Genomic DNA, 70,154 nt, shown 5'->3' on the forward strand with positions numbered 1-70,154 from the left:
TCGAACCCTGAAGCGGAGGGCAAGTCTGATGGAGACGGCCGGCTCCCGGGGGTCCCTCGCCGGGGAACTTACCACTCCCGAAGGCCCGGTGCTGGCTCCCTCGGCGCTGGGCAGGCCCAGCTCGTCCTCCCGCCGCGCCGGGGGGCGTCTACGCAGCGCGTTTCGCAACTGAATCGAGCGCGTTTCCAGCTGCGCGCAAAAGCTTGCGCGCATCAGCCACAAGACGGCTTCGGCATTAGGCCCATGGATGAAACTCGGAATAACAATAGCCGTTATTACAAAACAAAATTAAGTGCTTCGACCCCCTGCAGGCCCCGGCGCTATAATTTTTCGCGGAAGAAATCGCCCACCCCCACCCCACGGCTCAGGGCACCCCGCCCCCGCAGGGTCACGCTGGGACGAGCCCCATCCCGGGCCTAGCTCAGGAAGCCTTTGCAGAAGGGACGTTTTCTCTGCAAGAAACACTGAGGACGCGCCTCTTTCTTCCAGCCAGCGTCTCTGACTCATTTTCCCTCCGCGATAACCTGGTAATTACTGCTACGTGGGTCTGCAGGAGGGCAGCGCTGTGGCGACCCAAACCAACCAGCTAGAGAGGCGCCTCCATAGTCGCTTTCGAGAGCTCCTCCTAGGAAAATGTAATTTTTAAATAATAAAGAGACACCCTTGCTTCCTGCAAAAACAAATTCCGCCCAGAACAAATTGCTTTCTTTCCAATCCTGGGCGGGGGGTGGACCCCCACCTCCCCTCGCGGGGAAGCCCCCTCTCTCCCGCCCTAAGAAAATCGATCTTGGCTCTATTTCTGTCCGATGCTCTCCACCCCCAATTCCCCAGAGAGCACTGGGTTTGTTTATTTCTTTATTTATTCCCGTGGCCCAGGCGTCTGGGACTTGTGGCTGAGCAGACCCGGGACTGATAGGCAAAGATGGAGCGAAATTAGCCTCCCGCGCTGCCCCCCAGTCGAGCGTGACAGCGCGCGGGCCGGTTGCGTGACTCGTGACGTCTCCAAGTCCTATAGGTGCAGCAGCTGGTGAGATAGTCGGTATCGCCGGGTTGCCTCTTTATTTTATTGGGGTATGCCTGGTAATAAACAGTAATATTTAATTTGTCGACGACCACAAAGCAACTTCGAGCTGGGAGGCACTTACTACCCTTGACAGAGCCTGGAAGAAGGCCCGAAAGAGGTCTCTTTGGGGGGGTCCTTTCTAACTCTTCACCTGAACCCCCCTCCCCAGCAAGGCTCCACTCCTGGCTTCTTCGCTGGAAAGAAGAGGTGGGATTTTGGAGGTGAGTGTCGCCCTGGGGAGCTGGGGGTGGGAGCACAGGGTCTTCTCCGTGCACCTGGCCTGCCCATGGCCTCCTTGCTTGGCACCTCAGCTGGGGTCCTGCTGAATCCCCCCTTCAAGCCTACTTATTTTTCACCCTCGAAATACAATTGCACCCTTGCATTTGGCCTTCGAAGGTTACCTGGCAAGAAGGGATATTACCCCGAGACATTTCAAAATCCCAATTTTTGCTTGGTGGCCCGCGCGCGCGCTCCTGTCCAGAAACGAAGCGAAGCTGGCTGGTCAGTTACTTGGGAGAGTTCTGATTTTTCGTCTCGGAAGGGCCCGGCAGATTATTTATGGGAATTTATTTTCTCCGCAAATCTCTAAGAACTTAAAGGGATTGGAGAGGTCTTTCTGGATTTCCCCTTCTTTTTGCCAGAGATGCTGCGATCCAGGCGCACCCTGAAGCCATGTTTGTTCTCCATCTTTGGGGGTGGGCTGTCTCCTCCTTAGCAAGCCCCAAATCCTCTGAGCTGACATTTTGGAAGGGTGAGGGTGTTTTCACAAATAAATAAACTGTCTTAGTAAAAGGCTGTTTGAAAACAAATCTGGGAAGTGGCTTGAGAACTGCAGCAACGGCACAGGTTAGTTTTCCGCCCGTTCGCTGGGATTTTCAGGCTGGACGTGCGCCGTGGAACCCCGCAGCCCTGAGGCCTGGCCTGGGGTTTTCGTTCCAGCAGCCGCAGCGGGTCTTACCAGGTGGCTGCCGACCTCCAGGGCAGTTCTCCTTCTGCCCCTCTCCCCAGAACTTGGCCTACAGGCCTCAATCTCTAACCGGACTTCCAGAAAATAACAGATTGAGGCGGACAGGAGATGAGGGGATGGGGGGGGGTCAATGGGGCAGAAACCCTGACATTTATCCCCACACCCCAACACTTGGTAGGCTGATCTGGGTCTGCTCAGGCAAAGACCCCATGACTGTGTGGGCACCTCTGCTGGCCTCTTCAGCTGGCCCCTCAAAATAATACATTTCAGCGAGGGGGGAACTGCAGCAAGAGGATGAAAACCCCAGCCAGCTCCCAAAGACTGTTTGATTATTTTAATACGACTGGGCACTGCCTTGTATACACCTCCAGCCAGGGAGGTCTGGTGGCCCTGGGGGATGGGGCCAACAGTGATTTCTTGGCATCTTTGATCTCAGGCCTCAGCCAAACACACCTTCACCCTCCCTTCACCCCGGAGTCACCGAGAGTCGGGGTGATGAGTGGGGGGGGGGAGAGATGTCAGGGCGGCTAGGGGCGGGCTGGCCCAGGCAGGGTCACGCCGCTCTGTCTTGAGGTCAGCGCCGGGGAGGGAGCTGCCGAGGAGGTGCTCAGCCCGCGTGCTCGCTTAAAGCCTCTCCGCTCGGTGCTCGCTCGCCCGGTCCCCGAGTCTGCTTCCCCGGGCAGAAGCCAACCCGGTTTGCGATGATTTGTGCAGGATTTTTTGTAGCCGCCGAGCCCCGCTCCGAGAAGCAGAGATGGATGGAGGCTGGGAAGGGGGTGGAGAGGAGGGGGTGATCTCCAGGCCTGGGTTTGAGAGCAGGGTTGTGATTTGAGTGTTGGGGAAATCTAATGGAAAAGGTGGTTGGGGGAGGGAGCAGGGAGGGAGGGAGGGAGAGAGGCAGAGGCAGGCTGCGAGCTGTGGCAGCTCGTGGGATAGGCAATTTCAGTACTTTGTAAGCATCCAGGCAGCCCAACGTCACAGAGCTCAGCTGAGTCGACTTGTGTTTCTGAGAGAGAGAGAGAGAGAGAGACTCTGACTCTTACCTCTGATTCCGGAACTTTAACCCTGAAAGGGGCTCTCAGGGAGGACTTGAACAGTTCCAAGTTCCAAGTCTCCCTCTTGTGCAAGGGCGGAGGAGCGGGGTGCTGAGGTTACACTATTGAGGGTGCCCCGGAGGCTGCCCTTTCGCGTTCCTTGGAGCCTTTCTGGCGCCTGGCAGCTTGGAAGCCTTTAGGGAGAGCGGCTGCAAGGCAGAGGAGGTGTGTGTCGGAAGTGGGCAGTCGCTGCAGAGGCTTCAGCGGTGGGTGCGCCTTTGTAGGCAGAAGTAGCCGCTGGTCCGGGCGAGCCGTCCCTCGCCTGCACCCCGGAGCCGCCATGCCCGCTCCCCCGCCTGGCCGCCGACTTCCCTGCTAGGAGCACGGGGGGAAGTGGTGAATGCACCGGCTTCACCGAGCGAGGTAACAGCTCTGCAGACGGCCCGGGAGGCTCGGGAGGGCGCCGGCTGGCCGAGTCAGCTCCGGGGCGCGCGGATGGCGGGGCTTGCCTTGGGTTCTGCGGGCCTCGGCGTGCAGAGACCTCGCGCGCTCCGAGCTCCCGGCGCGGGGTCCCGGCGCGGTGGCAGCAGCGTGGAGGTTTGCAGGACGCGCGGCCTGGTTCTGTCAAACCGCATCTCGTTCGCCCCCGCGGCCCGCGAGCTCCCCGGAACCCTGGGAGGTCTCGGGGTGGGAGAGTCCCCCAGGCCGGCGGCGAATGGGAGCGCACGTGGGGGACGCCAGCTTCACTTTCTTTTGTTGTGAGAAAACTGCTCGACTCCCACCACCGCCTCCCCCAAACCCCAAGGGCGTGGTGAGAGAAGCCGCTTGGGAGCCGGGCCCCTTTGCTGGGTCTCCGGTCGCTGCACACCAGGGCGGGATCCGGCCTTCGGCTTCAGCAGTCGCTAAGATTTCGGGGGGCATCCCGTGCACCCCTGCCGGGTCTCGCCGGCTTTGGAGCGAGGAAGCCCCTGCGCGGGGACGCAGAGGAGGCTGCAAGGAGAGCGCAGCTGGACGCAGGCTCCTCCGGCAGGGGCAGGAGCAGCTCTGCAGCCGCTGCCCGGCGCGCTCCAGCCTCGGACGCCCGCAAAGCCGGGCCCTTCTGCGCGTCGCGGCGGATCCAGGCGGCCGATTCCACGCCGAAGCTCGGGATGTATCTCAGACCCGTTTTGTCCTGTCAACCCGAGCTAGGCCTGCAGCTCCAGCGAGCCAGGCCCGGCTGAAGCTCGGCGGCGCTGCCCTCGGCCCGGCCGCTCCACAAAATGCCGGTCCCGGCCCGGGGAGGCGAGGGCGCCCGGGGAAGGCGCACCCCCGGGGGCGGCGGGGCGCAGGCGGCGGCTCCCCCTGGCGCGCCTCCCAGCGAGCTGCTGGGGGACCCGCTCCTGCCCGCGCGGCCGGATCCGCTACCTTTTTTTAACGTTGCTCACGGTGGGGCGCAGGGGAGGACTTGTAATGCTCTAGGACTGCTAATTTTAAGGCCCGTGACTGATAAAGGATGGACAGGAATACTGCGTCCCGGCCGGCCCTCGCCACCCGCAGATTCCCCCTCCCAGGGTTTTGGTTTTGCAAGAGCCGGGTTATTCCAGGCGTTGCGCCTGCTGCAGGACGGGCCTCCTGTGGCTGGTTCCGATCGGGAGAGTTCTGGCGGGCTCTTGTAATTGCAGGAAGAAGAAAAAAACTCTCAAAAGGACACTAGTTTTTTTGTTTTGTTTTGTTTTTGGTTCGTACCCAATAGCTTCCAAAAATACCCAGGCCTTATCTTTATTGGCTCTTCCAGAAGTCCAGACAGATTTGACGGGCAGCTCGCTTATCGCCGGGAGCCTGCGCAGGGGAGATGCGGGCCTCCCCTCCTCCGGGCTGACGCGGGTCTTTCGCAAGAGGTTGTGCGTGGTCATAAAGTAATAGTAACGCGAATAACAGCCGGCGCTTCTGCAGCCTCCCTCAGCTGCCAGCCGGGGTGCCTGGTGGCTGCACGCAGCCCGGATTGCTGCCTCCTGTCACTGGAACTGGGTTTCCGAATTGGGGTTCCGACCTTCTCCTTTCTCTCTCTCTCTCCTCTGCTCTCCTAACCTCTCCTCTCCTCTCCCCGCCTCTCCTCTCCTCTTCCTCAGAGCAGGACCCCGTGTGGGCACAGGGCCCCGGGCACACCATGGCCGACGCAGACGAGGGCTTCGGCCTGGCCCACACACCCCTGGAACCGGAATCCAAGGATCTGCCTTGCGACTCCAAACCCGAGAGCGCACTAGGGGCCCCCAGCAAGTCGCCAGCTTCCCCGCAGGCCGCTTTCACCCAGCAGGTAAGAAGCCCTCGGTGCAGGCTTCCCCGGGGCGCACAGAGTCTTGTCCGGAGGGGTATGGGGCAGCCACTGCCTGCACCGGCTCCTTCCCTTTTTATCCCCACCTTTCCAGGCCCTGCCTCTCCAATTACCAGTATATTCCAATGCGTAGGGTCCTGCCGAGTCTCCTGATGGCCAGAGGATATTAGAAATATATTAAAGTCGTTGGAGTTTTGATGATCCCCCTTTAAGGCCGGCCAACAATGGCCCAGGTCTTTGCTTTCGGCCGCCCTAGGTGTAGACTCGGCCCTGAGCGCCTCATTAAGGGCCGGGTCAGCGGCTGCTTCAGGCGGGCATGAGCGATGGCCTGACCCCTCTTCAGATCTTTCCGAGCCTTGGCCTCCGCTCGCCTCCTCCGCGCCGCGGCGCGCACCCGCGCAGCGCACCATTTGTCTAGCGACCTCGGCCTGGCCGGCTGGCTCGCCCCGCCGAAAGTGGGGTGCGCGCAGGGCACCGCGGGCTCGCCTGGTGGGGAGCTGGGCCGGGGCAGAGCCTGCAGCCCCGGCGGGGCGCTCGGTGCAGCACCCCGGGCGCGCTGGACGTGGAGAGCTGGCCTTGTAGACCTTGAAGATTTCAAATAGTGTCAGATAGATCCATGCCGGCTGACGCGCCAGAAAGATCCTGGACAGAACTAAAACGCTGGGGTTTTGATGCCTTTGCCTTTTTACTTTCCATCGACTTCCCTTTCCTGGAAAATGTGGATCTATTTACAGGAAAGCAGAGAGCGTGCGCTGCCTTTTCAGCAAAAGATTTTTTTAAAAATCTTTTGCTGAAAAGCAAATCTAGTCTTAGTTATATGTGATTGCAAGAGGAAAGAAAGTTTTGTCTATTCTTTTTTTTTTTTTGCATTGGTCTTTAAAAGAAATTTTAGTGGAAAACAGAAATGGGTAATGGCTGTGCCCATAATCGAAAGAGCTGGAGGTGAATGAGGCTGGAGGTGGGCGCTCCTGGAAGGCTTATTGACAAGTACATTGAGAATGAATTTTCGTTTGGGGTGGTGGAGACACATAATGGCATAGAGACTTTTTTGAGGTTTATGTTGTATGTGTGTCCATTTTGTACCTGCCTTGGCGAGAAGCAGCATGAATATATACCGTGTTTGCACATCTGTGTGCCTGCATGTGTCCGTCTGGCTGTCCACATATCCTAAGTGGGGTTTTCAAGATTGAGTTTTTTCCCTTCTTTACCTGTGTCTTGGCTAACGGAGGCTGAGGTTGGTCCAGGTTTCTTCTCGACTCTGACCTCCCCACGTGCATCTAGAACACCCGGATGGTTGGGGAGTTTTCTCTAGTTTCATCTTGGTGACTCGAAGGAGCTAGCACTGCAGTGCCGGGGTTAAAATGCCACTGAGCGTAGGCCGGGGTCTGCGGGCAAAGGCGCCAGGCTCCATTGTCCAGACAGCTCCGGGCGCTTATGAACCTCTGAGCACAGAGGCTTTAGAGCAAGGGGTGAGGAGCCTGTGTTGTTGTCAAGTTTGGGGGAGAAAGGCCCACGGTGACTGGGGCTTGCCTGTGTGACCTTTCTCTCCTTCCTGTAGGGCATGGAAGGGATCAAGGTGTTTCTCCATGAAAGAGAGCTCTGGCTGAAATTCCACGAAGTGGGCACGGAAATGATCATAACCAAGGCTGGAAGGTGAGCCAGTCACCTCTGCGCAGGGGTTCAGGGGCGCTGTGGGTGAGGCAAAGAAGAAACGGTGGCTTGGGAGAGAAGAGAGAAGGAAAAAGGGAGAGGGGCAGAGAAAAGGCGAGAAGAGAATAGAGAGGGGAGAGAGAGGTTAACTGGGCACAGGGATCTCCATCAGGGTGAGGGACTCAGAGAAACTGGGCATTTCTTCCACCTCTTGTACTAGAGCCACGAGCCTGGATGCATTCGTTAGCAGGAAAAGGAGCAGAGAGGTTCTGATTCGCTGAGCCCAGGCCTTTGGGTCTCAGGTGTGATTCCTTGCCTCCATCCGCCTTCCCGCTCTGGAGCTAGCGGTCCCAGAGTCCCACCCGATTGCCAAGGTCCTAGCCCCTGCATGTATTCGCTACCTCTTCCATTGTTTATAGAAGCCAGGCGAAGCCTTTGAAACCGAACCACTGAACCGGGGCTCGGCCAGGCTCTATATACAGACACCGATAAACATGGCAGTTTCGCGGAGACACTCACCCTGGAGATCCTCTTAAAAGCTCGCGAGGGTTTTAGCTAGCAACGCTGGACTTCTGGGGGAAGGCATGGGAGAACCCTGAAGCTCCTTATCTCAATGTTCCGGCAGCCCTGGGGACATCCTTGCCACAGCCTTACTTGTGCTGGACCAGACCTGCCCGGCCACCAAGGGCAGAAAGCCCCACTGGGCTCCCGGCAGGCCGGAGAGGCCGAGAAGCCCGGGAGGCCCAGTAGGCCCAAGCCACCGAGTGTGTGAAGGGGGGAGGGTGGAGTGGCTTCACCAGACTTCCTGGGGTCTCCAGCCGAAGCCTCCCTCAATAAACTGACAACAGTGACATTTATTATTATTTGAAATTAAACAATGTCTGCTCCCCAGCTTGGCCTGGGTGAACTAGGAGGCGCGTTCTGTTTATAGCAAAGAACTAAGGTCTTCTTCCCATTCTGCCAAGGGAGGAAAGACGGGACTGGGGCCTCCGTTCCCCCCAGCCTGAGCGCACAGGATTTAACTATAAAAGGCCTGCTAAGCTTCCCTCCCGAGCCTCCGCCTCCAGGCCCACTCGCTGGGGCAGATAAACACCAGGAGGCAAGGCTGCTGGGTTTGAAGGGAGAGGCCTGTTCCACTCACCCCTTCCCTTCCACGCCAGAGCGAGCTGGGATGCAGGAACTTGTCTTTGCACCCAAGACAGCCTGGGGAAGGCTAGCTGTCCCAGGCGTGCTCCCCGGAGACGCGCCGGGAATTTGGAGGCGCCTGGGTGCTGAAAGCGGGAGGGCGCAGGCAGCAGGCTCCCAGCTCCGCAGCTCCGGCACCGGCTCCCCAGCCACCAGTCCTGGGTCAGGCCCCGGCTCTTGCAGCACCGGATCTGGTTGGGTTTTGAGTTTCTTTGCCTAGGGCCAGAGTTTAGCTTCTCCAGGCAGGAGCCCCAGGCGCCCTGGGGGAGTTGCAGGGGGCCTTGGGGAGGAGGTTCATGCCACACACTCGTGTCAGAGGTCACCCACAGGGGAGGGGTGGAGGATGAACCGGGGGCGGGAGGCAGATGGGCCCCCACGAGGGTGCAGTCCCTAGGGTACCCACGTGACAACAGCAGCTCACACCCCTTGGGAGCACCTGGTTAGGCTGGGGGGGCCGGCTTTTCACCTAAGAAGTCTCCTCTTGCCCCCCACCTCCCAACAAAAAAACAGGTGGCTGTGAAAAGAGCATTTAGCAAGAGTTGAATTGGGGGACCCTTTTCGGGCCCTCTTCAAACCACTTCTCTGGAAGATCTGGTCCTGTTTTCCTCCTGGATACCAGTCCCCGGCTCCTTCCCCCAGTACCTCCAGGAAAACCCGGGCTGGATCTCGGCAAGTCGGAGCAGGGGCCGATTTTCTCTTCCACGTTTCTCAAGAAATCACTTGTGTTAGAATTTGTGGGTGCGATTTACAGAATATTGACATCGTCTGTCTCTCTCCCCCCCCCCATCCCCTCCTAGGCGGATGTTTCCCAGTTACAAAGTGAAGGTGACCGGCCTTAACCCCAAGACCAAGTACATTCTCCTCATGGACATCGTTCCTGCGGATGACCACAGATACAAGTTTGCAGATAATAAATGGTAGGCAGCAGGGGGGCGTGGGTGGGCGGGAATCCCGTCCCCCAGAAGCTGAACCAGTGGATGTGCTTGAGGCCCTTCTGTGGGCTGGAGAGGAGCCCCAGCCCCAGAGAGAGAGGCACGGCCTCTCAGCCTCCATTTTATAGACCAGAAAACGGAGGCTTGGAGAACGTGAAGTGTGTTTCTATCTGGCTGCACCCAGAGGCTTGCATTTAAAAAAGAGCATTGTTCCCAAGTGCTGGAGGTATTTCTGGGGGGTATAAAGCCATTTACAGTTATTTTTTATGAGTTACCTGCTTTGAACATGGCTTTTTAATGAAATTGCAAAATCTGCCCATGGTATTTGAGTGAAACAGGCGAGAGAGAGGCCCATTCCTGGGTGGGTTGGCCCTGAGAGCGTGAGGGAACCCCCTTGGAAAGAGTCGGGGCCTCTAGAGCCCACAGAATCTTCACGGGCAGCAAGAGAACAAGGGGCCCCTCGGAGCTCCTGGTGGGGGAGACCAATGAGGTGGGAGAAGTAGGGTCACCGCGACACCTGTGCCAGGTGTTCTGGGCATCTGGGGTTGCACACGCCCAAGCAAGATCTCAGGGTGGGACTATTTCCAGATCATTCCCACCTCCAGCAGCTCTTGCCGGTGCGGGCTCTGGGGGACCCCTGTACACTCGCGCTAACCGGGGGTTCTGTCTCTCCTAGGTCCGTGACCGGGAAAGCGGAGCCTGCCATGCCAGGTCGTCTCTACGTGCACCCGGACTCGCCGGCCACCGGGGCGCATTGGATGAGGCAGCTCGTGTCCTTCCAGAAGCTCAAGCTCACCAACAACCACCTGGACCCTTTCGGGCATGTAAGTCCTGTGTGCCTCCCAGCCCTGGTCTCTGTCCCAGGCCTCTTCTCTCTCCCCGCCCCCCACTTCTGCCACCCCCTTTCTCCTCTCCCTCCTTAAAGGTTTTCACTCGGGGGCTCCTGGAGCCACCCACCCTCCATTCGGCCTCCCGGCCACCCTTTGTGCAGGTCTTTTTCTCAGGCCCTTTGCTTCTGGAGCTGGCCTCCATTTCGCTTCTTTCTTCTTTCCCGCCTCTCCTCTCTTACTTCTCTTACCTTCTGTTTCCTCTTGTCTCTGTCTCCCCACTCGGTTTGGGCCTGAACGTCCTCCCTGGCCTTCTCTGCCGTGCTCAGGTCTGTGTCTCTCTGGTGGCAGGGATGGGGCCGCTTCTCCTGGCCCAGACCCCCACACCGCATCCCTGCAGCCGCACCCAGCCCTCTGCCTCTGCTGAGGGGCCGGGAGGTGGGGTGACTAAGCTGCTCGTTCTGGTCTGCGTGCTGGGCCAGGGAGCCAGGTCCTTGACCCAGCCCTGTCCGTGATTAGGGGCAGGGGGCTGTGTTTCCTTCCATCCTGCAGAAAACAGGGTCCCCCTCCCCAGGTGGGTACCCAGCACAGACTGAGTGAAGCTGAATCAACACAGCTTTCCTATTCCTTCCAGAACCTGCCTTATTATGGGGGTGCTTGAGCTGAGAGGGACACCCCAGGCCACCTGGCCCTTCTTTTACAGATGGGGAGACCAACGCACCAGAGCCAGCTCTGGGACCCTGCTCCCTTTCTCTCTATCCTCTTGGATGATCTGGGTTACAACTTGCAACTTTCTCCTTCTCTTTGCCATGTCCAGAGCAGGCAAACCTGGACCTGGGTCCTGAGGGACCCCAGGAGAGGACAGACCCCCTGAAACTGCCTGCAGAGTAGTCAGTGTGCAATCTCCCACCCTCCTGGAGAATGTGTGGCCTTTATCGGATTCCCCACGGGCTATCACCCTTTGTCCCCAAAAGAAAACAAATGAAGAACAAGACACTGGCTCTTGGAAACATTACATCATTGGAAATAACTAACCCGCAGGACAGAGCCATGCGGATCAGTGTTAGACCCTCGGCTGGAGGGTTGGGGGGGCTCCGCCTCGCACGCTGCTCCCTGGCGTCCACCCTTGGCCTGCACAGGAGGCTGAAAGCCTCAGCCCCAGTGATGGGAGTGGAGGGAGGGGACTCGCCCAAGGTCACACAGCTTGTTTTCGGAACAGGGGTTGGTGCCTTGGTCTCGCCTCCGGAACTGGTCCCTGCCCTGCCGGTCCTCTCTTTACGGCCCCTGAGCAGGCCCCTTGTCCCCAGCTGGAGGAAATGGAGTGGGAATGGATTTAACTGGGAGGAAGGGGTGGTTTGCAAAGGTCCTAATGAGGAATTTGCTCTTGTGGAGCCTTCAGGTGGAAGCCTGGAAACCACCGGAGGGGGCTGTGGTGGAGAAGCCCTCAGGGGTGGGGTCAGCAGGAGGCTGTTTACCCTTTTGCAGCTGGGAGTTTCTGGGTAAAATACCTCCACTCTTCCTGTAAACGGCGGAGCTGGCCCTGTGGCTCTTTCTTTCACGCATGCAGACTGCAGATGGGACCTGGAGTTTGTGGGGAGGCTGTCTGATCTTTTTTTTTTTTTATTCTTTTTTTTAAAAAAAGATTTATTTATTTATGCATACAAGAGATGGGGCACAGGCCAGAGGTGCAGGTGAGAGGATTCACCTCTCACATAGACAGCGTGGGGAGCAGAACAGGCAGATCTACTGAAATACACTGCTGAGGGGAGCAGCAGGCAGGACAGGGGAAGTCTGCTGTGCACTGTGGGGAGCTCCCTGGCCAGCTCCCTGGCCGGCTGGGGGGATCGAACTCGTGCTGCAGAGGCTGCGGACTGCTTCACAGTGCGGTGCTTAACCCCCTGCACCACCCGGGAGGCCCTGTCTGGTCCGCTTTGTGCCCCTTTCAAGAGCAAAAAGAGAACGGGGCTCTTTTGTGGAGGATCCCCCCGCGACTCCCCCTGGCTGGCTCCTTCCAGAGCCGGGACCCTTACGTGGGGGTGTCCCTGGAAGCCGGGGGCACAGCTAGCTTCCCTCTGCGCCTTTTTGGGGTCGCGCGCAAGCGCGTTCCCTGCAATTTCAGGCCCTGCGCGCCCGGGAAGAAGGGACCGGTGCCCGGGGCTGCCCGGGGTCCCCCGCAGCCGCGCAGCCCCACCCCACGCCCCGGACTTTGTGCAGAGCCGCCCCCCTGCATGAAATTAGGAGCCATGAGATCGTCCTCGCGCTGATGTCTCCACTCGGCCCCAGCCCGTCAAAGCAATTTGGCTAAGCCGGGACGATGGCCGCGCCGGCCGGGGGCTGCGGCGACCCCGGGGCCCCGCTGCGTCTCTCTGTCGCCAGGGCCCCGGCGGCGTCGCTATCGGCCGGGCAGGGGCCGGGCCGGGGAGGCGGCCGGAGATTAGCGCCGCGCGCCCCGGGTCGGGGGCGCGGGTCCGCCGGCCTCGCCCCTCCCCCAGGCGGGCCCCGAGGGTTGGCCCAAGAACCCGGCCCCAGGGTCATCGCTGCGAGTAATCAAAGACGCCCAGACATCCTCCCGCTGCGGCTTGCGGTCCTGGGGAAGAAAAGGCGAGCCGGGCTTTCGCCCCCGAGACGCGGCCATTCGCCCACCTCGTGGGTACAAGGCCGAGCGTCCTGATGAATATCAGCATCAGCAGCCCCCCGGGAGCATCAGCGCCCAGGCGGCATCTGAGCAACAAAAGCGGTTTTACTGGAAGGATGCGCTGATGCTGGAACCCGCGAGCCCGAGGTCCTGGGTGCGTCCCCCCAACATTTGCAGCGGGTGGGAATGCCAGCCGTCCGCTGCGGTAGTGAGGACCCCTGGTCCTCGGAGCACCCGAAACATGCTGCAGAGAGGAAGGAAGAAGAAAGAGAACATTCCCCGCGCACCAGATGCCCCAGTTCTCTCTGAAAAGTTGGTCCAGTTGGAGAAAGAGAACCTCAGAGGCATCCCCGCGGTGGGGGTGCAACCATGCAACCGGGGGGCTGCTGCTCCCCAGCACCTCTCCACCTCAGAGGCCACCTCCTCACTATGCTCTTGTTTTCCTTGTTTCTACTTTGCATATTCTCTAAACAAAAGCCCCAAAGGGTGGTTTTAATCCAGTCCTGCAAATGCTGGGTCTCTTCCTTTGCACCTCTTAGAGTTTTGCAGGTTTTTTTGGGGGGTGGGGTAGCTGGGGTGGGGGGAATTTCTTGTGTGTACGTGTTTGTTTGTTTCTTCTCCCCTTTCCTTCGAAATCGTTGCTCCACTCCCTGCAGGTCCAGATTCTTGCTCCAGACTTGTGGACTCCGGTTGGGGGCGGGAAGTGCCCGATGCAGGGAGTTAATTTATTAAACAAACTTTATTAAGAATCCTGATTTACTGCCCTGTGTGCTTTGGGTAGATTCCTGGAATATTACCCTGGCTTTTTCGGTTGGAAATTGTCATTTTTGAAATGTTTCTTTTTAATGAAATCTCTGGCCCCTTTTCAAAACAGGAGAATAAAACGAACTTTTTTTTTTTTTTTTTGGGTGTGTGTGAACTTGTGTAAGGAGGCTTATTTGGAAGGGTGGAGAGCGGGGTTTTATCTGGAAACAAAAGGGTTTTGATTTTTTCCCCCAATCTCATTTTCTTTATTATTTTTAGATTATTCTAAATTCCATGCACAAATACCAGCCCAGATTACACATTGTGAAAGCGGACGAAAATAATGGATTTGGCTCAAAAAATACTGCGTTCTGCACTCACGTCTTTCCTGAGACAGCGTTTATCGCCGTGACTTCCTACCAGAACCACAAGGTAAGCCCACTGGCCAGGAAGCAGCGTGCTGGGTGCAAGCTCTTCGGCAGGAGTCTCCAGGGTCTTCCCCGGAACTTTGTGCTTTGAGAGGGGCCTCCCACAGCAGGCACCTACCTCTGCCTCGTGGGGCTGGGGTGGGCACTAGCTATAGCCGCTCTTTGTACTATATTCACAGGCTTGGTGCACGTCCACACACACGCACACACACACCCCTCAGTTAGACTCGAACCTGTCAAAGCAAAGATTTGGTTTGCACTCAAATGCACCGAGAAGGCATCCTGCTACACTCAAAATGGCCAGCCAGAAGCACGGCTCTAGCACGGGTGGGGGCCTATAACCTTCCTTCCGGGGTGAGGGGCATCTTTCCCAGTGGGGTCTGTCTCCTCTCCCCCTGCCTGCTGGATGCATTTAACTCAAATATGGGCAGGTGGCAAAGGGGTTGGAAAGTTTGGGCTTGGATTTTCCAGATACTTCCCTAATCAGTGATGACGGCACTAAAGCCATGTTAGCATTATTGAAACAAAGGCAAAAACGGAGCAAGGTATGCCCTCAGCAGCCTGGACCTCAGTCCCCAAAACTTAGACACAACCCCATGAACCCCCTGGGTTGGTGAGGGGAGGCAGGCTGGCAGCCAGTGGGTGGTTTGGGAGAAGGTGCTGCAGTTTGGTGCAGAGATAGGATGGGGCAGACCCCGTGCTATTCAAAACCCACACCCTGTTTTGGAATTCCAAAGTCTGACAGATTGGAACCCCTGTTCCATGACCCCAGGTTGGGGAAGTTGCTCCTACTTTTCCTGAGGAGAAAGGATTTATTTTGATTTGTCAGGATTCACTTCTGTTTTGTAGAAACCTGAATTGCATTTTATTCAGGGGTGGGGAGGGGCAAGATGCAATGTTTCCTGAGCCTCCCTATGAAGAGATCTGGAATTGGGAAAGGGAGGACGTGTGTGTGTGTGTGTGTGTGTGTGTGTGTGTGTGTGGGGTGTGCTCTGTCCCCCCATTGGGCTGGTAGATTATTGGGGTATTAGCAGTGATTTGGGGCTTGAGGGTTGTGGGAAGGACAGTAGGGGTTCTATCTGAGATCAGTATGGTCTGGTTGTGTGGACAACTTATGTGGGGACACCTGTCCCCATCCACAACTCCTGTGCCCCCTGCACAGTGAGGGCACGGGGCTCTGAAGCCAGGCTGCAGAGACCAGGCCAGGGAGCGGGTGGGCAGAGTGCCCTAAAGCCTCCGCCTGTCCCGGTATCCCAGTGCAGGCTGGGTATCAGACAAGGCCCCCCACCCCCACCCACCGCCCAATGAAGCCAGGGCAGGTACAAAATGCTGCAGGACCCTACAAATTCAGATCGTCAGCAAGCAGGCCACAGCAGGTCACGGATCATTCCTGCCAGGACACGGGCTGTCTGGAGCCCCGTCTGGAGAGAACTTCCCTTAGAAGAAAATCTGCCTGGGTTCAAATCCATTTGACTTTGGGCAAATTCCTTACTCATTTTTTCCCATCTGTAAAATGGCGATACCGAGAGAATGATTTTTTATCATGCGGATGAAATGAGACCCTCCACTCAAAGTGTGTAGTGCCGGGCCTGGCAGGATGTTTTAAGGGGGAACAAGGATTTTTTGAGCCCCCCCTGGTCCCCCTTGAACCAGCAAGAGCAAAAAGCACTGAGGTCAATTGCCTTGTAAGTTGCAAAACTATTGCAGGCTAATTTGAGTTTGACTGCGCCAAACAAACCTGTTTCCTGTAAGGCTGCAGTAAACCTATGTTTAACTTTGTGGTGAGGGTCACGGGGAAAAAATGAGAAAAAATAGCAGCAAGGAGTTAAGGAGCACAGATCCCCATATATATGCTTGGAGGCTCCCGGATCTGACTGAGGGTCCAAAAATATGTTGGATTTTTTTTTCTTTTGCCAAGAGAATCAGGTCCATACAGGAAAGACAGAAAGAGGGGTACACAAGAAAGTGACCTGCTGGAGAAATGTGAGGGCGCTCTGTTCATTTTAGGGAAATTCTTAAGCTCTGTGCGTTTGTGATCTTAGGGTACATCAAGGTCGATCTGGGGGAGCTCTCTTTACAGCTTTATTGAGGCATAATTGTCGTACAATAAATCGCAAATATTGAAGCATTATTCGTTCGACATACGAATCTATTTACTCCCAAGTCCGTTACCATGACTACCACTCACTCCTCAGATTTCTATTTAAAAAAAAAAAAAGTCTTCCCTAAAGAACACACTTAGTGATCTGTGCGTGGAACAGATTGTACGACCGCCCTGTGGGGTGTGTTTGTGTGAATTTTGAGCATCCATGTGAGACGCTGTGTCTAAATGCTCACGAGCATAAAAATGTGTCTGCAAATTTGCATCTGGACGTGTGCATGCGAGCACCCCGAAGGCACACACCCCGGGGAGCGGGGCCAGCTGTGCATCGCTCTTTTCAGCCAGCCCGGTGTCCAGAGGAGGGGTCTCACGGGGTGCAGCTTTCTGTCCCTCTCCATCCTAGGAGGTTTCCCCACTTTGAAAACTGTTGCTCTTTGTCAGGGGCTAGTCCGAAAGCCCCTTCCTCATCAGGTCCCCGCGAATATGCCCAGTTCCCCATGAGGACACAGGACGTGTGACTTAAATAAAAGTGCCAGGTGGAGTGTGATTTGTGGACCCGGCCTTGTTCTTTTATTGTCCCACCTGGCCCGAGTGTTGAGACTCGTGGGTGCAAGTCACCACGTGTAGGGCTCAGGTAGGGCTCTGGAGGCGACTGTCTGGGCTCAAATCCATTTGACTTTGGGAAAATTGCTTAACTCGTTTGTACCCATCTGCGCGCTGGGGCTAATCAGAGAATGATTTATGGTTGTGGTTGCAAGGCCAGAGCGAGATCCTCCACGCCAGGTGTGCGATGCGGGGTGTGCGTGGAGCCTGCACCCCGTGGGGCGTGATCCTGGGGCCTGAGCATTCACCACGGGCTGATGGACAGGCCGCTTGGTGCAAAATGTGGGCCCTGGGTCCTCTCTGCCGCCCTGAGTGTTTCAGAACCCGAAAGCCTGAGATTTTTCAATAAGTTCTTATTACTGTGGTTGAAAAACAACTACAAATGTTAGTCTTTGTGGTTTTAGTTATAAGTTCATTCCCCGATCATGTCATCAATTCAAGGACTCTTTGCCCAGCATCATGCTTTGGATAAGTGAGCAGGGAAAGAAAAGCAAGCCCGCTGATTAAATGGCCGGGACAATTTAGGAAAGTGCGAGGCACCAGTTATTTATTATTTTTTTTTGGTCCAGAAGGGCTCAGAGTCTTCAGAAGGCTTTCTCCCCTTGGATGCAGGTACCAGGTGGAGGCAGGTACGTGGCAGAGCTCATTTTTGCTCCTAACAACAGGGCCTATTTCCTCAGGCCAGCTGTGATCCCAAGCTGGATTTGGGAGTTATTTCCCCAGATGGTTGACAGCCTGAAAATGATATTTAAAAACTCGAATCTTCCCCAGCGACGTTCGCTCTGTGAAACGCGTTTTTGTAAGGTTTTCACTGCGGTTGTCAGCAGCTCCACGGCCGTCCCTAGAAATGTTCAGGTGTTAAAAAAAGGTCACGTGGACATCTCCGTTCCCTGTCCCCGCGACAATGGCTCTGTGTTCGCGTGTCCATCCCCCGATATTACCTTACTCTGCCATTAAAAGGCCTTTTCCTCCTGCCTAAATCACCGTGGAAGGAGTCTGTATTTATGAGGTATGAGCTTTCTGGTTGGAACCAGGAAATGAACCCCTAATAGAGAGACATAATTAAGATTTTTGGCCCTCATGAGGGCATTTTTTTTTTTCAAAAGCAAGAATTCACGACAATTATTCTCATTAATTTTTACAACCTCTGTCTCACTGGTTGGAGCTGGCATTTATATTTGTTTTTCCCCCACCCCCGGCGCTCCCCCCGGATATCCGGTTTTATGCTGATTTTAGAGGGAGTACATTTATGTGACGCAGAGAAGTCAGTTTCAGTGGAGGCTTTTGGTGCACATCGGACGTCCAAGCCCGCGTGCCCAGGAGGGAGCGAGCCGGCGTGCTGGGAAGGGAATTTCAGAGATACGGTTGTCGTATGTGAGTGGACGCGCAGCACACAAGGCAGACACGTTCACTGCCTTAAAGTTGGCAGGTGAACATTTCTCAGGGGCAGTTCTCATGTCCTGTAGGCTCAGGACGAGAGCCTCAGTTTACAAGCCATGTAAGATCAGCACGTCCAGGTGCTTATGACGTCCGTCTTAACGATCCCCCGCTTTCCGTGCCTTACCGTGGAAATGCTTTCGACTTGATGATGTTTGGAAGGCAGTATCAATTCAGTAGACACTGCATGCCAGATTTGGGGTTCCACTCTTTTCCTGGGCTCGCAACATGGGGTACGATCCTCATGTGATCCTCAATAGTGGCAGCCACGCCATTCCCCAGGCGGCGACCGTCCCAATTTTCATTTTCAGCCCAGCATTTAAAGTCACATGAGATATTCTACTTTGTTATGAAATGGCTGTGTTCGATGGTTTTACCCGGCTGTCGGCTAACAAAATGTTCTGAGCATGGGTAGGGTACTCGAGGAAGCTGTGAGGCTTGAGAGGGTGGGTGTATGGTAAATGCGTTTTTGACTTATTATCGGAGGATGAGTTTATGGGGATGTAACCCCGTTGTAGGTTGAGGAAATCTGTATCTTGCACACTGAGCTGGTCTTGGGCACTCCTATTTCTGGAAGCTGTGGTGGTAAGTGCAAGAATTAGGTAGCAGGGAACCCATGTGAGGTGCAGGGAATGGATGTGAGCAAAAGCTTTTTGCTGATAAAACATCAAAAGCCACCCTTTCTTTTTTTCTGGGGTAATGTCGTGTTGCCAGCTCTTGGCAGAGCGGTGACACCGCGGCGGCCACGGCATTCAGCTGGACGCCACACCCTCTCTGCCGTCTATGTTTTCGGGATGCTTCAGGGTCTGGGGAGAGGGTGGTCGGGTGCCCTCCAGCTCTTTTTAAATGGTGTCAGCTCTACTTAGCCATTGAGGCTGCACCCCCTTTAAAAAAATAATTAATGGTCCATTGGGTCGCCTTGTATCGTGGCAAGATCTGAGCGGGAACGAGGTCCAGCAGGTGAGAGGACTCAAACTAGAATGGAGCCCGGAAAACACATTCGTGGGGGGCTGGGGAGAGAAGGATGAATAGGCAGCACTCACAGTGCTGTTTTCCAGAAGGATTTTACAGACTTTTCTACTCATTCTGAAGAGTCAGGTTAAAATCAGAAAGCCACAGGAAAGGGGACAGTTAAAAAAAAACAGGGAGGAGGAAATGTGTGTCCCCACAAATACTCACATGAACTAATAGATTAATACCATTTTAAAAAATCTGTGGATTTAAAAGTGTTTTAAAACCAGATTTCTTGGAACGGTTTTGGGTTCACAGAAAAGTCGAGTGGAAAGTACAGAGCATTCCCAAATACCCTCTGTCCCCCCAAACTCCCCCATATCATCCTCCACCAGATGGTACATTTGTTATACATCATTATCACCCCAAGTCTGCAGTTTAGTGCTGGTGGTAGAGCAGAGGGCAGAGCTGCCTTCCGAAGTCCAAGTTCAAGTTTGGGATCACTCTCAGGGCGTTGTGAGGCCTGTGGGCTTCGGGCGCGGGTGATGACAGGCACCGCCATTGTCATTCGTCTCGAGTTGTCTGTTGAGTCCCGGAGTCCTCTGTACTCTCCTGTTCACCTCACTCTCCCCCCTAGTCCCTGGCAGCCACTCATATTTCTGTTATCTCCCTGGGTTTTCCTTTTCTAGGATGTCATATGTTTGGAATCATTAAATATAGCTTAAAAAATGTTTATTTTACGTGTATTTTTATTGTGAACACACATTATCTAAGAACGCTATCTGTCTCTATCTATAGTAATTTTACGTTCACTATGGGGTCTTGGAGTTAGAAGGAAACCCCATCCGACCATCCTGCCAGAAAACAGGACGTGCCAGAATGCCTGCCCCCAAATGGACAAATGAGGGGGTGCACCACTCATCACCCTTAGTGTATCAAAGAAACGCGTTTTCTGGAAGTACATGAGATGATTTTTGTGGCTACTTGAACATGATGGAATCATAGAAAGTGGTTCTCATTGGGATGGTCTTTCTCCCGACCATCTTTCAGGGAGATAGTCATAGTTAAGTACCGGTTTGTGCAAAACACTTTTCGAAGTCTGGTCTCCCCTTGCAACAAAGAGAAGGCAGGCTGCCATTTTGGTCTTCTGGTGGGTACCAGAAGAGAGAATTTCCATCGAATGCAAGTGCTTCTAGCTTGACATCTAGAGATGTGAGATGACGTCTTTTCATGGAATGCATTTTAATCAAAAGTGGTTTGATTTAAATAGAAGTACTAAGCAGACCTGCACGCTGGTGTTAGGCCGATGGGATGACGACGGTGAAGGTGACTTGGTATATTAAGACGTACACGCAGCTTTCAGGAATGGCTTCTAGCAAACTCCTTAGGGCCACCGCCTTCACCTCGACCTGTTACCGAGCACACACACCGATAGAATGAATATATGTTGATGGTTTATGGAACTTCTGGGCCTGGAATCAAAGACTCTGTTTTATTACTGTTCTTGGCAACAAAACTTTTCAAAAAAGAAGAGGGTCTTTCTTCCTTACGTAGATAATTAAAGCGGGTGGAGTGCTGGGTAGCTCTCGTACGTGCTATCTTATAGGTGGGTGTTTGCTTAATTAGACACCACTTTCCATGAGTTAGTAAACTCTGAGGAACTATGAAACCGACATGAAACGAGGCCCAGTAGGGCTTTTGAAAGCAGCCATCAAGTCGTGTTTTGTCCAGACACACAGGCCTGGACCCGCCCTTCCCGTGGTGCACGCCACGCGGCCAGATGTGCCACACCGTGTCAACAGCCCCGCGTGCCAGGGGGAGGCGGGACCGGGTACGGAGGTCTAGATTGGGCTGGGAACACAAAACGCTAGATTAAAAAAGAAAACCCGGCTGGTAGGCAGAGCATGACTCCAATTAACGGGCAAACCGAAACCAGGTTTTTTCCTCTGTTAAAAGCAGTCTGATCTAGAACATTCTTCTGAGCTTCCGCTGGAATGACGGGGTGGGTCTCCTTGACCTGACTGGCTTCCTTGACCGCTCGCGGTTGCCAGAGGCTGAGTCGCCCCGACACTTATTAGCTCCTGTCCGGAGGTAGTCTTGTAGCAATCAAGAGAAAACCAGTCTCTCTTCTTCCCTCCAGATCACCCAATTAAAGATCGAGAACAATCCCTTTGCCAAAGGATTCCGGGGCAGTGATGACATGGAGCTGCACAGAATGTCCAGATTACAAAGGTAAGCAAGGGGACCCCTTGACTCCCTCCTCTGCACCCCAACTGTCTGGCTCCCCGCTCCACCAGCCTTCCTGCCCGAGACCCCCAGGCGCAGAGAGATGAGGCCCTGTGAAGCCTCAAGGAGAAGGAGAATGAGCTCACAGAGGGTTCCTCTCCCACGCATCTCGAGGTGTTGTGCCGAGGGGTCAGCTGTGTGTGGTCCGCAGCTCAGGATGCCGGAAGGCACAGGTCCTCAGTGTTCCCCATCTGCCCAGGGAGCAAAACCTCCCACCGCGGCCTGATCTTTGCCGCCTCTGTCCCTCCAGGGGCTCCTCTCTCTCTCTTCCCAGAAGTCCTGGGCGATGAATGATCGTCTTTTTGGCAACAGCGCTTGGTAAATGAAAGGGCATGTGAACGACTCGATTTCCTGGGGGTGAAGCCCAGACGCACTTGACACCGTGTGCTGTCCAGTGGGGGGATTGGAAGCTGGTGCTAAAAATGGCTCAGTGTTTTTATGTGTCCTGTGGTCACGGTTGCTGATTTGATGAATAGAAGGAGCCGTAGCAAAATGCACACGGTGGGAATTCGCTGCGATTTGGAAGGATTGTATTAGCACTGCCAGTTTTGTCCAACATTCTCTCTACCTCCTGATAGACTTCCAAAATAACTTACCATATGGCAGGAGAATTAGAAATACATCTTGATTCCTTTGACTAAGAAGTGTTCCCCCTGCCGCCCCCCCACCCCCCGCCTTTGGTTGGGTTTAGTGTTTCAAAATAAAATGAGGTCATTTAGGAAGCTTTTCCTTATCCTTTCTGGAAGACACAAGAAGGGAATATCAACAGATGGGCCGGCAGACTCACCCCGAGGAGACAAAAGGCCTAAGGAAATGGGAGGCAGCGACTTTGTGGTTTTAACGTTGGGTTCAGAAATAGGTGCCATGGAAATAGTTTTCAGATACAGGACTGAGCAGCTCTAATTTTGCCTGCGCCTTCAAAATAAACCTGCCTCATCCTAGGGATGCAGCCTCTCCTGTCACCCTACATTCAAGATCACCCATGAGTAAGGTGCTTTTCGTGGCTAAAACAACCAAGTTCTTAAAAGATCATTTTAAAATGTTTTTGGCCGGAAGGATCTGCATTCTTGAAATTGGACGTGGCTTTCTTCTCTGGGCAATAGAAAAGTGGACAACACGCTTCACACGTGAGCTGAGGGGTCACCCCAGGTGTGGTCGGGGATCAGCGTGCAGGTGAGGGTCTAGGCTGTGCAGAGAAGGGCCACCCCACTCAAGCTATACCCGAAGGGCTTAGTCCAACAGCTCCCTCCTTCCCAGCAGGTCAAGAGTAGTTGGGATCACAGAGTCGAAGTGCTATGAATCACCCCTCGAACTTCACCAGTCACCTAGGTTCTGTGGATTCTGCCTTCCTAACGTGTGTCAGAATTCACCCCTGCTGCCCTTCCGGCTGCCCCTTCCAGCCACCTCCTTTCTCTCCTGCCATGGCCTCCAAGCTTGCATAGACCTGACTTCAGTCCTGTGCTTCTCCAGAACATTCCTCAAGCAGTGACCAAAGACTTATCAGACGAGTTTATTCCACATCCAAGGTCGTTCCTGTAGAAAGGTCCAGACCCCTTTGTGCGGTTGCCCAGCCATCCTCCAGCTTTATCCCTGGCCAGTTTCCCTCTCTCAATCAGGCTGAAGAGAGGCCCAAGCCTGTATTCCTTCCATTAGTTTTAAACAGAAGGTTTGGCCTGCCTGGTCTTCTCCCTTGGCCATTTCCTGCCCATCACTAAGTCTCTGTCTAGCTGTTGCCTCTTCCAAGAAGCCGCCCCTGGTCACAAGCTGCAAAGTCGTAGTTGGGCACATCAGTTCCCAGGACCTTCCTGCTCTCCCAGGTCAGGCCAGGGCCATTTTCTCTGGAATCTGGCTGGACAGATGCTGGACACTGCCAGGGAGGCAGGTGGGGGGTGCAGGGAGTGAGAGCTCACACATCAGGGGCTCTGGGGAGTCTGCTGAGCTCTGAGAACACAGGTATTCAGGCTGATGACTCTGCTTTGATCTGAACTGGCTTCCCCCACCCTGGCCCCCTTCAGTTATCTAAGGTTGACTGGGGGTCCAGCTCTGTCTCATTTCTGGGTTGGAACTTGCATGTGGGAGGGAGGCTGGTAATAGTAGGTGCTCCGTAATTGGCATGTTGAATGGAAACTCAGCCTAAGAGCCACATGTGTCATTGTGGCCACATTAGGAGTGGCCTTGGGGAACCAGAGGGCTGAACTAACCCCCACCATGTTGGGAGAGTGGAAGGGTCACCTGTCCAGGTCCCTAGACGTGACCTCTGGGCAGGAGGTGAAGCGAAGCAGAGTGACTCCAGTAGAAAGTTCTGGCCTCAGACCAGCCTGACTTAATCCTTGCTTTGCATTTATCAGTATGTGACTTTGGGCAAGAGATTTTATCAGATGGAGCCTTAGTCGTATTTGTAAAACGGGCGTGAATAAATACATCCTCCCATTGGGTGAGTCATATCAATGCTCGGCTCCTAGTCCATGTGCAACAAAAGGCATGATTTGGGGGACGCCTCCCCATTACTCCAAGTTTTGCCTTGTCAGATGTATTCTGGGCTGTGATCCCAAACCACAGGTTGCAGGAGGTAGTGCCGTGGGGGACAGTGGCTCTCTGGAGTCGGGGTGATGACAATCAGGCAGGAACAGTGGACTTGCTGTTAATCTTGTAATCCTGTTTCCTGTCCCCCACACACCCAGTGACAGCTGGCTGGAGAGCAAAGCAGGAGGGATGAAATTTCCTTTAATCCCAACAATTGGAAGAAGGGAGAGGGGCGGGGTGGTGGAGGGCTGGGCACTAACTCACAGTTATCCCACATAAGTGTCTCTGGGATTCGCTTGGCAAATGTCTGGGCACTCACCCTACTATCTCTCCTCCCTCAGCTCTCCAGGCTTGGAAAATGCAGATGGAGCCTTAGCCACTTTCCAACATTCATTTATGGTTTCTGGTTACAGAAGCAGTAACTGCTTCTTGTCAAAATGGGAGAGCTGTGGAACAGCACAAAGGAATGAAATCATTCTAAAATCCTGTCTTTAGCAGACATGTGCCAAGGTCAAACTGTGCTTAAAAAACATCTCATCCTAAAACCAGTATTCCCGAATGCAGTACCTTATCCTGGTGACACGTGAGATGAATTTAGAGGGTGCACAGGCACACGGGCACACTATTGCTTAGAATGAGAGTGAGCGACGAGGGAAGGAGAGAAGAGTGGCAGGAAGGGAGAGAGGAGACCTCGCTTAAGGCTGAGTATTTAGGGGAAAATGTCAGCTAAATGGCGTTAGAGCTGGTGTCAAGATCGGGTGAGCATCGTCAAGATGTGAGGGCAGGACCTGCTTGGACACACGTCCTAGGGAGAAATTCATGAGCACTCACCACTGTTGGAGAGGTTCTCGGCCCTGGCTTTTCAAACAACATTGCTTTCTTTGACCTTCGCTTCGGTCTTAAACGTGTGTTCAGACAACTTCTGAACCTTTAGGAGTCAGAGGTGCCAGGGTCAAGGCCAGGGCCAGCAGGGTGGGGTCCAGGGCAGGGAATCACCTTTGTTGAGAGGATGGGAGCGAGGCCTTGTAGGAAGCAGGGATCTGAATCTGCTGGGGGGACGGGCCTTCTGGGTTTGAGCTGGGAAAAGAGACCAAAGCCCAGAAATTTTGGGGCTTAGAGTGGAAGTAATTCTCAAAATCTCCGAAGGTGATGGGAGTGACGCCATGACAGATGAGGCTGCAGGGCTGCTCCTAGAAGTGGGATTGTGGAGGCCGGAGGGACAGCTTCTGGGCCAGCAGGCCCCTAGTTGCAGAAGGGGAAACCGAGTCTTGGAGACTCATTTGAGTCATTTCCTCTATGCTGGGCTGTTAGGGCACAACGGTGGATCCACACCCAGGAGAATGAGGCCCACTGGAGTTGGGGTCCAGGCTCCCCTACTCCACTGAGCCTCTGTTTCCTCATCTGTAAAATGGGGGAGATTATAGACCCTACCTCCAGGTGTGTGGAGGAAATAAGGAAACAAACAGATGAAATGCATGTGTCCCGGCTGCCGCTGCTGCAGAATGTGTCCTCCCAGACCTGATCTGGACGAGCCAGGAAGCCCTGGGCTCCAGGCTGTGCCATCTGCTCTCTGCGTGTGACTCTGAATCCAGGTTGGTTGAAACCGGGCCTCAGGGTACCCCAGCTTCAGAGACACCCCCCACCCTCTGCCACCCAGTGCACCCTCTACTCTCCAAAGGGACCAGGAAGCACAGGCAACCTCAGTGCCCCCTTGAGGAGCTTGGGGGCCTGCAGAGAGCCCCGGGCTTCATGCAGCTGCAGGCTACCAGGCCTCAGTCACCTCCACACATACTGCTAATGGTGCCCAGCCTCCAGGGGACAGTCCAGCTGGGCTCCCAGCCAAAGGCCACTCTGGTGGGGCCTTCAGTACCTGCCGCCCCAGACAGCACCATCTGCAGGAGCTGCCCAGCAGAGCCCTCACCACATTCTCAACCTGCAAGGTCACGAACAAAGCAAACGCTCCCCCGGATTTCTAGCTGCCCGCACGCCAGTGGCGAGCAAGGCCTTATCAACGGCTGCACAGCAAAGGGCTCCCCGCACTTCCGGCTTCACCTGGCATAGGTGGTAGCGCCTGGTCTGGCAGCATGGAGGGCATCTGTGGAGTGTCACAGAGGGCTGGCAGGTCGTGGCCGTGTCGCCCTGGGGAACTGGTGGCTTCAGAGTCTCCAGGGGGAGGACTGAGGCTGCTACGCGTTCTCCTTGCAGTGGGCTGCCAGGCATTGGGGACCCTTGTCTGGAGCTGGGGAACCCCGAGAGTTCCACTTTGGCCGACCTGGATTTTGAGGTCTCCAACCAGAGTCTGTATAGGAAAGTTTGGAGGCCAGAATGTCCCAGCTGGACCAGATGGGTCGGTCTTGTCAGGCCCAGACCATGGTGCCCCTCTAGCCCACGGAGAAGTTCCTCTCTGCACTTCCATCTCCCCGGGGGACAGGGTTTAATCTGGGTCTAAGACGCCTTTGGAAGGTTTGGCAAAACTAGGGGCTCACGATAGATAAATAGAGGGCCTCCCTGGTGGCTCAGGGGGTTGAGTGCAGCACTGTGAAGCTGTCTGCAGCCTCTGCAATACGGGTTTGATTCCAGCTGGGTGGGGAAAAATCCACATGGCACGGCAGACCTCTCTTGGCTCGTCCGCTGCTCCCCTCAGCAGTGTTTTTGGTCCATCTGCCTGTTCTGCTCCCCACTCTGTCTCTGGTGAATCCTCTCGCCCTCCCATGCCTCTGGCCTCTACCCCAGTTTTTGTATAAATGAATAGATCTTTAAAAAAAAAAATCTTAAAAAATATATATATATATAAATAGAAAAATATTTCAAACCCTTTCAAGGCATTTGTGGGGTCTGGGGCCCCTGAAATCCTGTGCCTCAGCCTTCCCTCCTTCTCCAGCCGGTTGCTTGAATTTAATGAATCTTCAGTCTTCTTAACCTCGAGTGGGTGTTTTTCAAACAGAAGGCACAGCGCTCGCTAGTCTCGTGCCAAGGTTAGAGGTGATCACAGCGCCCAGTCAGTGGGGTGTGAGTTCCAAAGCAGCATTCTGAGCATTCTGGAGGGGCACGGGGTCCCCACTTGCAGTTGGCCGCACACGGGGTCTCCTCTGCCGCCAAGTGTGAACTCATGTCAGACAAGAGGGGGTGGTGCTGGGAAGCCCAACCGGCCGAAGCTGTGAAATTTGGGTTCATCCCAAGGGGTCTCCTCTTGGGTCCGGGTTGTCTGTGGATGGTATGGATGCTCAGAACTGTGACCCCCCCACTTTCCCCACTCACCTGCGACATGGTCCCCACTTGTCCCCTCCCATCCCCCTAGTGTACCTCCTCCTCAGGGGCAGCGTGTGAGGGTAAAAATGACTCCTCTACCTTTGAGCAGCATTTCTCAAGCTTTTGGGAGACTTTAGTATTAACTGGGGGTGAGAGTAGGGGTGGAAATATTGGATTTCTAGGTCTCACCCTCAGAGGCTCTGAATCAGAACCTTGAAGTGGGGGTCACAAAATACCCTTTCCCATGTTCTCTGATGGCGGGGTTTCCTGGCCACACCTGGGAAATCCCTTGGCCCCACAGAATGAGCAGGAAAATCTGTGAGCTTTTTTTTTTTTTTTTGGGGGGGGGCGGAATAGAACCTTTATGCTTGACTGCTTTATAAAAAAGGGACCCAATTTTCCACTTAGTGCTTGACTTTGGCTGAACGTAGGAAGTAGCTGGCGTGCTCTCCAATGTTTCATTATGAAACATGTAAGACATAGAGAAAGCATGGGGGAATTGTGCAGTGGACACCTATATGCCCGCTGCTTAGGTTCGATATTTAATGTTTGGCCATGTGACACATCCATCGGTCCATCCAGCCTCTTCCACCCTCCTTGCAGTCATCATCCATCATCCACCCACCCACCCACCATCCAGCCGTCTGTCCATCTGTCCATCCATCTTACATATTTTTTAGGATACATTTCAAACTAAATCACAGCCACAATTACATTCCACTTCTGTGTACTTCAGCGTGCATATCATGAACTAATATTCAATTTTTGTTCATCATTCCTTATTTTAGGTAAAATTTGCCTACAGTGAAAATGCACACATCTTAGGTGCAGCTTTCACTTTCTGACAAATGGCACATACCTGCGAAACCCAAGTCCCTGTCCTATTTTGCAACATCCTCTCCCCAGAAAGTTCCCTTGGGCCCCTTCCACCGTCCCACCAGAAGCAGTCAGTGTTCTGATTTTTTTATTTTTACTTTGCGTTAGTTTTGTCTTTTACAGGATCTCGTATGGCTGGGATCATAGCGCGTGTCCTACTCTGTGTAGTAAGACTTCTTTCTCCTGGGGAGCATTGTAGACGTCCAGTGTCCAGGCAGCATTGCAAAACACTGATACCAGATTCTGGGGTCAGTATTTTATAAAATATCCCAGGTGATATTTTATAAAAATACCTTCACAGGCAACTTTGAATCCCATCCTCTCAGCTTCTCCATCCCAGTAATATTCTCCCATCAGAAATGTGTTCCCCTGAAGACCAGCTCCCCCATAGTTTGGTGGGTTTTGTTTTGAGTGGGAGAGGCGGACCCTTATACAGAGAACATTTATTGTTCATGCAGAAGTGGTTAGTCGGGGTGACTTTGCCATGGGGTGACTTGGGAGGTCCTTGACTTCCTTCTGCTTGACCAAGCCCCCCCCGCCCCCCCGATGTCCCTTGAGTACTGGAAGCAGTTGGAGAAAGATCAGTTAGTCCCAGTCCTTCTAGCCTCCCAGCTTCCGGAAGGCCTGGGACCCTAACTCAGAGTGCTTCTTGCCACCTCCCCCTTCCACCCCCTATATAAAAACACCCCACGCTGCTAAAACAAAAGACGTGCTGAATGTAAGTTTCATTGGACTGACCTGAAATCTTAAGCTCTGCAATTCAGAATAGGTGCCTGGCAGCACATTTGAGGCGCTGTTTCCAGGAGACCACCAGAGACTGAGTTTGCATGTGCTTTTTGAGCGACAGCTTCCCATCAGTGCATGCATGGAGGCGCCCAGCTGTGCTGTGACCTGGCGCTGCTTATTCCCATTCTGAAAATGGAGAAACTGAGGCAAAGGGCAGCGTCCTGAATCAGTCACTCAGCTGGCCCAGGACTTCTCCCCAGGATTCCAGGGCCGCCTCTGTAGTGCTGCTCAAAACCTTTTTGTTAAGTCACAGACCTGTTTCGAGTAGCAAATACAGGATGAATCTCTGCCTAGAAAAATGGGCAGACTCTAAATAGTTAATATTTGCTGGATGGGATGGGGGGGCAGTGATCGGCCACTTGAAATCTTTGCAAGATCAAACCTTCTGCTTCAAAGTGTAAAGTCACATATAAGTTGGTTTTTATTGAGAAAGATCAGTTCCCAAATATTGGGCAAACCTTTCGGTCCTCGTGTTATTTTGTGGCACCAAGCGGCAGGGAGAGGCGATGGAGACTGGGAGACAGGAAGACGCCTGCCAGCACCACGCAGGGGTGGGTGGCTGGGTGCTGGAGCAGGGGTGGCTGGGTGCTGGAGCTGGGGTGTCTGGTGGTGGAGCAGGGGTGGCTGGGTGCTGCTGGAGCAAGGATGGCTGGGTGCTGCTGGAGCTAGGGCGGCTGGGTGCTGGAGCAGTGGTGGCTGGGTGCTGGAGCCGGGACAGCTGGGTGCTGGAGCAGGGGCGGCTGGGTGCTGGAGCAGGGGGCAAGCACACACCTCAATTCCAAATGACTCGTCTGATGGTAAATTACCTAGAGATTTAGGAGCAAGCCCCAAGATCTCAAGCCACAGCTGGCATGCAGGTGGGTGCTCAGGGTGGAGAGGAAGGTAGCTTTGTTTCTTGGTTCTCCCCACACCCGCTAAACCCATGCAGTCGGGTTCAATCAGCGGTGGGGTATGCGTGTAACTTCTTCTTGGACCCTGTCCTCGCGGCTGGGTGGGCCTGCCAGCACCACTGGGCTCTTCTCGGGCTGGCTGGTGTGGTGTGTGCAGCAAATAAAATGATTGCAAAGCACTGGGTAGACATGAAGGCGAGGATGGTTATTTATGAACCGCCCTGAGCGGATCCCACCTATGCGGAGCGGGCCCCAGCCCTGCGCATGCACAAGTTGAATTAAATTTATTTAATTTATTTCGTGTATTCGAAATAAATTGCCTGTGCTCTGTGGAGGCTTTGGCACCCCTCTGAAAATTTTCATCACAGATGAAAGTGCAAGCCGGAGGAGGCCTTTGCTCCCCCAGAGCCGGGATTTTACGCTGCCGCCCCCCCCACCCCGCCTTGCCCCAGAGCCCCGCTTTGGTGGTTTGAAAGAACCGGCCAGAAGTGGAGGAGCATCGCCAGGGGACAGCGAGGCCAGCCCCCGCCCCAGCACCCTGCCACCTGCTCCCGTGAAAAGGCCGATTCAGGGGCTGCGGTGGAAACCTGGCCGGGGGTGCTGGGGTTCGTTAGCTGGCGCGGGCTGCGTGCAGTTTGGCCGCGGGTTTCAATATTCCCTTGTAAGGTTTTTACGACCCAGACCTGGCGACAATGGCGTCATTCACGGCCTCCTCACGTGGAACAGAGTGTGAGAGGGGCCCGGCGGGGAGGCGGGCGGGTCTGGGGCTCCCCCACCCCGGGTTTGCTGAGGTCCCGGGGACCCCTGCCCTGGCGTCTGAGCGCACCCCCGAGCAGCCGTGAGCGGAGCGTGGGCCTCGGGCCTGGGGCCCCCGACGTGCCCGGCAGTGGGGTGGGCAGACGGAAAGGGCCATCTCGCTGCTGCCCGGCGTCGCCAGCGCCAGCTCCCCTGTCGCGGGATGCTGCACCCGCTCCTGTTCCCAAGTCTGCCCGCCCAGAGCTGTGTGATCTGGGGCGAGATGCTCAGCCTCGCTGAGCCTCCATTTCTGGATCTCTGCAGTGACTGTCACCACAGGAAGTGAGGGGCCCGTGAGCATCAGGTGAGGGACAGCATGGAAGCCCCCCAGGCCAGCGGGTGCGGCGCCAGGAGATGTGTGCAGAGCGGGGGCAGGAGGAGGGTGGGTAGGGACAGGGGGGCGGGGACAGGGAGGGAGATGAGGAGGAGGAGGAGGCTGAGGATGGTGCTGGGACAGGGGATCGTGCCCCTCCCAGAGGCACCAGGGCCTTTTCACTCCCACTGATTGATTCCCCGGTGCCTGGGTTCCTCAGGGTGCTCTCCAGCTCTCCAGGTGAGCCGGGGAACGGCCGACCTGCTCGCGGCGCGGGCGTGTCTTGAGCGTGTCCACGCGCCCAGTGAACCCCCCCATCGAGACCGGGGCATTTTCTTCCCTTCCCCACCGCGCGCCGGCGAAGTCCCTTCAGACCCCCGCGTGCCTGTTTTCACACCTGTGTGATGGGGGGGCCGGGTCCCCCCAGCGGCAGGAGTGATCCAGGCGGGACTGACAGTGGGCGCGAGGCCTCCAGCTCCTCGGAGAGGAACCAGCTGTGCGGGACAAGTGGTTATTGGGATAATAGGACTTTCCCACTTCTGTGAGGGTTCGTAATCAAAAACAGGATTTGGCCTTTCCAAAGAGTCATTTTGCAACTTGGCAGGGCCGGGCGGGAGAATTCCGTGGAGTCCATCGATACATTCTCTCGTAAATTCCCTCCGCCAACATTTTTTGGGAGTTATTTTCTTTAATTAAAAAAAAAAAATAACCCTCCCCGTGAAGAATATAAAACGAAAAGCTTTGACCTTCCCTATCGGAGCTGACAGCCCCGTGGGCGAGCCGCGCCGCCTAGAGAGCTGACAGCAAGCCGTGGCAGCTTTCATGGTGTTTTATTATGCTCATGCTTTTGCTCCTTCTTTTCTTTCCATTACGTAGCTTGACCCACAAAATGGGAGCTTTAAAGCTAATTTCATTCTGTTCGGCCTCCCGGCCCCAGGGGGAGAGCGGAGTGGCGGCCCCCGCGCTGGCCAGGGATGGCACTCGCCACCACGGGGCTGGGCGAGGGGACCCTTGTCTGGAGGGGGGGGGCTCTGCTGCCTCATGGAATCTTGGCACATGCCCCGGTCCCCTGCCTGGCCACCCCGATGTCCTTTTGCATGACAGACAAAGGCAGGGCCCCAGGTTCTCGCATCCCCGAGGGTGGGAGATGAGTCTCCCAACTCTGTGCTCCCTGAAAAAGCCTGCTGTGTTGTTGAGATTGAAAGACGGAATTAGGGGCTATCTAGAAGAGGCTTGGGTGTTGGGGGGTCTGTGACCCCCAAGTGGCTCCCTCTGCCTGGGCCTCAGTTTCCTAATCTGGAAAATGGGGGCAAGACCGATCCCTACTTCCCAGGGCCACAGAAGGAAGAGGTGGGTCCACACAGGCCCCTTCAAAACACGTGAGGTGCAGCCTGCTCTTCTGTGCGGTGATGTCAGGTGGACCCTGGAACAGGTAAGTGTTTATTCTACGTGGGTTAGAGGAACCTCGTTAGGCCCACAGGTACGTCATTGCACAGTCATCACTGCTCAGAGTGAGATTTAACATGTGTGGCTAAAAACTTTACAAAAACGTAACGAGGTAAAGTCATTTAGTAATCGTTGCTTCTGGGTCCTGGTGAAAATCACAGCTAAGTTTGCTGCTGTGAGTTCTTATCGGGAGGGATTCTTTTTTTTTTTTTTTAGGATTTATTTATTTATGCATGCTGGGGTACAGGCCAGAGGTGTGGGGGGTGAGTGAGAGGATTCACCAGAGACAGAGTGGGGAGCAGAACAGGCAGACTGACTGAAATACACTGCTGAGGGGAGCAGTGGGTGAAACAGGAGAGGTCTGCTGCACCACGTGGTCAGCTCCCTGATCCGGGGATTGAACTTGTGCTGCAGTGGCTGTGTATAGCTTCACAGTGTTGTGCTTAGCTCCTTCAGCCACCAGGGAGGCCCTGAGGAGGGATTCTTAACCTGCTCGGTGCCCGTGGTTCTGTGGCAGCCTGGGAAAGCCAATGGAGTACGTCTCAGAATAATATGATTAAATGCGGAAAGTCAAGTGTAGCAGCTCAAAAGTGCATCAATTGCAAAGGAAAGTGGTTATAATATAACAGAGATGTCTGAGCCTTTTTTATTTTGTGGGACCCTCGCCGGTGGCCTGGAAATGAACTGGCACTGCAGAGGCTGCGGGCAGCCTCGCAGCCCAGAGCTCAACCGCTGCGCCACCAGGGGAGGCCCGATATCTGAGTCTTTTTAAAGTGGTGACATCGTGTCTGTGCACTTTATACAGGCCCTGGGGACAAGATCTATGGGCAGATCTCCCACTACATTGACTGTGAAGTCGTGGGGGCATTGACAGGCATGACTGGCATCTCGGGACTGGCCCGCCTCCAGAATGGCGCTGAGGTCCTCTTTGCACAGATGCCACGAGAGCCGATAATATAACTGCGCTCCACTATGCACCCACCACAGAAATACTGCATTTCATTGCAAGATAGTCAAAACCAAGGTGTCATTTTAGAAGTCTAAGTTTATGTCCCTAAGTTGCCCCCAAAGTTAAACCCTTCAAGTTAAGGAGACAGGCTCATGAAACTGCTTCCTCCCGGGAAGCTGAAAGGGCTGGAAGCACAGATCACTTTGTAAAGGCAGAAAAAACATTTTGTAAAGGTTTTGACTCAGTGCCAGGAATTTTCTAGAGCAGGTCAGTGGGTATTTTCAACGATCATGTGAGGCGCCTGAGGCTCAGAGAAGTTGAGTGCCATGTCCGAGATCACACAGCACGGGGATGGCAGCTTTGGCAGAGAGCACACGCTCCTGAATCTGACACCTTCGTTGTTTCCATTACACAATGCTCCTTAGGTCCCTTGGAAGACATCAGTGTCTGGGGGTGATGTAGGAAAGGGAAGGTATCTGGGGGATGCAGGGCAGACAGCTGTGGTTTCTCCATAGTCCCCCCAATTTACAGATGAGGATGCTCAGACTTGGCTGGGTGACCTGCCTTCCCTGAGCTCACGGGGTGCTGGGCTGGGTGTGTAGCAGGGCGGAAGGCGCGCTGCTGGGAGCTGGGTGAAGGATGGACGTTTCTCCGCAAGTATTCGCTTTTCCCTGGATGCAGAGATGACTTGGCCTCAGATTCAAATGCTCTTCTCTCCCTTTCACCTGCATGGACCCCTGTCGGGGGAAATGCAGGTTGGGGGGAGCTTTCAGAATCTTCCATTTGATTTGCTGTTCATCCCAGCAGGCCTTCCCCCGTGGCCCTCAGCTCTGTTTCCTTCTGTACCATGTGGGAGGGTGGAGACCCCAGAGAGGTCACGTGTCACTCCAGGAGGCTGGAAACATTTCCTTTGTTTATGGTCTAGCCCTCCAAACTCCTCGGGCTCTGATGCATCACCATCATCATCTTCGTTGTCGTTTTTGTTGTTATTACTATTTGACCTAAAAGTTTTCCCATAATTGCAACTCCTGGTGAGACCCACTAATAACCATTTCACAATTCAGCTCCTGTTAATTGATCTTCCACAGATTTCTGCATTTACAGCCTCCATGTTCCTTTTTAAAGATACAGAATACTTCATTGTTTAGCTCTATCAAGTTGATTTAACCCTCAAGGAGGACATATGAGGACGTATGATTGTATTAAAAAAAAATGATAGCGCTCAAATTGCCTTCCGGAGAGAATGTGCCAGATCACCTCCCATCAGCTCACACCGCAGCAGCTACCCTCCTGTCCAAGATTTCCTCTCCCCATCCCAAATGTTGGCAGCCCCCTTACCTTAATGGATGTGGGAATGCTATGGGTCAGACCCTTCTCTTCTTACACACTCGATGTTTCTCCCAAGCCTCCCTTTTATCTTTGAGCCCCTTCCTCTCAGCCTCTTTGTGAACCCTCAGGGTTGTCTGTCTCCCACCCACCTGGGGCTCCTTCCCTGGGGCTCCTTCTCAGGAGAGGCTGCTGTTGGTGTTTCCCAGCTCTTGTGAGGGAGGAGATAAGCATCCGTGGTGTGCAATGTGGAGGCAACGATCACAAGCGTGAGGGGCCAGATTTTGGGCACTTTGGGGGCGGCCGTGCATATGGTGCCATTGAATTTTGTTACATCCAGTTTCCCTGTGTGACAGCCCAGCCTCAGGAAGGCTGACGCTCAGTCACCAGTGACTGAGTGATAAGAAGGGACCTGCTTAGAGCCCGTGGCCAGATCCCTATTTCCTTTGTCCTTGCTCTTCCTTCTATCCCTTTCTCTCGTCCCCTTCTCTCACTCTCTACACTGTCCCCCAAAAACAATGACAAGAGGCCAAGAGTTGCCATTTTTTGAACACTTACCATGTACCAAGTGTGTTCTGAGTCTTTCACATCTATGACCTCATTTCTTCTCTCAACAACCCTTTGGACTTCTATTATTCCCATTTTACAGTTGGGCAAACCAAGGCTTGGAGAAGTTTTATGTCAGCGTGACAAGTGTAGAAGCTCAAAAGGAAATTCTAAGGCACCAGCAGCAAACTAACCAGTTAACCTAGGAGCACACCTAGCTCTCTTAGGTGGTCAGCTACCATGCGTGGCTAGTCTCAGGCAAGGGCTTGAGCCACTTATTAAAGATGGTGACCTAGAAGTTAAGCCTCAGTGATAGCTCAGTTCTTCTACATTTTTATTTATTTATTTATTTATTTATTTATTTATTTATTTATTTATACAAGCACTGGGTATAGTCAGAAGCATGGGAGGGTGAGAGAATTCACCAGAGCCAGAGTGGGGAACAGAACAGGCAGACTGACGAAGTACACTGCTGAGGGGAGCAGCGGGCGGCAGGAGAGGTCTGTGCGCCATGTGGGACCCTCGCCCGGCGGCTGGAGATGGAACCGGCGCTGCAGAGGCTGCGGGCAGCTTTGCAACACAGCACTCAACCGCTGTGCCACCAGGGAGGCCCTCTTCTACGTTTTGAATTAAGAAATTTAAAGACATGTAGAATGAGCCGAAATATTTCAAAATGCATATGGGGTTATTGATCGTTAAGAGGGGTTCTTTACTGGGAGTGTTGATTTACCTTCCTACACACGCCCATAGCTACTCACCTGATGTATAAGGCGTGAAAAGTTAGTGCCTAAATATGTCTCTGTGGCTTACAATCTCCTTGAGCATAGCTGGATTGCCTTGTTCATCAGAGACCCCTTCCTTTCTCACTCTGTGACTTTCTTGGGGGATGCTTGGACCAGGGAGAATACCGGGGCACTGGCCAAAGTTCTTTCCCATCTTGTCTCTTTCAGTAAAGAATATCCTGTGGTGCCCAGGAGCACAGTGAGACAAAAAGTGGCCTCCAACCACAGTCCTTTCAGCAGCGAGCCCCGGGCTCTGTCCACATCATCCAACTTGGGCTCCCAGTACCAGTGTGAGAACGGCGTGTCCGGTCCCTCCCAGGACCTCCTGCCCCCGCCCAACCCGTACCCGCTGCCCCAGGAGCACGGCCAGATCTACCATTGCACCAAGAGGAAAGGTGAGTGGACCATCTGCCTGGTTCTCCTCTCCGCTTCTTCCTTCTTCGCAAAAAAAAAACAAAAACAAAAACAAAAACAAAAACCAAAAACAAACAAACAAAACCCATGCACCTTATATTTAGTTATTTTAGAAAAGTAAGCAAAACCAAACCACATAGAGATTCTGAGCCATTCAAACCATGCTGGTGCAACTAAAGGCTCCTTTGACGTGTCTTTGCCTTATTCTAGCCCTTTCTTTGGGGAAAACTTATTTGAAATGCAGTCCAGACCTATATTATTCATCTGCACACATGTACACACACACACACGTGTATATACAAATAGTCTTCTTGGTACTTTGAACAGTTGATATGCTGAATGCATTTTGCAACTTGCATTTTTTAAAAGATTTATTTTATTTATTAAAATAAAATAGCTCTTGGGGTGCACCCCAAGAGCTGGGGTGTAGGCCAGAGGTGCAGTGGTGTGTGAGGGAGGATTCACCAGAGACAGAGTGGGGGGCAAATCAGACAGATCTACTGAAATAGACTGCTGAGGGGAGCAGCGGGGAGACAGGAAATGTCTGCTGCTGCACTATATGGGTTAGCCCCCTGGCTGGGGCTCGAACTCAGGCTGCGGTGGCTGGCGATAGTTTCATAGCACTGAGACTTAACCCTTTGCACCACCCGGGAGGCCCTCTTCCATTTTTTTTAATGTTAGAACACATTTTAGAGATCTTTCCTTGAACCAAAGCTGCCTCTTTCTTTGTAGCTGCTGAAGAGGGTGACGTGGAGCTCACCCTCTTGGTCACCCTCGGCAAGGCTGCTCCCAGCGTCCCCGGGAGTATTACAAGCCACGCTGCAGGGAACCTCCTTTTCCCTTTTCAGATCAACACACTCACAAAACAAAAAATCACAACTGATTTTCTCTCCTTTGCATCCACACTTCTTGGTTCTGTAGTTTCCTTTGCCAAATGTGAAATGGGTGATTTTTTTTCCTGAGTCATCTGAGCCCAAAGAGGTGAGGGTTAAGGGCTGACCCACACGGCGCAGCAGACCTCTCCTGTCTCTCCTGCTGCTCCCCTCAGCAGTGGATTTCAATCTGCCTGTTCTGTTCCCCACTCTGCTGGGTTGTTTCCTAAGGCAGAATTGGCGTGGTTGGCGTGGCTGGCGTGGCTGGTGTAGTTGGCATGGGCACTGTAGTTGGTTCAGCTTGCTGGAATAGTCACTTGGTGGAGCTGCAGATGGGCACACTGGGGCTGGAGAAACACAGGTTCGAGTCTCAACTCTGCCACCAGCTTCTTGTGTGACCTCGGGCAGGTGTCCTAGCCTCTCTGTGCCTCAGTTTCCCACTTTGTAAATGTGGCCGAGTTCCCTAGAGTGCCTGGGGAATGGCAGTGATGCTGGCCGGTGGGGCTGGTGTTACTTAAGAAAGCAAGTTCCTGGAGGGATTGAAGAGAAGGTTGCTCATCTGAGTGAAGGCTCGAGAAGACGGATTGGGACCATGTAGCCACATGTGGACACCAGTGGTCAGAATCAGACCATTGGGACGAATCCTACCTTTGCTTTTGGCAAAGTTTTGTGATTAGGGTGAGTGACTTAAACCTCTTAAGCCTCATTAAGAAAAAAATCTGTAGTTCTGGGTTCCTGGTGGAACCTGTTTCATGGGTTTGACGTGAAGCTGTCATAAAGATCTGCTGGTCCTGGGTGGAGCACAGCACTGGGCTCCCTCAGTAAGCAGCCCCTGTTTGGCTCCAGAGCCCCCAAGTCGATCTTCAGAGTAGCTGCTGGAACTTGCAGCCGCAGTAGCCAGCATGCCTTAGGAAGTCCAGCGCCCAGTGCCTGGATCGTCTTAAAAAACAAAAATCCTCACTCACAAGAACAGTGCAAATGATGCCAGGCAGCTGTCTGGAGCTGGGTTACGTAAGGAGAGTAACGCACTCACCAGCCTTGTGTTTTGAGGGGAGAGCAGCTGCCATAGGTCCAGGCTGGGGGCTGGGCGGGGTGAGGCTGAGATTCCACACTTACCTGAAGCCCATCCGAGCTCCTGGATCTCGAAGACCTGAACAGTATCATCCCGCAGGCCCCCTGGCCCGACTCCCGGCACGTCTGCTGCCAGATGGGCTGGCGACCAGATGCCTGCAGGCACGCCTGCCTCTCCGGGCCCCAGCACAGGGTTCAGAGAGTCCCCTGGAGCACAGGCCCCAGCTCGGGGAGTCTGTTGCATATTCTATTTAAGGGCCTGCTGCCCAGCGTCCACACCACAGTGCAGGCAGGAGCACGAGTCGGTGGGTACTATTATTAACCCACTTCCCAAATGGGGAAACTGAGGCCCCAAAGGTAGACTGAAGTGGTTCTTGAAGGTGGAATTTGAACCCAGTCTAGTCTGCAGACTCTGCCTGCCTGAGCCACCTCGCTGTTCCGCCTCCATAACCTTTGCTTCTCAGCTATAAACTCCACAGCCGTCTCCGCTGGGGTCTGCTCCTGAAACGGGGTCTGCGCCTGGAGTGCTGATGGGACGTGCACCGGGTTTGAGTTAGGCTGCTCTGTCGATTAAATTAAGGCCAGACCAAAAGAAGGGGAGGAAGAAGTCACAGAGAATCAAGGCGCTTTTTTTGGGGGGGTTGACTATTTACGGCAGCATCTGGCACGGGAGCTCCTGGTGGCCGGGCCGGCCGCTGGGAATTGGGCTGATGATGCTCTGATGATGCTCTTTACGTGACGTGAGCATCGCGCTCCGGGCTGCGGGGCGGGGTCCTCCAGGGAGCGCAGGGTCAACTTGAGGTGGCCGCCGCTGGAGAGCTGGAGGCGTCGGCTGGCCCGTGGCTCGTCACTGCAGCTGGGACGCTTTCCGGCTCTGCAGCCCTGAGCATGTGACTTAGCGTTCTCGGCCTCAACTGCCTTTTCTGCCAGTAGGGATTTTGCAGGGTTGTTATAAGAGGAAATGGGATGCAATGACATCAGGCACCCCTAAAATAGTGCCTGGTACAGAAATGTGCTCAAGGAAAGTTTTAGAGCCTCTGTCCTGGTCCCAAGCGACCTGGCCCCGGGTTGCAAGCAGACTGGGTCTCTTGACTCATACATCACTGATTAGGCTCATGATGGGACGCTTCTCAGCCAGGTGAAGTGCGTCGAGGTGGGGCATTGGGTGGAAGAAGGTGGGTGTCAGGGAAGAAGCAAAGCAGAGCTCTGTGGAGAGCAGGTGAGGAGTGGGTGTCCGTGGGAAGAGACAAGCAGGTGTGAGGCCCTTCAGAAGATGGGGAACCTGTTCCCACCGGGAGGGTGCAAAAGCTGGGGTGACTGCAGCCCAGATGGAGGGCAGAGGGGTGGGAGATGAGGCCTCAGCTTGCCCAGTGTCGGCCGGGCAAGTCGCAGTGAGGACCTCTGCTAGAGTGGGCTTAACCTGTGGTGACAGAGGAGGCGGTTGTTTTGAAGCCACTGCTGTGCTGTGATAACGGGGGACTGGGTGCACCCTCAGTGCTCTGTGGAGCGCCTGTTGCCCATGTGAGATGATGGAGGTTCAGGCCAGATGTAGGGGGAGGAACTGAAATGTGGGGGGATCAGGACTTAATGGCTGGTTAGAGATAACAAACTCAGAATCGTCTTTTTATGCATGTGGACACCAAGGCTCAGAGAAGCTGAGTCACTTGCCCAAAGTCACTCAGCCAGTCAGCAGGCCCGCCCCCAGCTCACCGTGAGTCTGTGCTCTCGAGGTGCATGAAGTGGACACCCCGTGGGACTCCTTCCATCGTCCCAGAAAGCTCTGGCCTTCTCTCCTCCCTTTACCCCCAAAAGGGAGCTCCCAGTGACAGGGAACCTTCTAGCTGTGCTCCGTCTGTCTTGCCTGCTTCAGAGACAACAGAAAGCAATTCATCACCAGCCTCCATTGTAGAGTGATAAGGAATCAGCAAGGTTTCCTTCCAGTTTGGGATTCCCGTGAAGTGATAAGTCCTTGGGTGGCTTGCCCCCGGCCCCTGCGGCCTCGCTATCTAACTTCCCCTCATTGTCTGTCTCCTTTCCAACAAGCCCAGCAGGCAGGCGCAAAGAAATGTCAAAGGGCCAGCAGGCCAGAGGGCTCCCTTGTGTTTGGACCCAGCTGTCTCCAAACTATCTCTCCCGATGGATTGAGCCGAAAAGCCGGGAAGGTCTTTTATCAACGCCATTCAATCAAATCCAGGACTCGGGGCCTGGGAGACCACTTGTCTGTCTTTCTTTTCCCTCCTGCCCTGACAGACCTCACCACCCCCCAGCCCCCGACGTTAGAAACCACAGGCAGTCCAAGTCAAGACTGCAGTGAAGCCACTGCTGACTTGATATTCGGAGGGAAGTCAGTGGTGGGAGGGGAAGGGCATTTGGATATCAGAGAGGACTTTGCAGGGATCTTGCCTTGAAGCTGCACCCTTTCTCCTCGGGATCCTCCACAGTTGTTGCACCTGGGGAGATGCCTGCCGCCATTTTGCCAACAGACGCTGAGGAGGTTGGGTTAGCACCCCAGGACTGTGTGGTGGTGGTGGGCAGATTGGGGTGTCCTCACCCAGTGCCTGCTAGCGCACTTCCCATGTGCTGCACTGTGTGGGTGCTTGGGAGCAGGGGCAGCAGAATGGCCAAGGTCCCTGCACCCCTGCAACTTGGGTTCTCACTGGGGGAGACAGGTGATGAACAATTGAATAAATTGAATGATTTCAGAGAGCAGCTGAGAGATGTGAGTGGAAGTCTTGGTTCCCAGTCAAGGATCTTCCCCACAGTATCACTAAGAACTAACAACCTGGGTACACTAAAAAAATCCCTATATCCAAAAAATCCATCCATTCTTCCATCCATCCATCCATCCATACATCCATCCATCCATCCATCCACCCACCATCCACCCACCCACCCATCTATCCATGCAGTTATGCATCCATCAGTCCATCTGTCTTTCCATCCATCCATCCACCCACCCACCCATCCATCCATCTGGGTCAAGGTGACCACCTTTTTATATTTGAACACAATGGATTTCATGAAAGCTGAAAGGCTGGGGTCAGCCGTCAGAAGGAGCACTGTTTTGTGAGTCAGAAGACCTAGAGTTACACTTCCACTTCCGGCTTCCTGAGAGTCACTAAATGGGGAGTGGCCACTCACTGTAGTGCCTCAGGGGTGTCTGTCCCAGAAGACTTCACATCGGTCTTTCAACGGGAACTCAGTCACTAAGGGAAATAAGCCATTTGGGACTGGTGATGCTCTTTGCTCAATGGCATTAGTGATTTGAAAGCAACTCCGCCAAAACACCTTCAATAATTGGAGGACTCTCATAGTCCTTCAGCGTGCAAGGAGGCTAGACAGAAGCTAGAGCCACGTGTCGTGATCTTATTCCTACAAGGAATTCAAGTGTCACCCCCAGGTAGTAAAGACCTGAGACTGGAATGGGCCAGTGGTTTGCTCAGAATCATACCCGTGACAGGTAGAGGCCCTAAAATCTGGGTTCTGGATTCCTCATTCAGGCCGTGTGGTCCAGAACCCACAGCATCTAGAACAATGCTGGAGACCAGGGTTCTGCTGTCATCAGTGGTCAGAATCAGGAAGCGCATCACTATTGTCCAGGAGACTCAGCCGGGCTCACGCCAGTGGGGATGGAGACCCCTGCTAAACGTGCGGCATCCCAAGAGGAAGTCGTGGACGCATCTCATGGAAGACTTGACATTTGACTGTTGCCCTACCCAGGCACAGGAGGTGAACGTGACTTGGCCGGGAGGTCTCTGCTGTTGATCAGTTATCGGGTTCCCAATAAAAAGAAAGAAACCCCACCAAAACCAAAATAAACACCGAGATTACGTCCAAGGCATTTATCACGACTGACCTGAAATTTGGATTCTGGCTTTGGAATTTCTTTACAACGTGATGAGGCCTGGGAGGAATGTGAGAATGCAAGGACTTGCTTTCATCAATAAGCCAACTTCGGACTTTCTGAGGACTTTGCATCAGATCTTTGGGGTATTAAAGACTGGAATGTGTAATTTTACGATTTTCCAAAATGGGCTCCGGCCTTTTTCATATTATTCTTCCTTTTTCACTGTAACAAATCTGGAAGGGGATCAGAAAGTCGGGAAGGGTTCGTTTGCTTTGTTTTTTTTCTCTTGCCAAGGGTACCCTGCGGCTGTGCTTTCTATTATTGAAAAGGGGAACGCCCTGGTTAAATGGAAAACCCAAAGGTTACAATTCCAGCAACAATGGAAACATTCAGATTTATGGATCTGGGGGCTGGAGGGAAGTGTGGAGGGCAGGCATTTAGGGAGGAGGTGGCTGGCGCGGGCGAAAATCGAAGAGTGTGGCAATGTTTTCAAGATGCCAGAAAGGCACCAGCTGAAAGGTAAAGGAATGTGGCCACCGGCTCATCTGGACGTCTTCAAACATCTGCATGGTTGGCATGATGGAGGCAGAACACCTGGAAGAATGACTCTTTCACTTTTGTTTTTGGGATCAATGTTTGGATGTCCTATGGGGCCCAGATGTGTCCCAGAAAGACTCCAGCGAATGTTAAATGTGCCTGCTGTTAAGTGGTGAATGCCTAGCGTAGAGGCATTTTGTTTGGGGAGATTTTTGACTTACCTGTGGGTGTCACTTGGACGTTGATGCCAGTGGAGGTGTTTGGGGGAATCCAAACCCAACCTGCCCTACCCCAGTCGGGGAGCTGTTTGATAATCCAGCCCAAAGACAAGGATTTATTGGGGGGTGAATGACTGACTTGAGGTTTTATAGACGAGCACCGCCTCTGAATCATAAAGTGCTACCTCCCTCCCTCCTGGGGTGGGGTGGATGTGATACGCCCGTGTTGGAAGCGTGTCCTCTCCACGGTTGAGTCCAACATGCACCCTGAGCCCCGGCAGCCGGTGACCCTGAGCTGGATAGCGGGTTGGAGAAAAACTGACTGAAAATGATTGTTTGATATTAGAATTGTTTTGGGTCTTTATTGAGAAGTTTGATGATATCTTCGTGACCAGAAATATGCCAAAGGACTTTAACTCTTGTTTATGTCGTCTAGCCAATGGTCAGATTGGTTTTAGTATACGTTGTTGTCTCACTGAAAGCAGCTGTTTCCAAGCAGCAGTGGATTGCGTTAAGTGAGGACTTCTGATGCCAGAAGCCTGGACAGTCGGAAGGTGTGCAGGCAAAGTAAGGAGACCTTGTCTCCTTGTCTGGATTCCAGCCGCTGCTTCTCCTAGCTGTGCGACTTCAGGAAGGTCACTTCTCCAAGCCTCGGTCTCTGTGAGTCAGGCATGAAATCAACCTCCTTGAGGAGTTACTGTGAGTCAGAGTAAGGTCGCAGAGGAGGATTCAGTGCTAGTTACATTTCCTCGCTGGCTAGACCCTCGTGCTGCCCTCCCACCACTGGCCATCACAGTGGGTTGCGAGAATGTCCCGAGTTTCATTATTCTTCACCCACCCAAAGACAAAGATATTTTTTTTTTTTTAACATTTATGGATTAGAAAGAGATTGGAAGATGAGGAGAAAAACAGCTCTAGTTTAGGGGGTGAAATCACAGCCAAGGCAAGGATCTGTGTTGAGGTTGACCCCTTGGTAGGAATTCCCAAGGACTGCACCCCTGGAGGTGGTGACCCTGGGTCAGGTCTGCTGTGAGATGACAGGTGGCGTCTCCCGTGCTGAGGGCTGCGGGGAGAGCGGCCCCCTCGAGTGCCTTTCCCTCGTAGCTGCCTAGTGAGCTACGAATTACCATCTCGGATTCAGAAGTGGTGAAATGCGAGGGTGGCAGCCCCACTGGCGTCACACAGATGTTCGCTGGACGAGGCAGATACAAACCCAGACAAGGTTAGCCTTCTTAAACCGGGGGTCTGGATTTTAGGGTGCCCTTGTATTTTTTCTAGAGTCTAGCACTTCCGTTCGTTCCCAAAGGAATCAGTGACTCCCAAGCGGTGCAGGAAGACTCTTTGTCAGAGACGGGGGAATAACTAGCGCCTACAGATGGGATTGGCTTGTTCAGCGGGGGGGGGGGAATGGCGTGTTAATTTGTGCTGACTCCGCAGGGGTCAACCGGCATCACTAAGGCAGCAGGAGAGGATTTGGGGATTTGTTTGAGCTCTCATTTGTGTTTGTCCTTTGCCCGTTCATCCTTCCACGGTTGCACAAGTGTTTATTACACGTCTTCTCTGTCGAGCATGGTGTGGAAGAGCAGGGACTTTGTAGGAGTCCCTTAGATTCCGAGCCCAGCTCCACTGTTCAGCCCTTGGGCAGCTGTGTTAACTCCTCTGCGTCTCCTTTCTCTGCTCTGTAAAATGGGCTTCATCATAGAACCCACTTCAAAATGTTGTTGTGAAGACGTAAAGGGTTCCCTTCTGGAGAATGCTAGAAGAGCCGGAGGCGGATTAAGCACTCTCTGTGTTTGCTTCTATTGACATCATTGATGCTATTGTTGTTTTCATCGATAGGTACATACCTCATCCTGGGAACGTGGGGATGGGTCAGTCAGACAATGTCTTGCCTTCAAGGAGTTCACATGCCGGGGAGGCGGGAAGATAAGGATTGTTTCCTGGTACCGATTCTGGGCCAAGGGCTTCCTCTTTGTTTTCCCACGTCATTGTCAACACTTTTCTTTGTCGAAAGGAAAGTGCTCTCACTACTGCCTTTCCACTTCACAGACGAAGCAACTGAAGGTCATGGCCTAGACGCCCATGGCCCGTCGTCTTGCCCGAGACAGTCCACCCCTTCTTAGCAGAATGGCGGTTGGCACTAACACCCTCCCAGGCTTCCTTCTGCAGTTCTGTGGCCACCGTGACTGTCTCGGCCTTCCCCTGTGGGCTTTCTGCTCTGGGCCTCACGGTTCTCTCTCCTGTCTCCGCAGATGAAGAATGTTCCACCACAGACCATCCCTACAAGAAGCCCTACATGGAGACATCGCCCAGCGAAGACGACCCCTTCTACCGCCCCAGCTACCCGCCGCAGCAGGGCCTGAGCGCCTCCTACAGGACAGAGTCGGCCCAGCGGCAGGCGTGCATGTACGCCAGCTCCGCGCCGCCGCCCAGCGAGCCGGTGCCCAGCCTGGAGGACATCAGCTGCAACACGTGGCCGGCCATGCCCTCCTACGGCAGCTGCACCGTCACCACCGTGCAGCCCATGGACAGGCTGCCCTACCAGCACTTCTCCGCCCACTTCACCTCGGGGCCCCTGGTGCCCCGGCTGGCCGGCATGGCGAACCACGGCTCCCCGCAGCTCGGAGAGGGGATGTTCCAGCACCAGACCTCCGTGGCCCACCAGCCTGTGGTCAGGCAGTGCGGGCCCCAGACTGGCCTCCAGTCGCCTGGTGGCCTTCAGCCCTCGGAGTTCCTGTACTCTCACGGCGTGCCAAGGACCCTGTCCCCGCACCAGTACCACCCGGTGCACGGCGTCGGCATGGTGCCAGAGTGGAGCGAAAACAGCTAAAGCCAGGGCTGCTTCCTCACAGACATTCACGCGCGAGCGAGAGGGAGAGAGACAGCAGCCGAGAGCCCCACGGACGAGACGCTCGTGCCCGACACTGATCTGATCAGTAGCTTGAAATCACAATTCGAAAAATGTGACTTTGCCGATTTGTCTCAAAACTGAAAAAAGCAGAAAAAGATGCGCGCCGCCCACCCGCGGCTGCACACACGCCCCGGCCGGCCGCGTCCACGCCTCCGCCAGAGCCCCCCAGCAACTCCTGTCTGTCTCCACCAAGTCTCGCCCCGTCGAGTATCCTGTCCTGACGCGTCGCTGCCGTCTCCTCTGTCTGGGTGTTAATGTTGACATTGTTATATAATAAATAATAATATATTTTTTTCCTTTCATTTTCTTGACGGGACCCAGTCCCTTATTTTGGGGGAGGCCTAAGGCAGGTATGTCTCCAAACATGTACTTGTGGGGTCCCCCTCAAAGACAACACCCCCGAAGCTAAAGTTGCCACCCTCCCCTTGACGAAGAAATGACCTACCTCTACCATGTGATGTTATGGAAAAGAGTCGGGCCCCAGCCTGTCTTGGACCTTGTCCTCCCAGCCCCGTCCCCAGCTCCGCCGGGCCTCCCGCTGAGCAGTGGAGTCGGGAGAAGGCAGGACCCCATCTGGCGTCCTATCTCGGCCCTCCCGTCGGCCCAGATCTGTGTCTCCCCAGCCGCCTGTCGCTAAAACGTGGCCTATAGCTTCCCGACCGGAAAGCTTGCTTTGAAAACTTAAAAAAGCCTGGTTTACACGCGGGCCGAACTGTGATAAGCAAGGAGCAAGCTCTGTGCTGACAAGAGTTGTGGAAAAGCCAACATAAATATTCTTCCAGATAAAACACAAAGCCAGCCCCAAGCTTCCCAGCCTCCAGCGCGGACGACCCAATCTGGATGCAAAGCCAAGTCCACGGTTTCTCCAGAAGAGGCGGGATGTCCTCTCCCAAGAAACCGCGCCAGTGCCAAACGTCGCCCCCAAACTGTGGTTATTGAAAGCAGAAAACAGTATTAAAAAAAAGTGTGTAAGTAAAATGTTATTGCAGGGTTCTTCAGATGTAATATTTTACTGGTACTATTTATTTATAAATAGGAATTCTAATTAAGTAATGACATGAAATGAATCCAGCAGGGGAGCTGGCCAAGAGCTTTTAATTTTATTGATACTCAAAACCAAGTTTGCATTGTTTTTTTTTTTTTTCTTTCAATGTGCTTTGCTTTCTTGATTAAAAAAAATGTTTTTTTAACTGACCCTAATAAAGAGAACAGGGTAATATGTGAGGCTGAGTACGTCCAATTACGTGAGCGTGTGTGAGTGTGCTGGTGTGTGTGTGTCTTTATGCGATTATGTCTTTTTATGTTGCTAAGGGGGGGAGGGTGAGAATTAAGTACTCGTTCTGTGTATTTGTGTGCCAATTAATGCCTAATAAATACCATCTGCTTTAAAAAGTACAAGGGGCTTGAATACCCTTTTTTCCTCGCCCTGTGTTTTCTCCTGATTGCATCAAGGGGCAATTAGCGCGGCATGTAGGAAGGAGATGTCTTGCATCTGAGACTTTTTCACCCAGTCTTCTTTCTCCCGCGGGCCTCAGGGGCCTTTGGGACCCATTGTGCCAGCCGGATTTGGAGCCGAAAACAGTCTCGTGCTGTTTAGCGAGGGGGACGCATTCTGAGGAACGTGTTCGTCTTTGTGCGAACATCGTAGCGTGTCACTACACACACGCATTGGTGTGCGGCCCGCCCCAGGCCGGGCCAGCTGAGCTAATGGGGACCACGCTCGGATGGGAGATGCTCTTGGGGTTAAGTGACACGTGAATGTTTATGCACCACTCATGTCCCTGGAATGGAGTTATTTGCTTTAATTGAATTTGTGTCATCATTGGGATGGAGACGTCGTCAGGCGTCCTCACTGGCCAAAACCCGACGTGGGTCCTGCTGTGTGAACACCCGAGCCTCGGTGTCTCTTTCTTTGAATTAACTCCTGGAAGCAAGTGTTTGGGAGGTCCTGGTGGCAGCCACCTCGTGGACCATCAAAGGAGCAGATATTTTTTAAAACCCCAGGCATTCAGGATTTGCCCGTTTGTCCGATACAACTCAGACGGGGGCACGGGTGGGGTGGGCATGAAGTGGTGAGTAAATGCACGCCGGGGATTTTTCTCTGTGTTTACCATTTTCATGCCTCCAAGAACCATCAAATAGGTCAAATCCCTGGAAACAGGATCAGTTAGCTTGATTACAAATGATTCATTTAATCAGGCCCCCCATGACCTTTCCCAAGCAAAGAACTCCTGAGAAGTGTGAATTAATTATAAAGAAATGACCATTATAAAGAAATGACCATGCTGCCTTCAAGCACCAGAGAGAAACTAGGTCAACGCCTCCTTGTCCCGGCGGAGACTGGATCAGTGAAGTTTTGCTGAATGAACTCTGAGCGCTCTAGATAGGTGTTCGTTCTTGTGGGGTTTTGAAAAATAAAGGCTGACTTGGAAAAAGCTACCTTCTGAACTAGTTTCCCAGAGACACGAGACAGTCTGTCTCACTCTTTCACAAGAACATCTCACGAATTCTGTCTGGGTCAACACCCCTGGCCCCAGCAGGCAAACAGCTCCCATCCTGGGGAGTCGCTAAAAATGGTCACAGTACATTTCATAAATCAGGAGAGGGTGCGAGAGCTCCATTTTTTGTGTGATGAAGATTCCTTGTCATTAGGGATCGAGTTAGTAACGGAAAATCTAGTTTGCTGCTGGAGTTTGTGAGGAAGGGGGCAGCCTTGTCTACCTCGAGGATGGAGGGACGGGCCGGGGTCCGCTGGGGTGACCTCCCTGGTCAGTGACAGAACTGGGTGCAATGTCAGTTGTCAGCTAATGGCAGAAACAGGGGTGCCTGGACGCTTTGCTCTGATCCCCCCATTGGGGAGTACAGCTTGTCAGTTACTCCTTTGTGGGTCAGGCGGCCGTCCTGGGCTGGAGGATCCGTCTCTCGGTAACAATCGCAATGTCCACGTGTGCGCACACGTGCATCAAACACGAACGCATGTGCAAACACTTCAGCACACACACTGCACACACACATTTACAATCACTTAACCAGCCAGGTGTGTTAAAGCAGCACACTTGGTCCCCGCTTTCAGAACGGTGTTGGGGGGACAGCCTGGTGTGCAGGCGGAGGTGATGCCTGGTGTCCCCCACACTTCAGGCAGTAGCAGGCACAGTCGTGAGGTGTTCACATTTTGACCACAGGCGGTTGCCAGTCCTCAGATCAAGCAGCGTGATTATATGGCCCCACCCCTGGGGTGGGGGCATAATCTGAGCCCCGTTCTATAGATGGGGAAGCAGAGAGTTAGGTGATATGTCCAAGGTCACCCCGCTTGTGAGTGGCTTGACCACTGCTGAGCTCTCTGTGTGTGTGAAGGGCAGATCCAAGCCTGCGGCCCGGGGATAGAGCAGAACGTGGGAGCCGACAGGGCGCACATTTGGGCGCAGGGTGTGCAGGCCAGTGTTCAGCGCCTGCAGGTGGCGTGTCCTGGTTGCTCCAGTCTCTGGAAAGTGGATGTTGTGACTGGGTGGCGGCTGGCCGACTCAAGAGGGCAAGGCCTGTTGGCTCCTCGGTCTGGGTCACCCCGCCAAGGCCCTGGTGCTCACCTTTGTAAAGTCGGGGTGACAGGATCTCCCTGCAGGCCTGGGCTGAGTCGTCTATGGAATGTATTCAGCAGGGCCCCAGTCCCCTCTGCAGGTACCAACGGGTGTCAGTGCCTCCATGTCTCCCTTGGGAGACTGTGTGTCCCCAAGACAAGGCAGGAGAGCCCCCTTATTTCCCTACCCCCTTATCGTCCACCATACCTGCCTTCTTGCTTCTCTGACTGTGGGTCTTCTCTCGGGATGGGGGAGGTGTGTGAGGGCAGGAACACCGTGGGCTTGTTTGCTTGTATTTTCACCCCAGCTAGGTCCCGAATGAACTAATAGATGACTCAGCAGCCCGTTGGCGTCTGCCTGCAGGCCCTGGGCCGGCAGCTCACCCCTGTCTGCTCTATTCCTCCCCCACCTCTAACCACAGAGTGAAGGGGGCAGTTCAGAGCCTGCTCGTGACAGGCCACCTCGGGCATCCACCCCGACGTAGCCACCTTCACAGTGCACAGCCGCCAGCCACAGGACCACAGCGCAGGCTCCAGAAACCTTTGTTTCTGCTCAGGAGCCTGTAAGTCAACCGAGCAGCCTGCAGGGGACCAGGTTCTGCTGGTCTTGGCTCGGGAGTCTGGCATCAGCTAACAGGCTTTCGGGGGGTTGGGGCTGCTCTGCGTGACTTCTCATCCCCTGGGGTCCGGGCACCCATTTACCTTCAAAGGCAGGACATGCACCCGTGTGTGTAAGTCATACAAGTCGCTGTGTCAGCCAGGGGTCGGTCCACCGGAGATGCAGTGACGGACACTCAGGTACGCAGTGAGGGACTTAGGCGAGGAAGTGGCTTGAGGCTCCGTGGGGGCTGGCGGGTAAGTCTGACCCCCACGGGCAGAGCATTAGAAAGATCATTGAGGCTTCAACAGCAGGTGCTTTCCTCGCAGCTCTGGAGGCTGGAGGTGTAAGATTAAGGGGTCTTCGGCGTGGGGTCCTGGCTGGCAGGGGACCTGCCCCCTTTGCTCTGCATCCTTGCCCAAAGGGGCCTTTCCTCTGTGCACATGGAGGGAGGCAGAGAGGGGCCGGCATGGGGTCCCAGGATGGAGGGGCACACTGATCTCCTGTCTCTTCTTGTATGGACACCAGCCCAACAGGATCAGGCCCACCATTATGACCTTATTTAACCCTTGTTGTCGCCTTAAAGGCCCCCCCCCATACAGTTGTACTGGGGGTTAGGGTTTCTATATAGGAATTTGGGGTCAGGGCATAATTCAGTTGGACTCAGATAGGTTGGAACTCTCAGACCTGCCTGAGACTGCTGCTACCGGTGGCATTTCTTCTTTTTTTAATCAACTTTTATTGGTTTGCCATTCATTGACAAAACTTTAATTTGGGGAGAACAGTTTCACACCTCAGTGTGTGCATATAGCTTTACTTGTTCTCCACCACAGCTCCAGGGCCACTGCCCCCTCCTCTACCTGTCACCCCCTTCTCCGTCCCCACTGGTCACCACCATGTTCTTCACAGAGTCTAAGAGTTATTTTTGTTGGGCTTTGCCAGTTTGTGTTCCTTAGAGATGTATATTCCACAAATAAGCGAACCATCCAGTAATTTTCAATTTCTGATTTATTCTGCTTAGCATCATCACCTCAAGATCCATCTATATTGTCCCAAAGGGCATGGTTTCATTTTTCACAGCTGAGTAGTATTCCACTGAGTACACGTACCACGATTCCTTTATCCACTCATCTGTCGATGGGCATTTAGGTTGGTTCCGCATCTTGGCCATTGAGAATAACACTGCTGTGAAGAGAGGGGGCATATATTTTTTCATATTAGCCTTTTCATAGCCTTTGGGCTGGTGTCTAGCAGTGGAATGGTTGGATCGCAGGATATTTTAGCTTTAATTTTTTAAGGAGTCTCTGCTCCATTTTCCATAGAGACAACACCAATTTATATTCATGTTGAGTGGTGAAACAGACAGAAACTGCTAGTGCTCATTCAGTCTAGCCTTTAACAAAATTTAGTGCCTTACATCTGGGGTCCCAAGATTGTCTCTTTATTTTAATCACGAATCTTCAGGCTTCCCCTTACCCCTTTCAAAGCTGCCACCATCCATAGGTGTGCAGGTTGCTCACGGCATAGCCCTCAAGCACATCATCCACACGGCTGGTCCATCTGATGGTGCCTCTCAGCATTGTGCAGTGCTCAGCCTGCCCAACTGTACTTGGCAGCCCTGAGCCATGGATACTGTCAACTATTTTCTTTAAGGCTGCACTAAAGCTGATAAGAACTTTGCTATGAAACCACTTGGAGATCTGCTGGCCTTCAGGTAAGTGACGTGGCCAAGAGGAAGGGGGTGCTATTGAACTCTGCTGAGTCACAAGTCAGGTATTCTTCAGGTTAACAAGTTTGCCCTTAAAAATAAGCATCCGAAGAAGAAAAATCCAGTGATCACAAGGGAATACGGGGCAGAAGCTTTCATTTTGCTCTCTCACTACCCGTGGCATAGGCAGGGAAACCCTGCCTTCCTGTTGTTTCACACAGTTCACATCACCGTACCAGCCAGAAGTCGAGTACCGGTGGCTTTTCCCTTCCTGTGTCCTCCCCAATTCGTTTCTCTGGAGAACAATGCAGTTGGAAGGAGAGAAGCAGCCAGAGAGAAAGAGAGACACACACACACACCGAGAGACCTGAGGAAAGCTTCTACCTTGCTCTAATTTCTGAAACATAAAAGCTATTCTTTTAGAGTAAATCCATTTTTTCCCTGTGGCATTAAGGATAGAGAAATTCCTAGGAAAATAATTTGTCAAGTTCTGACTGATCAAAGATACATATGAAAGGACCCCACATTTTTTCTTCCCCAGGAAAAAAACAGCCCCCATCTCAGCTCGGAATGAATCGGCAATTCATTTACTTACTGTCAGATAAAGCAGCGCAATCCCCGTCACATCTTTAACTGGGACGAGGCCAGAAGGAAGCAATTCTGTGCCCACCGAGTGTACAAGCTGGGGGTATGTTAGTGATTAAGGGATCCTGGCCTGGGGGAGGCAGAGAGATATGACTCAGATTCACAAAAGCACCATAAATCTCCCTCCTTTATTCAAAATGTGTGTTTTATAGTCGTTTCCTGGCCAATTGCTGCCTTGAATAAATATATAACATATCTGGATTTAACTTTTAGGCCCAGAGCTGGGGTTTGTCTTGAGGGCCAAGTATTCTTGATGTTTCCAAGAGCTAGCAAGGAACAAATAATGAAGCCCTCCGTCTCTCCTGACTCACTGGCCACAGCCTACATTGAACATAAAAATAGAGGTTTTGGTGCTGTTTGGGCAAAGAGATAAAAACACACCCGGGCAGTTGAGCTAATTTCTTGTATTCTTCAAATAGACTCTCCTCTACCCACGCATGAAACCCCCTGGCCTCCCGAGTCTGGCTCATACCAATGGAGTTGCAAATCTGAGGGCTGTTGACTGCGTTTGTTAGATCTACTGAGACTGACATTTGGCCCAAAATGTTGTCTTGGAGGATCAAGAGTTTACAAAAGGCTTAGATTTCCATTAGCGCTGGAGACTCCAGGCCCCTCCATGCCCACCGAGCTTAAAGTGGGCCAGGGAGAGGATGAGAAGACAAGGTATTCATTCCCTCTTCCGCCTCTGTGCCAACCCTTGAGTTGAGTTTGGAGTTCAAAGCCCAGCGCACCTCCAGAGTCTGTGTTTCAAGGGCTGAGTGTCTGCTAAACATTGGATACATCAGCACGCACTGGCCTCAGACTTGCCTTTGAGCTTTTTAGACATTGGTGCTAAAACAGAGAGCTGTTCTGCCACAGGTTTCCCCAGGAGGTATGTAGGGGCCGCTCCGATGACCATTTCACAAGTGAGCAAAGGGAGGCTGGGGGTGGTCACTGGCCCCGGGGCTCCTTGCCGGGCTGGACAAACACTTTCACTTTCTCCGCCCGTCATGCTGGGCACTCGCCGAGCAAGCAACTGCAAAGCCAGAACAATGACACGGTCCCTGCCTTTGAATAGTTCTCGGTCCCGTGTGACACTGAGTATCTCGTGTCTGGATTCCTGAGAGTTAGCTCAGCGCCTGGCAGGAAGTGGGCGCTCAGGGACTTTCTGCCAAATTCCCGAATTCCTGACAGACCGACTGATCTAAGTTGGAGAGAATGTTAATCCTGATATATATACATGCAGAGGTCAGTGGAGACGCGATTTCTCAGGGAGAATTGCACTCAAGAACGCTCTGTGGTCAGAGACGTTTGCGGGAGGGGCGGGAGAAACCCACAGCCTTTGCGTTTCCATAGAGCTTCGGCCTCATGGTGTGGACCGAGGCACCGGGGCCACGGATGGAGGCCTGGGGGGTGGCAGAGCAGAACCAGGCAGCCTGGAAGGGGATCCCAACGCTGCCACTTCTCAGAGATGCCAAATCTTTTAAGTGTGTAATTTACTTTTCAGCATAAGAGGGTTGTTTGTGGGTGAAATAAGCCTTCACTTGCACAAGAAGGAGCGATTAGCACTGGCTGTGCTTACTGTCTAGCTCCTGTCTATTTTCATAAAGAATCTTCGACTCTTGCAAAACTAAGTGCAATTCACACACAGCCGCTCGTAAAACAATAAAGCCAACTGTGATTAGCACACGTCAGTGAGTTCCATTTGTTCTGCTGCAGCAGGTGGCGGTTTTCCCAAGTGGCCACAGGAGCATTGTTGTCCCTCTGTCTCTTCTGGAATGGTGATGCTTCTCCCTCATCCAATGGGAGTGTCTCATTCTCCCCTGATTGTGGGCTGGACCTAGTGGCTTCGTTCTGGTCAATAGAATATGACCAGGGGAGGAGCAGTGCTCCCTGAAACTAAAAACAGGGGTGGGAGGGTGCAGGGGTGACCTCCCCAGCTGGAAGCCGCCCAAGGTTAGGTCATGAAAGATACAACTTCTGCCTAACTTGCCCTGATGTTGGGACACTCACTTTTGCAGTTCAGCGGCCATGCTGGGAGGAAGCCCAATGAAACTGGGGGAGAGAGGCACCTGGAGGGAGAGGAAGTCCTCAGCCCAAAGCCAGTCCCCCCACACCCAGGTCTGGCCTTCAGGTCATTCCTCCCCCAGCTCTGGACTTCATGGTGCCAAGACCCTTGTCCAGGCCAAGTCCCACCCCAACTACTGACCCACAAAATCTAGGAGCATAAGAAATGGCTCATTCACACTAAATTTTAGGGTATTTGGCTCCTCAGCCATTGGAACTGGAACATCCTGTGTAGTTAATAGAAACAAATTTGGCTCTGAGCTTCCTCGCTGCCAAAACAAGGAGAGAATTATAGTTAGTTACCAGAGGCCGAGAGTGGGAACAAGATGAACACAGCGAGACATTTGCTGAAAACCGGGAGGGAGTTTCCCCTGGGGTTCTTGTAAAGATGACGTAGTGCTGTGTAATTTTTTGGTGATGTTCTTATACCATCATGTTAAACCCAGGATGGATATTATAGGGCTGTTTCTACAGGGCTTCCCCGATGTGCTGTAAAACTCCAAGCCACAGCTTGCACAATCCAGTGGTCCAGAGGCTGAAATGATCCAATCTGGTTCCCAAGGTCTTCTCAGGTCTGGCTTAATCTAGGCGGTGATTTTGGAGAAATCAGAATGCAGCTGAAGCCAGGCCTTTAGTGCCAGTGAATCGCCACACAGAGGTGACACTCGGAAGCATTTGTTGAATGAAGACAGAATAAATGGTTGTACATCAATCAGCGGTCATCAAAAGATTTCTCGTAACCGAAGAGTGCAAAAATACCCTGGTTAAAAAGGCAAGAAATCAGCTTTGGAAACAGGATAGATCCAGGTTCAAATCCCACCCAGCCCTTGGCTTAGCCCTAGCCCCTAGGTGAGTTACTTAAGGCCTCTGGTCTGTTTCCTGAGGGCTGAGCCAGGGAGGATAATGGCGGGGCTGTGGCCCTGGAGTCGGAGCCAGGGTGAGTTTTAAAGGCTCGGGGTGGGAGAGCTGAGGCCCCTGTGAGGAGTCACAGGGCTTCTCCTTTGCTGTACCCCCCACCACTGGTTCACACTCTCCCCCAGCCACTTGAGAAAGACAAGTTTCGGTTTCAAGTGGTTCCCCTGGGAATGGGGCTCAGGTAGGCAGTGGGGAGGACCCTCTCTCCAGCACTCAGGGCAGAGCTAAAAACAGGCCAGGCGGGGCTGGGGGAGGGGGCGACCGCCTCAGGCTGCCCTTTGGGGAAGCAGATCAGCCAGGGTGCCCTGTCCTGGAGGCCCCGCCTCCTCCCCTCCCCCACCCCATGTCAGGCCTTCTCCCGAGGAGGGAACTGTAAGTACTTTAGACAACAGGCCGATAGTGTCAGGAGAGATGGATGGGACAGGCACCTTATCTCGCTTAAAGAGACACGGCCGGCTGGCCTGCTGCCTCCCCTGCTCCTTTTCCTTCTCAGGCTGTGAATTCAGTTTTCTTCCAGACACACACACACATGCGCACACACATGCGCACACACATGTGCACACACACACACAAGGACACTTGCACCCAGACCCGGGAGGCTTCTTTCTGTTTCTCAGTTCAGCTCACCTCATCCTCCCCGTCTCGGCTCCTAGCCTCATCACTTGGAAGACCAAGGATGCAGCCAGGACACAGAGTGCACACAGATTGCATCTTAGGGGACCGGGAGTCGATTCTGGGAAATTTGAGGTGGGGCAGGAGGAGGGGAGTATTTCTCAGCTGAATTACCTAATCACTGGGAATGATAACATTCTGATAGCTAAGCCCTGGCCTCAAAGTTTTCAATCAGTTTGTCTGGGGAGTGGTCTAGGCATCTATGTTTCATAAAGGAAACACACACACACACCCCTTGGTGTTTTTACATCCAGAGTTGAGTAAACCAGCTTCTACAGTCATGTGTCACTTGATGATGTTCATGTCAACATCAGAGTCTGTGCGTGACCCTGGTCTCCACTGTGCCCAACAGCCTGGGAGTGCAGGAGGCTCTGCCATGCAAGTGTGTGTGATCACCCTCTGTGACATTTGGACAACAGTGAAAGCACCGAATGATTCACTTTTCAGAATGTCTCCATCCGTAAGAGGCATGTAACTATAGCTAGCTTTGGGAATACTATGCAGCACCGCAAAAGGATAAGGTCAATGTGCCTGCAATTATATGGCCAGATTCCCAGACATATTGTTCAGCGAAAGAAGCCAGCTGCAGAATCATATTTTCAAGATGGTGCCATGCACTACACAAAACAAACCAACTCACCTACTGGAAAAGTTCACATACCAATACATGCGCATACCACATAAGACAAGCTATTGTATGAGGAGCAGGGTAGGTGAGTCAGACATAAAATGGGGTCTGCAAAGGTGCATACCCTCCAAAAATGCTCTCAGTGCTTGCTTCTTGGGAGACCTTGCGGGGACCAAGCTGGGGGGAAGGAGCCATGTGACCTCATGTGAAAGGTTAATTTTTTTAAGCAAAGAGAATGTATTCATGACTGTTTAAGTTAATTAAACAGGAAAACAGAAAACATTGGAAAGCTGGGGATAGATTTACTTAAGGCGGTCAGACTCCAGTGAGGTCAGACAGTGCCGGGGACACCAGGCAAGAGCAGCTGAGGCCTGGGCTTATTTATGTATTTAATATCACCCGGGGCCCCGCATGCCCCCCCAGTGCTGCAGCCTCCCAAAGCTGCCACGTCTGCCCGAGCAAGGCACAGCTGATTGGAGCAGAGGCTGACAGCAGCTCATTTTATTAATAAGTGTCACGTCCAGGGAGCTTACATTGCCAGATCTCTCTCCCTCCCTTCCAAGAAGGCTCCTGTCAATGATCAAAGCTGTTCTGTGTTTCTAGGTGGGGTGGGGGAGAGCAGAGGGGGCCGGAGGCTGTCCCCACCGCCAGGCGCTGAAGATCCCCACCTGGACTGGAGAGGGGAGAGGCGAAGGAGTGAAGCAGGCCCAAGGCTGGGAGTCAGGAGGCCACCCCCGTGGGAGGAGGCTCTCTAGGGCGTCTTCTCGCCTTCACGCATTCAGGCATTTCCCGTTGACTGCACACCTACTATGTGCCAGGGCCTGTGCCCAGGTGATGACTGACCCTTGGAAGCCTAGGGGGATAGAGGCACCTATCCCCAGACCGTTGGAAATTTGTGCACGACATTGGGCTCCAGCCAAGAACGTAATGATAGCCGTCCCTTGGCATCCATGTGGGGTTTAAGATCAGGGTCCCCCTCTATCCCCCTGGACTAAAATCTGGGGATGCTCCAGCAGTTAGAGTCCTCCCTTCCCACTTGCAGGCCCAGAAGCTGCGGATTCAGGCAGAAGACATCTAGGATTGGTTGACTGTGAATGCAGAACTTGCTAGCAGAAAAGCATCCAGGAAGAACTGGACCCACACAGTTCCAACCCATAATGTTCAAGAGTCAGCTACAATGGTCTCTGTCTTCCGTGAGACAAATAAACATTAGTTTCTCCATTCAACAAGAATCTGTTGGACACCTACTATGTGCCAGCATTGGCCAGAGGAGTGTAAGAGGCGGGAATGGGCCACTGAGCAGATTTTCTGATCCAGCAGACCGGGTAAAGGAGAGAGTCCTGGAGCCCTCAGTGGCTGTTGCAGGCTTTTGTTGGGATTTACCAGGCACACGGCAGGCAGGGGTGCTGGGGGGCCGGGAGGCTGGCAGGCCTCCCAGCCCCCAGCAAGTCTTCACTCTATCTGGACTCTCCGGCCTTCTCTCTGCTTCTCTCCTGGTTTTCTGCTTCTCTTCTCTGCTTCTCTGTTTCTGCTTCTGCTGGCGTCCCCGTGACGCCGCCCTTAAAAGCCCAGTCTCAGCCCAGGTGAATCCCATCTACCTACGCCCACACCCCATTCCAGGTGCCCGCCATCAGGCATGCGTTCAGGACCTCAGGGTTCTGTCATCTATCCCAATGGCCAGAGGGCAGACAAGGCTGATAGTTTTACCTTGCCCTGCAGGAGGAGAGGGGAGGTAACAGGAGTGATGCCAGGGATTACTAGCAGTAGCAGCATATCAAACACATGCATAACACATACTAGGCAGGCACTGGGCTAAGCTTATTTAACCTTTAAAACCAGCTTATGAAGTTGATTTTGCTCTTCTCCTGGCACACGTGAGAACACTAAGGCGCTTACCGAGGTTAAGGAAGTTGCGCAAGGCCTCACAGCTGGGAGGTGGCAGAGCTGAGTTTGAAGCCCCTGCAGCCTGGCTCAAGAGTCTGCTCTTACTTACTCTGTTACGCCTTTGGTGAGGAACATGGGCTCTGTCCCTGTCCTCTTGGAACTAAAAGGCAGGGGGTGGGGACTGGAGAAGTTAGACTCAGGTTAATTACCTCTAAACATGCGTGATTTAGGTCATGTTGTGGGGACGTAGTGAAGGCTGCGCAGAGAAAATATTAAGTTGTGATTTGAAAGATAAGGAGAGGAGTTAATTAGCAAAAGTAAGGAGCAGAGGGGCCTCTCTGGTGGTGCAAGGGGTTAAGCACCGCACTATGAAGCAATCCGCAGCCTCTGCAGCACGAGTTCGATCCCCGGCCAGCCAGGGAGCAACCCACATGACGCAGCAGACCTCTCCTGTCTCTCCTGCTGCTCCCCTCAGCAGTGTATGTCAGTCAGTCTGCCTGTTCTGTTCCCTACTCTGTCTCTGGTGGATCCTCTTACCCCCTGTATCTCCGGCCTGTACCCCAGTTCTTGTATGCATAAATAAATACATCTTTAAAAAAAATAAGGAGCAGAGTTCTCAGGGCAGCGGGAATAGGATGTGCAAAGGTCCTGAGGTAGTGGCTAAGCTTAGCCAATTCTTGGAATGGAGAGAAATCAGTGTGTGTAAGGACAGGACAGGACACAGAGCAGGTTTTCTGATCCCATGCAGACCGGGTAGAGGAGTAGTCAGAGTCTTCAGTGGTTTTGCAGGTTTTTATTGGGGTTCAGTGGGTACGTGGCAGGCAGGGATGCTGGGGGGCTGGGAGGCTGGCAGTCCTCCCAGCCCCCAGCAAATCTTCACTCTATCTAGGCTCTCTGGCCTTCTCTGCTCCGGGCTTCTTCTTTCAGCTTCTGCTGGCGTCCCCGTGACGCCGCCCTTAAAAGCGCAGTCTTAGCCCAGGTGTATCCACTTCAGGTGCCGCCATCAGGCATGCATTCAGGATCACAGGGTTCCCTCATCTATCCTGATGGCGGGAGGGCAGAAAAGCCTGATTTTTTACCTTACCTTACAGTGTGGCTGCAGCACAGGAGGCCTGGGCATAGGAGAGGAGGCTGGCAGGGGCCAGACCATAAGACTGTGGAGACAGGGACAAGGAATTTGATCCTTCCTCATCCGAACATGGAGAGTGCGGCAGGGTTTTCAGCAAGGGAGCCTTGGGAGACACTCTTCAGTGGAGCAGGAGCAAAAGTGGGAACCGAAAGAGCGGACTCTTCACTCACGCAGGGAGAGCCAGGGGTGAGGGTCTCCTTGTCTTCATGTCCATTCCCTTCTCATCAGCACCTCTGCTTCCTCTCCTCCCACATCCCCCTCCCGAGCCTGGGTGTCCACACCCACTCAGGTGTTCTGTTTTCTTTTTCTTTTCTTTTCTTTTTTTTAAAGATTTATTTATTTATGCAAGTACTGGGGTACAGTCAGAGGCACGGGAGGGTGAGAGGATTCACCAGAGACAGAGCGGGGAGCAGAACAGGCAGACTGACGAAGTACACTGCTGAGGGGAGCAGCGGGCGTGGCAGGAGAGGTCTGCTACGCCATGTGGGTCCCTCACCAGCAGGCCCGGGATCGAACCGGTGCTGCAGAGGCTGCGGACAGCTTCACAGCATGGCGCTCAACCTGCTGCGCCACTGGGGAGGCCCGGGTGTTCTGTTTTCTGATCTATGCACACCTGTGACCTCAAATTGTTTTGTGCCCGGCTGCCTTGAATCTCCTAGTAGATTGGGGTACAGATGACTGGCCACCCCACTTTGAGGCTTCTCAGGGCAGACACTATTGCTTCCTTCCCTTTTTTCCTTGTCCTGATCAAGGCAGCAATATGCCCATGGCAATTCCTTTTTTTTTATTCGTCGAGTAATTATTTTTCCCATTTCCCTTGCAGCAAGAAGCAGACACATGATGAAGTTCAGGCCAAGGAAACATGGAGGAACCCTACTGGGGTGCTTCTAGGAAAAGTTTTCCCTATTGTCTAAGGGAAACAACGTTCTGTTGTTCCTTCCTCCCTGATTTGAACATTGGAGTGAAGTGTGATGTTTGGTGATCTGGCAGCCATGATGTGATCATGAGACAATGCAGATAAGAATAGAAGCCAACATAGTAAATATGGTGAAGAAAGAAGATTGAACAGTCTGTGCCTTTGACAAAATTTTGAACAGCTGCAACAGCTTTTGAAATTTTTGTTAAACTGAAGACTTCTTGTTAAACAACATTTTAACATACATTTTAATATTGGTGTGGCTTATTTGTCTATTATTTGTAGCTGGACACATCCTGAATGACAGAGCATTACAGAGAAGATAGGACACCCCAAAGCTGTCTCTTTCCATCCCCTTATTGGGCTGAGAAGGAAATTAAGGCTAGGAGAGGGAAGGGGACAGATACAAGGTCACACAGCAAGTCCTGGCAGCGCCGAGGGCAAGAACTTCTGTCTTGCTGGTTGTAAAGGCAGGACAGGACACAGTGCAGGTTCTCCGATCCCACACAGACCGGGTAAAGGAGGAGTCAGAGTCCTCAGTGGTTTTTTGCAGGTCTTTTATTGGGGTTCACCAGGCATATGGCAGGCAGGGGTGCTGGCTGGGGGACTCGGAGGCTGGCAGGCCTCCCAGCCCCCAGCAAGTCTTTACTCTATCTGGGCTCTCTGGCGTTCGTTCTGCTGCTTCTTGGCTTCTCTTTCGGCTTCGGCTGCTGCTGCTGCTGGCGTCCCCATGACGCCGCCCTTAAAAGCCCAGTCTCAGCCCAGGTGAACCCCATCTACCTAGGCCCACACCCTACTCCAGGTGCCCGCCATCAGGCATGCATTCAGGACCTCAAGGATCCATCATCTATCCTGATGGCGGGAGGGCAGAAAAGCCTGACATTTTTCCTCACCCTACACTGGTTTAAAAAGAATTCTAGGATAGTCCAGCCTGGGATTCTGGTTTGTGATTCCATGGGTCACAGTGAATGACAGGAGCATTCAGGAAATCTACATTCTCACTCAATTTCCTGTGTACCAAGATGCCAGTCACAGGGAGAGAAGTCCCATCTTTACTATTGACATAAGACATTAGCTCAGGTCTGTGGTCCAGGGTTTGAGAAATGTCACAACTGGGTATAAAGATACCAGGCAGCAAGGAAGGAAGATTGTCATCCATTCATCTACCCATCTGCTCATCTGTCTGTCCATCTGTCCATTCACCCATCAAGTATTTATTCAAAAGAATATTTACCGAGCGCCCCTTTGCATCAGGCGCTGTGCTAGGCCCTGGAGATAGGCGGTGAGTGAGACGGTACAGTCACTTAGGGTCACTTGCTGAGTTTGGATTCTGCGCTAGTCCTCGCTGTGTTGGTTTGGATCCTTTGGGAAAAGACATGAAGATGAAAGACGACCTTCAAGAGGTTTGTTGAGAAAAATACTTAGGAGGACACATAGGGTGGGAATGAGAAGAACCTGGGAGGGTCACTGTGTCCGATGCAGGTGTGTCCCCTGCGAACATGGAGGCAGGCGCGGAGGGATGGCGGCAAGGAGGGAAGAATAGGAGGAATGAAGGGAGAAGGAGAAAGTTAGGAGGCAGAAGGAAAAGCCGTGGCCTGCAATGCAGTTCTCAGGAATGTTCAGTGAGGGCCACGGGGCATCTTGAAAGGAAAGTCGCCTGTCAGAGGCCTCCCCTGCCATCCAGGCACTCCCTGCCTTGGCCCTCCTGCCTGCTCAGTCCTTGCCCAGAAGCCACCTCAGGATGGCACGGCTTTGTCAGCAGCTGGAAAAGGGAGCAGGTGGGGATGGGACAGGAGGCACAGACGCGGCTCCTCACGAAGCTGCCTGAGATGGAGTTGAGTGTGCAAGGAGGCTTGGGGGCGTGCTCTGGGGATGGGCCATCGTGGAGGGCAGGAGAGGAAGCAGCAGGGGGCAGAGGGAAGACCTGGGCTGAGACACAGTCTTCGTGGAGGTGTATCGGGTAAGGAAAAATGTCAGGCTTTTCTGCCCTCCCGCCATCAGGACAGATGATGGGTCCTTGCGGTCCTGAACGCATGCCTGATGGCGGGCACCTGGAGTAGGGTGTGGGCCTAGGTAGATGGGATTCACCTGGGCTGAGACTGGGCTTTTAAGGTCGGCGTCACGGGGAAGCCAGCAGAAGCCGAGGAGAAGCCGAAAGAGAAGCCGAGAGAGAAGCGAGAGAAGCAGAAGCCGAGAGAAGGCCGGAGAGCAATAGAGTGAAGACTTTCTGGGGGCTGGGAGGTCTGCCAGCCTCCTGGCCCCCCAGCACCCCTGCCTGCCATGTGCCTGGTGAACCCCAATAAAAAACCTGCAAAAACCACTGAGGCCTCTGACTCCTTTACCCGGTCTGCATGGGATCAGAAAACCCGCACTGCGTCCAGTCCTGCCCCTATAAGGTGCTAGCAAACCTCACAGTCTTGTGCTACTCACAAACTTTGTGGCTTAAAACAGCAATCATTTAGCACCACACCATTTCTGCGGGTCGGGAGCTCAGCGGTGAGTGGCCTCCAGTGCAGGAGCTCACACAGCTGGGATCCAGGGCTGGGGTCTCACATCAAGGCTGTTTCTAAGCCCATGTGGCGGTTGGCGGAATTCAACCTCTTGCAGGTTGTAGGACTGAGGGCCCTGTTTCTTGGTGTCTGTTGGGAAATTCTTTCCCCACAGTTTTCCCCAACATGGTCACCTGCTCCATCAAAGCCAGGGGGGGGGCGGGGAGTAGTGGGGTGAGAGTCCGCTAGCAGGAAGGGACATTACAATCTGATGTGATGTAATCACACAAGTGACATTCTGTCACTTCTGCCACAGTCTAGTGTCAGATGCAACCTACACTCATGGGGAGGGGACTATACAGGGAGGAGATTCGGGGGAGAGGGGAGTTGGGGGTCATCATACAGCCTGTCCTGCACATGCTCAAGAGCTGGGTGTCCTTAGTGTTGTCCTGAGTTGGGCCCAGGGGGTCAGGCCTTTATGACTGACCCATCACTGACTGTGGGCTGTCCCTGCAGAGGGCTGTGACCTTGGATGGCGTGGCTTTCTGCTATGGAGGCAATGTTGGACCGCTGAGGGCTATCAGCTGATTATCTTTCCAGTGGGGAGTCAATCCTTCATGTTGAAGGGGAGGATCTAGAAGCCACAGCGACCACCACAGCACAGCGCCAACAGGCTCTGCTACACATATTATCCCTGTTTCCAGAAGAGGAAGTGAAATCTCAGCCTTGCCCGAGCCCACACATTAGTATGTAGTTAAAGCAGGTTCTGACCCAAGTCTGTGGACTGTGAGCCCACATGCGTAACCACTGCTTTATGATTCCCTGATGGAATTTAAAGTCTTGTTGTGGGTCGGCCTGACAGCCTGATCTGCGGTAAGCCAGCTCTATTCCTAATAGCAGATGTGTCCCGCTAATCACCTGTGGTGGCATTTACAAGTGAGGTTATGGATGGTGGTAGGTGAGTGGGCTGCAGTTACATCTTGCAAGCAGATTGACTTTTCTGCAGCTAATTGTATTAGTCAGAGTAAGCCAGGTGATGCGGCAGTAACAGATCCCCAATACTTAGTGCTTGACACTCATTTTCATCATTGTCTCATACGATTCGGCAGCCACCTTTGGTTATTCTCCTCCAGGTGGTGATTCAGGGATCTAGGTTCCTTTCACCTGAACACATACCCTTCTAGGGCACGGAGGAAAGAGCAGAAACTTACAGAGCTCATGCAGGGACTCTCCTGGCAGAACCTGGAAGTTGTGGCTTTACTTCTATCTCAGTCCGCTGGCCAGGGCCCACATGCCTTTGACCTACCAGAAGTCGGATTCTAGGAAATACAAGATTAAAATAGAATTCTATGATCGTGTAGCATTACCTCTATTACACCCACTAATGTGTCCAAAATGAGGACAGAAAATGTGGACTGACAACTCTCTATAACGAACTGATAGTCACAATTGGGTTTAGCAGACGAAAAGTTAACTTGAAGCCCCAGCCTTGGGAGATAGATCCCCCAGGAGGGATATTTACGGATGGAAAAACCAAGCAGTCTTTATTTTCTACGCCTTTTGGGTGTTGATAAAGACCATCATCTCTGCCTCTCCTGGGTTTATTGAAGCTCTCTGCAGCCTGGGGAATCCTGGGGTCTCAAGTCTGAAGCAAGAGACCCAGCAAAGGAAGAGAGGCTATCTTTAAACTGTTCCCAGACGAGGGAGCTCTTAGCGCCTAAGCCTCCAGGGGAGAGGCTTTCTCCTTGAGAGACTGTCTGAGCCAACACCTGGAAGAGATTGATTGAGAGACAGTTAATATGGTGGCGTGATTTATGAGCAGGAGATATTGTAGCCAAGGTGTGCGGGGCGGGGAGGGGGCAGTACAGGCGATGTTAGGTGCTTACTGCTGGGTCAGGAAACACTTGATAAGGTTCCAAGGGGAGGGAAGAGGGGGAGGGCTAGACAGCTGGTGTGGGGAGAGCTGGCTCCAGAGCCAAGCAGGGAGGGGCTGCGGTAGGGGGCCTCTTTCCCATGGAGGCTGGTTTCTGCAGGACCCAGGGCTTGGCGCAGCTGCCTCATGTTCATCATGTGGGTGGAATGTCCCGCGTGAGGTATCATAACTGTCAGGAGCCTCCACCTTGCTGGTGGCCAGGGCTTCGGCTTTAGCTCATGTCCACCTAGGCCAACCCAGTGCCAAGTGCTTCATTCATTCCCGGCTGTGCGAGCAGACACCCCTGGGAGATGAGTGTCCTTCAGACCTGCTGCTCTTTGAGCCTCATGCTCTTTCTCAGAATTAGTAAGGTTATTCTCTTCCAGGAGCTCTGCAGATCCTTGTGCCCTTTTGGACATTCTGGTGAGTTCTTGTGAGTTTCCTGTGACCTGTCTATATGTCAGATCCCTGTCTATGAAGTGGGGATAAGTTGGTCTTACTTGCTTGCAAGAATGCAGGCACAGAACTAGTTTCAGGCTTAAGAGCTGGGTTTTGAAGTCAGCCAGGTGCAGGCTGGAGCCCTGGTCCCACTCCCTGCCAGCTGAGTGGCATCAAGCAAGTTGCCTGGGATACTTAGTATAACGTGATGATAGCTTGCTAAATGTCGTTAATAATAACAATGCTAATATTAAGGATGGATAAAGAGCATGCATAGGAATGTGTCTGCAAGCATAAGCAATTGTTTCCAATTGATTAATCGCTCAGGGTTCATGCCCCGCTCTGGCCAAGAAAGAAGCCCAGAGTCCTACAAACTGTGGAAGACCCTGGAGTGAGATCACAGATCTCACAGATTCTGACCAAACTCCTATCAGCCAGCTGGAGACCTGAGCATGAATAAATCCAAACTACTAAATAATAGTTTCTATTTTCTGGAGAATCACCCTCTGAAAAGCTCCATTGTAGTGTGGGCCCCCATTATCCAGAGGGGGTGCATTCCAAGACCCCCAGTGGATGCCTAAAACCACAGAGAGTACCAAATCCTATAGAATCTGTTTTTTCCTGTCTTTACACCCATGATAAATTTTGATTTATAAATGAGGCACAGTATGAGATCTACAACAATAACTACTGACAACATAGAACCATGTAACTATATACTATGAAAAAACTTATGTGAATGTGGTTCCCCCCAAAAAATACCTTATTTCACAATAATTTTTGACTGTGGAAAACCCAGGTAAGGGGGGGACTATTATACCCACTAATGTGTCCAAAATGAGGACAGAAAAAATGGACTGACAACTCTCTATAACGAACTGATAGTCACAATTGGGTTTAGCAGATGAAAAGTTAACTTGAAGCCCCAGCCCTGGGGTATAGATCCCCCAGAAGGGATATTTAAATAGACAAATGAATGGAGAGGCAGTCTGATTAGGGCACCTCATGGAGTCTGTACAGTGGAGGGTGGTGGTGACTCTGAAAAGAGTGAGCAGAGAATCATTTTCTGGAATGATCCAGGGAAGAACTTTAGAAGATTGTGACATCAAAGCTGGTTGCAAAGTTACTAGGAGTCTGGCAATCACTTTAGAAATTTCCCACTTACTGGAATATTTCCAGCAATAGATGGCTAGATGTCCTTAAAGTTTCTTGGCTGAGAGCATCATTTATCTATTTCAGGGAAGACTAAGTGCTGGGAACTGTGGGTGATGGAAAGAAGGTGGGGTAACTAAAGGTGCAAGTTTGACAATTTTGCACAAACTATAGTGGCCAACTTAAGATTTTTATTGTCCCATATCCATTTCCTTTTCCTGGCAGAATTGCCCTTTTTTTTTAAAAAAAAAGATTTATTTATTTATACAAGAACTGGGGTATAGTCAGAGGCATGGGAGGGTGAGAGAATTCACCAGAGACAGAGCGGGGAGCATTACAGGCAGAAGGACAGAAGACACTGCTGAGGGGAGCAGAGGGTGGGGCAGGAGAGGTCTGCCGCGCCATGTGGGTAGCTCCCACATGAGAATCGAACCCGCGCTGCAGAAGCTGTGGACAGCTTCACAGTATAGCACTTAGCCTGCTGTGCCACCGGGGAGGCCAGAATTGCCCATTTTTCCTCTGGAGAACCACCCACCCTCTATCCTGGGTGGCTTAGGTGGAGTGGTCATGTGACTTCAAACCAGGCCAATGAGATTCAGTCTTGCTGCTTTTGCTGGTATTGGTCTTGAAGCTGGGTGGATGTAAGTCTAGAGTTCTTGGGGCTGGGGTAAAGATGCTCAGGAAGAGAACAGAGCTGAGAAAAGGAGAGAGAGGCCAAGTTCTGAGGGCATGAATGTGCTTGGTCTCTCAGGTGCTTGAGTCACACTTCTTCCTGTTGCATAGGCCTTTTGAATTGCATCTCTGTTGCTTGCGATCACAGCAAACCTAAATCATGCACTATTTATGCCGCAAATATCAACTAACCCCCAAGACATGCCTGGCACTGGGGATACCATGATGATGCAGGTCAAGTTCACTGGGAGGCTGACTCTGAGATGGAATAAGGATGCAGGGTGTTTATCAACTGTTGAGACCAACAGCTGTGGCAAGAGAGGGACAGAAACGTTATCAGGTAGGAGGAGAAATTGAGCAGTGATGTACTTGCAACAAGGCTGAAGCTGACCCCACAGGGGGTTGGAATCAGAAGGTCATTCCCAGGTGTCCTGAGATGGGACAGGAGTGGCATGGACCAGATGTTGGATGTGCGCTGCTCCAGGGAGGGGTGTGACCTTGGAGAAAGGGCTCCCCTCAGCCAAGGGCAACCCCTGAAGACACTGTCCCTAAGAGCCATTAACTGGCAGCCAGGGAAGAAGGAGTCAAATGCTTAGAAAGAAAGATACCAGTTTGCTGCTCTGAGGCCCCATGAGGGCAGGACTGGGATTTCCTGTCCCCTGGATGCTCCTAGTCCCTGGCACATAGTAGATGCTCAAGAAACACATGTAACTTTGACTAACCCCCCGCCCCTCCTCCCGCCTTGTTGTGGCATTTAGCTCTCATAATGGACCTGCACAGATTTTTTTTTTTTAATTTTTCTGTAGAGAATGAAAGAGAAGCTTAAAAAGATAGGTGTGGCTTCGGGATTTGAACCCCTGTTTGTTTAACCTCGGAAGGTCTTGTCTTTGCTGCTCAGTATTTGTGAACTCTTGTCCTAGACTTTTCTGCCAGGACAGGAGCGTGTGATTGAGAAGAAGGATCTGAAACCACAAACAGAAATGCTCAGACTAAGTTCTCAGTTTTCAGAGGAAAAGGGGGTGAGGCAGGAAAAAGCCAGGGAGAGACAAAAGAATTCCTTTAAAAGAATAGATTAAGCAAACATTAAAAAAAATACATTTTAAGTGACAATATTTAATAACCATTCATTTTAAGCTTTAAAACATTTCATAATGATACATTTAAAACATTAAAATATCTCCTACTAATAATACATTTAAAACATTTCATAATAATATATTTAAGCCATTTATATAACATTTACACATGTTAAACGCTTAGTACTAATACATTTAAGACATCAGTGATAATGATTATTATTACAATTATTGCACTTGGCTTAGACTCTACACAGCTGTCTTGTTTAACCCTCACATTGATTTTATGAGGAAGTTCTATTATGATTCTCATTTACTGATAAGGAAGCTGAGCTTTGAAGAGCACACGTAACTTGTTAAAAATCACGCACACAAATGAACAGGATTTAAGCCCAGAATGCCCGACATTGCTACTCTCTTCTCACCCCTGTGCTGGTAGTGAGGATAAAAGCTAAACAACACGAAGATCTTCTTTTCCAGAGCTCAGAGTCTACAGTCCACCTAGAGAAAAGGGTGTGCGATGAAGCAGAGAAAGTTCCAGAAGCTCACAGGATGGCTGACTGTCTATTTTACTTTCACCAGATTTCCCTCTCCTCAAACAACTAATTGGAAACAGGTTACTCATCTTTCATCTTCTGTTCAGTCAGTTATTTATTTGTCAAATTCATTTATTCCACAAATCTTGTTTACAAGATAGATGTTGCTTCAGACTTTGGAGAGAGTGAGCAAGAAGACCAGGAACCTGCCCTCTTGTGGCTTATATTTTGGTGGGGGGACCTTGGCAAGAAGGGTAACAAAAAAGGTAATTTCTCATAGTGAAAACAAACTAAACTGGGTGATGTAATAATAGAGCATACCCAGTTGGAAGGCTGCTCACAGGAGGTGACACCTGGGTTGAGAGTTGATTGAGAAGGAGGCACTGATGGGAAGTCACAATGGAGCCTTCTGGCTGGAGGACACCCATTTGCCATGTCTTCCTTGTAGGGGAGGAAGATGAAGGAATCAGGCTCCTGGCCTCCGGGCAAGCAATGAGAGGTCGAGCATTCACTGGCCAACCCAAGGACAAAGGGATGTGAGTCTCCCTGTTGGAGTCCTGGGAGCACTTCCAGGCTGGGCATTCGAGAATCTGTCCGCAGGTTCTTCTAGAGATCAGCTGGAGCTTCCCTGGGGACCCTGGGGACCCGTCAGCTGTAGGGTCCAGGCTGGCAGCCTGTGCCCATTCTCCACTGGGGCTAAGAGAATGAACTCACCCGTCAGTCCCCCGGGGTCTTTTATAGAGGGGCAGCCAAGCGCCTCCTGCAAGCATTTCCTTGCCTCTGGGTAATGAAGACAGTCACTTTAAAACCAATTTGAGTTTCTGCTTTTATAGGGCAATGAGCTTACTCAGCTCGGGGGCTGAGCCCCCGGGGGAAGGGAGGTGTGGAGGCTGCATTACTAGTCTGGGGTGAGGCTGACCATCACACACAGAGTTGTGGTCACCACCCGTGGGGCTGTGGGTGTGCTGGGAGTTACCAGGGTGATCTGATCTTCTAATCACAATAATAGAAGGAAAAGACAACCCTCCCACCCAGTGGCGCTCATATGCTCTGTGGGCTTTTCTCATTGGCTCCTTTGTCACCATGGAGACAGCCAAGGGTTTGTTGGGGCTGATTAAGGCTTTGGGTTTCATTGACTTAGACTCAGATCCGGCTCCCCTTTTTACTACCATATACCATCGACTAGTTTTATTTTTCTCTCTCTGGCTTTATTGAGATATATCGACACATGGCCCCGGATAAGCTTAATGTGTGCGGCTTCATGGTTTAACTCAGACACATTGCGAAAGGAGGTGATAAGTTTACTGAGCCGCCATCATGCCATCGGGATATGTTACTGGGAAGCTGAGGGGCATCCCGGAACCCCCAAGCCGCCTGCTCTAAATGGGTTCTGTCACCCACTGCATAAAGACAAAGCACCCTCTTCGTGCCTAAGACCTTCAATAAAAGGAACTTTAATACAATTTGTGTGCAGTGAAGAATTAGTGTGTAATAGATGAGAAGAGAAAGAACAGAGTTCAAAATAGTTGCCAATGAAGCCCCCAAAGTTACCCATCCCCAGCCAAAAAGGGGTGGCCCAAAGCAGGGCAGCTGAGGCCTGAAAGCTGCCACAAGGCTGAGGCGCCTCCTGGGGGGACCCGCAGGAAAGGGGCAGAAGGT

At 52.7% G+C, this 70,154-nt stretch overlaps 1 protein-coding gene across 1 annotated transcript; it reads left to right on the forward strand.

Annotated features, from left to right (window-relative positions):
• Positions 1–3,362: 3,362 nt before the first annotated feature.
• TBX5 (T-box transcription factor 5) lies at positions 3,363–45,539 on the forward strand. Its single transcript, XM_037511532.2, has 9 exons — positions 3,363–3,487; positions 5,173–5,357; positions 6,934–7,028; positions 9,008–9,127; positions 9,819–9,966; positions 13,628–13,780; positions 21,009–21,100; positions 35,804–36,030; positions 44,847–45,539. Exons 2-9 carry the CDS (start codon positions 5,211–5,213, stop codon positions 45,422–45,424), a joined length of 1,560 nt encoding a protein of 519 aa, XP_037367429.1. The 5' UTR covers positions 3,363–3,487; positions 5,173–5,210; the 3' UTR covers positions 45,425–45,539.
• Positions 45,540–70,154: the final 24,615 nt, after the last annotated feature.

The sequence above is a fragment of the Talpa occidentalis genome, unplaced genomic scaffold, assembly GCF_014898055.3.
Source record: "Talpa occidentalis isolate TD23 unplaced genomic scaffold, MPIMG_talOcc4v2.1 talOcc4.14, whole genome shotgun sequence".
NCBI lineage: Eukaryota > Metazoa > Chordata > Mammalia > Eulipotyphla > Talpidae > Talpa > Talpa occidentalis.

Coding starts and splice junctions, on each gene's coding strand:
- TBX5 (XM_037511532.2), top strand. CDS start 5,211: ATGGCCGACGCAGACGAGGGCTTCGGCCTGGCCCACACACCCCTGGAA. Junction 13,781..21,008: donor CTTCCTACCAGAACCACAAG/GTAAGCCCACTG, acceptor TCTTCCCTCCAG/ATCACCCAATTAAAGATCGA. Junction 21,101..35,803: donor AGAATGTCCAGATTACAAAG/GTAAGCAAGGGG, acceptor TGTCTCTTTCAG/TAAAGAATATCCTGTGGTGC.